This window comes from Lissotriton vulgaris, chromosome 9 (genome assembly GCF_964263255.1).
Source record: "Lissotriton vulgaris chromosome 9, aLisVul1.2, whole genome shotgun sequence".
Classification (NCBI taxonomy): domain Eukaryota; kingdom Metazoa; phylum Chordata; class Amphibia; order Caudata; family Salamandridae; genus Lissotriton; species Lissotriton vulgaris.
Window position 1 is genome coordinate 270,233,678 of NC_141697.1, and position 72,089 is coordinate 270,305,766.

Below are 72,089 nucleotides of genomic sequence, written 5' to 3' on the forward strand. Positions count from 1 at the left end.
AGAAGCGGCCCGGGAAAGGGGAGCCCTGATCAGAGCTCTACCCTAGTGCGTCCTCTGCCATTGCGTGCCAAGCCACACCCCCCATAAAAAAATATATATAATTATAATAAATATTGTAGTAAAATACTAAAATGAATGAATATTTCCATAGATGCAAGTGTAGTACAAAAATGTCTAAAAGGCTTTAACAATTGTCTGTCACATAACATTCTGTAAACACATAGATTATTGAATTGTGCAGTCAGATAGTTACTTCACATTGATCTTTCTACATATAAATATTGCATGAACTCTAGACCACAATCATTCGTTAAAATTGGTGGAATAAACTCTTGCGATTGTTGACATGGTCAGGGGTTATAACAACATGCTTATATTGTCATCTTTCACCCTCAGTTAATCATAAGCAAGTGTGCAAATATTCCGACATATTGAGCCCCTTTGGTTGTTTTGTGTCCAACTCGATAATGTACCTACTTTCCAGTTTTCTCAAGGTACTCTCTCTGTTCCCTCCCCTTCTCCTGGGTGGTACAGCGTCAATCACAAAGTATTTCAGACCCTTGCTCTTAGATTGGTGACTGTCTCTGAAATGTCGGGCTACTAGATAGGTATTGTCTTGATTGCATATGGCCCTTAAGTGTTGCAGCACTCGCGTATGCATTTGTAATTTAGTGCTGCCAATGTATAATAAATTGTATAGACAGGAAAGGACATACACCGCGTGATCTGTTTTACAGGTTAGTAGTTTGGTTATGTAGTGAACTCTGGGACTGAATGGTGTTTGGTAGGTAGTTCTATTTTAACCATGTTGACGTGCCTTGCATGTTTTGCATTTGTGGAACCTTTATGTTTTTGGATCCAACTCAGGGCTTGTTGCAACTAGCTGATCTTTCATGGAAGGACCCCGGCTATATGTGAAATATACTCTTTGGGGTAGATCTGTTCCAATGACCGGATCACTAAGGTCCAACGGACAATTTCGCTTAATGATGGCCTGTAGTTGGTTATGCTGATTGCTGTATTGCAAAATTAGCCTGAAGTCCTTACTGTCGCTCTCATTGTCACCATTGTTCAATCCTGTACATTTAAAGAATATCATCAGACCTGTCTTGTAATAACTCATCTGTGGATCAAGCCATAAATTTAGTAATGGCTGCATCAATGATTTTACGCGAGTAGCCCCTTTCCAGGAACCTACTGCTACACTCTGCTTGTGCTTCCAAGAGATCCTCATTTTTGCTATGTATTCGCCTCAGCCACAGCATCTCGCCATAAGGAATACTGTTGACGAGATGCTGGGGATGGGCGCTACTGGCATGTAGTGTAGAATTCCCTGATGTCGGTTTTCTAAACAGTTTTCTCTCAATTTTGTTATTTGCAATAGGCACTTGTGTGTCTAAGAATGTTACTGTGCTGCTGCTGATGATCGCTGTGAAGTGTAGATAAATCTCATTTATGTTGTTATCTGTCACAAACTGTCTAGCTGATTCCTCTGTACCTTACCACACCACGAAGAAATCATCAATGTAGCGTAACCAGGATTTTATGTTGTTTTCAGCGTAGTGTGAGTGTGTGGTGTTGAGGACCAGCTCCTCCCACCACTCCCTATGCAAGCAGGAATAGCTGGGGGAGAAGCAGGCTCCCATCGCTACTCCCCTTATTTGCTGGTACAGTACATTGTTGAACATAAATACATTGTTTTGTAAGCAGAACATAACCATGTCGAAAAGCATTCTCTTGTGATCACTGGAGTGTTCACCGTCTTTGTTCGAAAATGGTTTCATGGCCTTCACACCGTCCTCATGTCGGATGCTTGTATACAAAGACGTTACGTCTAGTGCCAACATGTGATAGTTGCTGTTCCATTTGATTCCTTTCAGTTTCCTCAGCAAATCACTTGTGTCTTGTACAAATGATGGCAATGACTTCACGTGAGTTTGAAGAAAATGATCCACGTGCTGAGAGGTATGTTCAAGCAGGTCGTTGCGGGCCGATGTAATTGGTGTACCCGGGGGTTTGATTGGGTCTTTCTGAGCCTTTGGAATAAAATAAATCTTGGGCATGACAGGGTTGTAGTTTTTTTTTAATTTGAATTCCTGTGTTGTGATTAAACCCTCTCTTTTCCATGCATGAAGCTTGTGATAAAACTCTAACAATGCTAACTCTCACATAGCAGGATCTAACGTTTAATTGAGCATACGCTTCCTATGTGTAATCCGTTTTACTCCAAATCACGATGTTGTCACCTTTGTCTGAGTTACGTATCACAATGGCATTGTTATCTTTAGTTTTCTCATGAGTTCATAGGGGCAGATTTACAAGACCCTTGCGCCACTTTTTGTGTCATATTTCCCATGTTAAAAATGACGGAAAAGTGAAGCAGGAGGCCTGTAAATCTGCCCCATAGTATTTTCGGTCCTGCCATTGGTGTTTGTTCTTCGTGCCTTGTACTTTGAAATGTAGTTCTTGAATACCTCTATAGAATCCCGTATGGTCACTGGGTTAAAAGTAGACTTAGGTCTAAACGTCGTTTCATATTTGTTTTTGATGCCTAATAATGTTGGAAAATCCGCTGTATTGCTTTCAACTGGACTGGTTGTCCCTTCCACTGAATCTTGTGTTTGCATCCACAGTTCATGTCGAGTACAGAGTAGCGGCAAATCTGATTGTGTTAAGCTTCCCAGAGTGTCCTCAAGTGTGGAGCTGACCTCTGATGTCATTATGTTATCTGGAGTTTTGTTTGCTAACATATGATATTTGTTTAATTTGAGTTGACTTACATTTTTAGGTTTTGCCTCGCCAAAAAGATGCGCTCTGCGCATCTTTTTTGCGCAGCAAAAACCTAATGAGAACTGTAGTGTGGCTTTGGTTCGGCCCTCGTCATTGATTGGCTGGCTCCGTAAACGGAGCCTTGCCATTGGACGAGGGGCCTGTCCGTCAATGCCGGACCAGACACGGGGGCGTTCCCGAGATTCTTTGGCTTTTGCCGACGTCACGCGACGCCGGGAACGCCCCCGTGTCTGGTCCGGCATTGCCGGCACTTCTGCGTCTCTCCTGCCCCGTGACTGGCCGGCCGGCCAATCCTAGCGCGGCCGGCCGGAAGTGCCCGCCCCCCGCAGCCCGGGGGAAGAAGGAGAGGAAGACGGCAAGCAGTATGGCGGCGCCCGCGGGGTTGTGCCCAAGCGATCTCAAATGTATGTAGCAATCCATATTTCTGATGTCCGCTGTCCCACTCAAAATTGTACTGCACCTCGGGTCTTTCTGGGTGGGATCCACCAGAGGAGTGCACCTCCGCTGAACGCTTAGCTGCCTGCCCTGGACGCCCTGGCCGGCCCTACGTCTTGGATCCTGTTCACTCTAGCGCCACGTGCGCCTTGGTTAGTTTCGTATTGCGCCCCTCCCAGCCCCACCCTCCTTTACATTCCAATTAAGACTCGTGTTCGCTTTCAACTGTTATATTTTAAGTTAAATTCAGTAGTCTATTGGAAAACTTCCATAACGACGCGTACGTTTTTGCATTTACCCCGCCCCATTGTTCTGCCAATATTCGAAGTCCTCGGCTTTGTCCCCGAGGCCCTTGAATCACAGCCCTGACTGACATCCGATCCACGAGGAATGACTGCTGACGTGAACCCAGTAGCTACAATGTAACCGCACTGTTACCGTTTGCAAGTACCGTGCTGAGTTGCAGGACCTCTCTCTGTCCTTCCACGCGTCCAAAAGACAGAGAATATCCCGCGGGCTCGTGCAAGCAAAATGCACTAATCCCACGGTGTAACGAGAACACGAGAACCCCCAACGTGTGATAGCGTGGCCCGCTCTGTTTGTAACTGATATTCAGCCAGCCCGTGTAAACAATTCTCAGAGCCAACTACATGCGTTCAAAACTGTGATCGTCAACTTTAAAATGAAGCACACTTAAGCCCCCATATGTAAACATACATAATAATATGCAGCTTCCCTACATTTAAACAAAGTCTACATCTCACTCTACGTATATACCTATCCCTCCACATATGCTTATAGAGTACAAAAAAACCACATGTATCTGCTGTGATCTTCAGTTGCACACACGATGTACACACCCATCATACCACATGTACATACAATATATTATATACAGAAACACTCACATTCCCACATACATGTCTCCCTGCATTCATTCTCAATATATAGATTTCTCCAGGTTTAGGCACAATGCACAGAGATGTCTCCAGACCACAAGTAAACACAATATACAGAACTCAACACATGCAGACACATTTTGCAGATCGTATGCAAATCTAGTATACAAAAACCTCCACGATATGTACACACACAGAAAGCTTAACAAGTGCACACAATATAATATACAGATCCCTTAAATGTGTGTACGTGAGACAGAAACCTACATGCATAGACACCCAGACCACATGTAACCTACATGCAGAGGCACCCAGACCACATGTAAACATAATATACAGTAACTTTCACATGTGCACACAGTGATCGCAGGACATGTAATCATAATGTGCAAATTCCGTTCTCCTCCTTGTTTTCTTAATACTTTAGACGCCCCTCGGTGCCCAGGAGAGTCCCTAGGTGTCGACTGTCTGTTTCCAGAGAGTTCCCCTAGTTGTTTTCAGCATCCGTTTCTTTTTCTCAATATTTTCAGATGTCTCTGGTTGCCTGTTTGTCTTCTGTCTACTTCCAGTTAATGTTCCTGTTTCTTCAGTGTCTGTTTTTTGTTTAATCAATACTTCAGATGTTCCTCTGTGCACAGGTGTGTCACTGTAAGTTTCCAGTGTGTGTCCTTATTGATTTTCACTGTCTATTTCTTGCAGTTTGTGTATTTCAGATGTGCTTCTGTGTCGAGCCGTGGCCCTGTCTGTTTGCTGCCTGTCTCCAGTTTATGCACCTGGTTGTCTTTCAGTGCCTGTTCCCTGTTCTCTCTGAACTTCGGATACTTTGTTTCCAGGGGTTTTCCTGTCGGTCAGTTTCTGTGCATGGTCCGTATTCTCCCATGGTCCTATTGCAGACGCCTCCATGGGGCCAAGTGCGTCCCTGCCTGTCCTGACCGTTTCAAGAGTAGGTTTTGAGCTTTCTCTGTGTATTGCAGGTGTCTCTTTGTGCTCGAGTGTCTCCCTCTCTGTCTCCTGGCTGTTTACATTTTATAATCCAGATTGTCTTTCAGTGCCTGCTCCCTCTGCTCTGTATACTCCAGATGTCTCTCTGTGCCCCTGCCTGTCTCTTGCCTGTTCCTAGGTCACGTCCTCGATTGTCAGGGCCTGTTCCTGTACTCTGTATACTCCAGATGTCTCTCTGGGCCCATGCCTGTGTCTTGTCTGTTCCTAGTGCCTGCTCCTTGCACTCTGTATACTCCAGATGACTCTCTGTGCCCATGCCTGTCTCTTGTCTGGTCCTAGTGCCTGCTCGTTGTACTCTATGTACTCCAGATGTCTCTCTGTGCCCATGCCTGTCTCTTGTCTGTTCCTAGTGCCTGCTCCTTGCACTCTGTATACTCCAGATGACTCTCTGTGCCCATGCCTGTCTCTTGTCTGTTCCTATTGCCTGCTCATTGTACTCTATATACTCCAGATGTCACTCTGTGCTCCTGCCTGTCTCTTGCCTGTTCCTAGGTCACGTCCTCGGTTGTCTTTCAGTGTCTATTCTCTGCACTATGAATACTCCAGATGTCTCTCTGTGCCCCTGCCTGTCTCTTGCCTGCTCCTAGGTCACGTCCTAGGTTATCAGGGTCTGTTCCTTGTACTCTGTATACTCCAGATGTCTCTCTTTGCCCATGCCTGTGTCTTGTCTGTTACTTGTGCCTGCTCCTGGTACTCTGTATACTCCAGATGTCTCTCTGTGCCCATGCCTGTCTCTTGTCTGTTCCTAGTGCCTGCTCCTTGTACTCTGTTTACTCCAGATAACTCTCTTTGCCCATGCCTGTGTCTGTGTCTTGTCTGTTACTAGTGCCTGCTCTTTGTACTCTGTTTACTCCAGATGTCTCTCTGTGCCCATGCCTGTGTCTTGTCTGTTCCTAGTGCCTGCTCCTTGCACTCTGTATACTCCAGATGACTCTCTGTGCCCATGCCTGTCTCTTGTCTGTTCCTATTGCCTGCTCATTGTACTCTATATACTCCAGATGTCACTCTGTGCTCCTGCCTGTCTCTTGCCTGTTCCTAGGTCACGTCCTCGGTTGTCTTTCAGTGTCTATTCTCTGCACTATGAATACTCCAGATGTCTCTCTGTGCCCCTGCCTGTCTCTTGCCTGCTCCTAGGTCACGTCCTCGGTTATCAGGGTCTGTTCCTTGTACTCTGTATACTCCAGATGTCTCTCTTTGCCCATGCCTGTGTCTTGTCTGTTACTTGTGCCTGCTCCTGGTACTCTGTATACTCCAGATGTCTCTCTGTGCCCATGCCTGTCTCTTGTCTGTTCCTAGTGCCTGCTCCTTGTACTCTGTTTACTCCAGATAACTCTCTTTGCCCATGCCTGTGTCTGTGTCTTGTCTGTTACTAGTGCCTGCTCTTTGTACTCTGTTTACTCCACATGTCTTTCTGTGCCCATGCTTGTGTCTTGTCTGTTCCTAGTGCCTGCTCCTTGTACTCTGTATACTCCAGAGAACTCTCTTTGCCCATGCCCGTGTCTTGTCTGTTCCCAGTGCCTGCTCCTTGTACTCTGTATACTCCAGATAACTCTCTTTGCCCATGCCTGTGTCTTGTCTGTTCCTAGTGCCTGCTCCTTGTACTCAGTATACTCCAGATAACTCTCTTTGCCCATGCCTGTGTTTTGTCTGTTCCTAGTGCCTGCTCCCTCTGCTCTGTATACTCCAGATGACTTCTCTGTGCCCCTGCCTGTGTCTTGTCTGTTCCTAGTGCCTGCCCCCTCTGCTCTGTATACTCCAGATGACTTCTCTGTGTATACATGTTGTATGTGGTTGTTTTTAGGGTGTGCAGGCAAAAATGGGGGTAAAATTGGGGTCTGCAGTGCTACACGGTCAGCTCTCCTAGATATCAAGTGTGTATGTTACTGTTTTAAACACATTTTTGGTCTGGCAATAATTGTCAGTATGGAACTAATTAAGTTCTATCAAGCCCTGTGTGTGTTGAGGAGGGCCCCTCAGTGTTAGACATGCTTTTACGGAGGTTTAGGGACCTTGTTGCTTCACTGCTGATTGGGCTCTGAGACGGCCATACTGCCTAGTTGCCTGTTGTGAATGGGTATAAACAATAAACATCCGATTATGGTGCCGGTTGGACCTATCCCCCCTCAAGAACACAAATAACCTACTGACATTTTCTACCTGAAATAGACCATCTAATTTGGAAAGACCACCCTGTGTCCTTCCTGATTTTATTTTCACCTAGTCACTAATCTCAAACTTATACTCCTTTCTCTCCATGCTCACATTTGTCCCCTTGCCTCCTACACCATTTCAACCTTTCAGCCATGCAGGGACCAATTTAGTACCAGGTAAGCATCACACATCTATTGAAATGGGGGTCGCAGTGTGTAGGGCTTGCAGTGTGTGTGGGGGGGGTCGCAGTGTGTGGGGGGGCTCTGTGTGGGTGTGTGTGGAGGGCTCTGTGTGGGTGTGTGTGGGGGGGAGCTCTGTGTGGGTGTGTGTGTGGGGGGGTCTGTGTGTGTGTGTGTGGGGGGGGCTCTCTGTGGGTGTTTGTGTGTGTCATTTGCGAGAGATAAAGCTAGTTGCATTGTAAATGACAATGCCATTTATTTATGTTTTTAAAAAACACATAAATAAAAATAATGTCAAGAGCAATGCCAATAGCTCTAACTTTAACAAAGGCAAAACCATTGCATTGTAAATGCTTGTTATATATGCTGAGTCTAGTATTGGCGTACTCGAAGATAGTCCCAAGCTGAGGATTCGTTTCTCTCCAGTATTCAAGTCGACATTGGCTAGATTCATGATGGTTTTGTCTGTTCTTTCTGTATCTAACGCACTTATCTGTTCTGCCATCGTCCCCCTCTTTGCGTCTTTGGTTTTGTATTGTTTTCTGTTTGCCTTCCGCCTTTGTCGCCTCCTGAAGTTGTTAATTGTTCTGCGTTGTGCCTCGGTATTCTTGGGCGGAGTGTTTGTCTTTGATCGTAATATAAAAAGTTTACTCTTCGTCCAGAGTGTTTATTTTCGCCTGTGCTTCTCTGTCTTGGTTGGCCACGTGTTTCGTGTTCAGAATGATCCACTATCCACAGTAGAGCTAAGGGGTATATTAGCAAGAACCTCAGTAAAATTATCGCCATTTTAGCCGGCAGGAAACTGACGCTAAAACGGCGATAATGGGCTTGCTAATATGCGTTATAGAATTCCAATAGAAGCCCAGGTTAGATGTGCAGGACATCTAACCTGGGCTTCTATTGGAATTCTATAACGCATATTAGCAAGCCCATTATCGCAACCGCGATAATTTTAACGAGGTTCTTGCTAATATGCCCCTAAGTTCGGATAGCGATGAATTGGAACCTATTTCACCTCTTTTTGATGTGGCCGCCTTGGTATATATACACATATATGTGTGTATGTACATATAACAATTCTCATACAGGTTTATTGGAACACCGAACTGAACACAGTCCACCACTTGTGCTTGAAGATTTTTATTCTAGTTGCTAAGTTGCAGTATTTTATATATATATATATATATATATATATATATATATATATATATATTGAGTGAAAAAAATAGATAAAGTGCGCACACGCAATGTACTGTGGTGTAATTAATGATGTCATTTCAGATGTCATCAGTGATGTCATCAATGATATTATAGAACATGTCATGAGTAATGTAATACGAGAGGTCATACGCAGTGCATAGTGAGAGCAAGTTATAATTACTTCATTTAATTATAACTGGGGAAACATAACATTTTAAACTAAAAAAAACACTGACATTTACCAGTCATACTTTACTGAGCTAATAGAATGTGTGCGCTCACCATACCCAGTGCTGAGTGATGCAATCTGTAAACTCATAAGCAGAGCATGGTGGGGGCACAATTTCTAGGTAGCTCAATTAAATACAACTAGGGAATTTCAGGGTTGTTTTTTTTAAAAATGTTACATTGTTGGGGGTCTGGCCGGACCGCTGAACATGGTGGATGCGAGTTAGGGAGGCTCCTTGACCTGCCGTCATCCCCCTAAATCTTTGCAGGGTGGAGGTCCCGTAACATCCATCCTCATTTGTTATGGTGGTTGGCGGCCACTGGGGTGTTTCTCCCCCTAAAACATCGCTTATAGTGATGCTGCCCCCTATTTGGGGGCTGCGGCGTGGAGCTGGGCCTGCGTGGCCATGACCAGTGCCACTGCGGATTTGGCGAACGCTGCAGGTTCGGCTCACCTGTGGGTTTGGCCTTGGCTTTGAGAGGAGGCGGAGACTGGCGGGGCTCCGAGGCGATGGTCTCACGACCCAGCGTGGCACCTGGACCCATTTTGGAGCCAGACACATGAGGACCTGGGAGGCTTCAGAAGCAGCGCTTTTTACTAGCGGTGAGAGTTGAGGCTTTCAGGAGTGTTTCCAGAGGAGAGACTCATCTGATGTAGGGGGCTCCCCCCTCTTTGGGGGGCATGGACAGGGCAAGAAGGTTTGAACACATGACGTGAAGGGGGCCCCTTGCCGAGGGCGGTACAGCGAGCCCTCGGCAAGGGGCTCGCTGTACCGCCATTGCGGATGGGACTTCTCGTGCCCTCACTGCTCTTTGCTCATATTTACCATGAGTGAGATAGATCCAAGGACAATAGCATGTTATACCCCTTCTCAGACCTTTTGACCTGTCCGACATATTCCTTGTTGCCCAGTGTTTTGGCCATGCAAGGGGGTGCAAATGACAATTTCAGGTGCTGCACTACCACTTACCTCAACCCAGAGGGCACCCATGGCCACTACTACGGACTCTCTTAGGAGGTTGGACCCCTGCCCTGCGGAGGCTTATCCCTTTGAGAAACTGGGCAAAGATTGGTGACCATTGCTGATTCCAGGGAGGCCTTTGAGACAACATCTGTCTACTATGGAGGTCCTCACGGAAAACAAATAGAAACTTTCTGATAAGATACACAAGAATACTCAAGCCATAGATGAACTGAGGCCATTTACCGAACACATTGCAGACGAAATACAATCGATTCTGGAAAGGACACATATTGTAGAGGGTAATCAAGACGATGTAGAGGGCCACTCTGGCAATAACAATGTGTGGATTGTAGTCTTGCCATAGGGAGTGGAGGGAGATTATCTAGGTCACATTCCTGAAAAACTGAATTAAACGTGGTGTTGCGCCTGATGTGCTCTCCCCACCTTTTATGCTTGATTGGGTGCATAGGGTCCCAGCTCTGCAGCCCCCCCCAGCCCATAGTTGCAAGACTGTTGAACTGTCATGACAACAATGCGATCCTGCCTGCGGCCAGTAAAAAAGAAACTATCCCTCTTTACAACGCAAGGTGATGTTTTTCCCAGATTACACACACTCGGTTTAGAAGTAGAGGACATCATTTACTTAGGTGGAAGAAGAAACTGCGTGATATGGTGAAGGACCGGGTTTTTAGAACCCAGCGGCATCAGGGAGAACGCCTGAAACCTTCGAGTTCCCCTGTCTTGGCAAACAGAGACACGGGATACTTCTTGTTGACGTCAAAGACCAAAGTTTATTGGTTGCAACCAGGGACAGAGATCTACGAAGTACATCATGCCTCAGGCAGCATTACAATTTACATTTGGTGCATATAAACTGACCAATGACAATGTAGCATTTCAAAAGTAGCAAATGACGACGGTCAAAGACAATCCCATTTTCCGTTGTCCAGCCCACCAGAAGCGATCACGCACATGCTCGGTTTCCTGTTTGATCAGGCCGGACAAACCCATCGTAAACCCTTCAACCCAGATCGATGAACATGTCGTAAAGGAAAGGCAGAAACAGATGGAAAGGAGATAGAGAGGTGGAAACGGTGTACCATAAACTCGGGCACGTCCTGCCCTTTGATCTTTATCAGACCAGCTGCTGAACAAGGAACTGGCTCAGCGGGATCCGCCCCAGGCAAGGAGTCAGTTCGGCCAGGTCAACCAGAAGTCAGCTAAGGCGTACGTGTCCCAAGGATTTCTCGGCCGCAGTCATCGGGCCTATGTTAGGGCAACCACACAAAATGGCTGCCGCATACAAAATGGAACCCGTAGGTTCAGACTAACTCCTTGAATATAGAGTGTTCTCCTATATCGATTCATACGAAAACACTCAGACACGTTACACTCGCCATTTGCGGTCTGCTGACACCAAAATCGTCCATTTCCGACGATCTTTATAAATCGGGTTCGAAACTATCGAACCTAATTCGGGACCACGGAACCACAATGGGGCTTAAGTATGCCTTTATATTTTCAACCATGTTACGCATTTCGCATGGCCAGCCAGACTCCATGATGCCGGCATACAGGGAACCTCCCTTGACTGGATCCGCTGTTTCCTCACTGACCGAATCCAAAGAATCAGACTCCCGCCTTTCCTCTCCAAACCCACAGAGATCAGCTGTGAAGTACTCCAGGGATCATAGCTCAGTCCCACGCTCTTCAACATCTACATGGTCCCCCTCGCCGCCATCGTCAGACAGCATGGACTCAGCATAGTATCCGACGCCGGCGACACCCACCTCATCCTCTCACTCACGAAGGAACCCGACACCACCAGACTCACCTTCCAGGAAGGAATGAAAGACGTCACTTCCTGATGAGGAGCAGCTGTTTGAAGGTCAACTCGGAGAAAACAGAAGTCCTCGTCCTCGGACCCATCCCCTCAGCATGGGACAACACCTGGTGGCCCTGCGCCCTCGGCAACCCAGCACACCCACGGACCACGCCCGAAACCTCAGCATCATACTCGACTCCTCCCTCATAATGACCCGAAAGATCAACGCCGTCTCTTCCACGTACTTCGACACCCTCCACATCCTCTGCAAGACCTTCAAATGGATCCTCCCGAATCCAGAAAAAACGTCACTCACGCACTCATAAACAGCAGACTTGACTACGGAAACGCCCTCTATGCCGGAATCAACAAATCCCTACTCCGTAAACTCCAGACCATCCAGAACACTGCAGATAGACTCATCCTCAGCATTCTTCGACATGACCACATCACCCAACACCTATGAGACCTCCACTGGCACCCCGTCAAACAGAGAGTAACCTTCAAGCTGCTCACTCATGCCGACAAATCCCTCTACAGCACTGAACTCATATATACCTCAACAAAAGAGTCTCTGTCTACGTACCCGAACAGGAAGCTGTCAACGGTCACTCAGTACAAACCCACCGCCAAAAACAACTTACTACGGTTTGAAAGTTTTCACCCGAGACCACTCCGTGAAAACCTGCCCTACGGGCAATATCTACGTATCCGCAGAAATTGTAGCGAACTTGACGACTACAAAAAGCAGGCCCACGATCTCACCCGTAAACTGCGGAACCGGGGATATCCTGAGAAAATTCTATACAAAAGCCAAAAACGAGCACGAAACCAGCCGAGAGCTGCTCTATTGGAGAATCAAACCAAAACAACGGAAGAGACCACCTTGGCCTGTGTCACCACGTATAACACCATCTCCAACGTGGTAACCAGAATAATAGGGAAACATTGGAGCATACTCAACACAGGGAACCTGAGATGGGAAAAACCCCTGTTCTCATACAGAAAGGCGCAAAGTATCAGAGATGCAGTAGTCAACACCAGACCAAAGAAAGTGATGATAGAGAAAGAAACGGTATTCAACACATGGGGTCTACCAAAAGTGACAGGCCACTATAAATGTGGTAGTTGCAGCGTGTGCCCCTTCACCTACAATACCAAGACTCTACAGTTGGAACCTAACAAGACCTGGACGATCAGAGGGCAAACTAACTGTAACAGCGAGAACGTTGTTTATAGATTGACATGTCCCTGTAACCTACATTATGTAGGAATGACCAGCAGAAAGGTCAAAATACGCATTGGAGAGCACAGGAGCACCATTCGGTGCAAGAAAGCCAACACCAAGCTCACTGAACATTACTTGTCGGTTGGGCATTGTAATAACCGACTTTTTCCGGCCCTTTTTAGAGGGAGGATGATGGGAGATGACTCCAGCCTATTACCCTTATAGTATAGGGATTAGGACTATAAGTAGGACCTATCCATGAGGCACAGTAGTGCATTTTCGTACCCTTTTCTTTTGATCAGGGCTTATGAACTTAAGCTAGGGGATAGATATATAAGTATTAGTGATGATCCATCCTTTTGCAAGAGTGTTAGTATATCTTCTATGGAGTTATGCGTATTTTGGGCCTTGTAGGCCTTAAACGGGACAGACTCCATCTTGCCTTCTGCCCGGTAGCTTGAGAGGCTTTCTAGGTCAAGTGTAATGTTTTAGTTTCAAGGTGTTGTTCGCTTGGAGAGAACCGGTTCAGGCTGGCCCTTATCGAAAGACTGTATTTTTCTCCACTCCGAAGACACAACTTCAGGCCGGCCGGCTGGGAACGTGTCCTTGGTACGGGGAGGTACAAGAATTTGGTGGGCGGCAGGTTACTGGCCGTAACTTTCCATGAAGGAACAGGCTTTGATATTAGCGAAAGTGTTAGGCGATGAGTCAGTTAGTTCGTAGGCGGCAGCTAGCCGTTAGCATCTATGCTATTAATTATTTCCGAGGCGGACAGTCGCCATTTTGAAGTCCGATAAAGATTCTGAAACCGAGACTCTCTGAGAAAGACTGAAGGAGAAATAGCGCGGAGCGCACAGAGACAGAGAGAGAGAGAGACGGTAGTCAAGAGCAAGCAAGGTTCCAGTGACTTGGAGGGAAGCAGAGGAGATTGAGCATAGCGGTGCAGACGTGTACCCGTGACTGCTGAGTTGTGATTCCGAGATGAGCCAAGACACAGAGACGAGAAAGGAACCTAGATGACTGCCGAACCCCAACTTCATATTAACCAGGTGACCTCCGCCCTTTCCCATATTAAGCGCGCATTCTAACCTTTTTCCTTTTCTTTGCAGAATATACATTGCATAGTATTGTGTTTATTTTTATTGTAAATAAATACCCCAGTTCTTAGTGAACCGACATGTGCCTTGTATTCTTGTTCAATCAGGGTAACCTTGCCTTCTAGTCAGACATTGTTTGCATGAACGGATGTGACTCCCGATCGGGTAAGAAATGACTGAAAAATGAGGGAGGAAGGGAACGTTTGATGCCAAGAGCAGAAGGTACATATATATCAATTTGGAAAGTCGTATTGATTTCTATTGTCATCGTTTTATCCCGAGTAGACAAATGAGAGATTTCCCTAAGTATTCATAGGAAAGTGATCGTCGTTAGTATACAACGTTAATGAGAGCACCGGAGGGATACGGTGCGTAGGTTCGCCGGATTGTGAACCGTGTGTAAATGAGAGCACCGGGGGGATACGGTGTGTAGGTTCGCCAGATTGTGAACCGTGTGTAAATGAGAGCACTGGGACTGCAGACCCATGTGTGTAGACACGCCGGATTGTGTGTCGAGTGAGCACTGATAGTGGCAGTGTGTAATGGTACATAATCAGATCTGCCCCAGGGTAGATTAGTCTGGGCCTAAGTGGCCGCGAGACTAGTTGGTATGAATAGGATATTGTAGAAAACCTATGCATGTTTATTGCTATTTCCCCATCCTTAGGTACAAGATGTACATACATATATATATATCCATACCCATTGTAAATACGTTCTAAGGTGGGAGGTGATTACGTTCCGACTGGGTTAGAGGGGCTCCTAGGAGCTGATTCCATCTAGGCGGAAAATCCGGTCGTTACATCCATACACCAGATGATCTGCAGTGGACCATTATCGAACAGGTGAAACCAGGAGATAATCTGAACCAACGCCTGTTCGAGAAGGAACAAAGGTGGGTGTACAGGCTTTCAACTCACAAGACTGGTTTGAACGATAATATACCGTGGAACACAGTGATGGGATAATTATTCTCTCACGCAAACCATAGATCCAATGAAAGTGCCACCCTTTTAAATACCTTTTAAACCTGCTGACCCTCTTACGCTACACTGACTAAGTAAATGTCGTATAGCTGCAGTTCACTCCTTGAGTTGTGATAGACGTCCTGTTTGATCACTAAAGATCGACGTCCCTTGTAAATACTTGACATTCCTCACCGCCATCCCCGTTCTGTCAAATGACCCCTACTCCCAACCTACTCACGGGGAGGGGGCCCTTGCATTAATCTGCAATTTTATACCTCTTTGCAAAATGAAACACAATATTGTTTCCTTCCATAGTTCCTAATCGGAAAGCGTGGTCGCCATGGTTACTATACCGCTATGAGTCACGCTCTTGTTACCACGTGATCGGAACTGAAGCGGGTTCCGCCCCTCCAGCGCATTCTGATTGGCCCGCCCAGGGTCACGAATCGCGCCACGCCCAACCAGGAAATACCGACCGGTTTACTTTACCGGCATTGCTAATTCAACAGAACACTCCATGGGGCATCTCGAGCAGTAACCAAGTAGGTTTACCGCGAGACGAGCAGAAGTCGCAAGTAAGTGCAATCTCGCCGACTTCTGTACGATGCGGCTCTCACCGCACTGCACCCGAGTATTATTTCCTTGTGTGTTCCATATAGGCAGAATTCTGATCTTTGTCTGCCTGTGTTCCTAAACATTCCCAGGTGACGGACACTTGCCGTCTTGGAAGCTCCGATGCCCATGAAGCGGTAGTTACCGCCTCGAGTGTAAGCAGTACTCTTTTTTCTTAAACCACTAGGGCAATGTTAGTATCACACGCCGACCAACTTGCGGTCCGAGTGTTTAGCCGCACAATTGTAATCTTATTGATTAATGCTCCATAGCGTTCTGCTTCGCAACACAATAGCGATCACTCTCCCTCACCTTTTCCTCTTGAAAACAAACCCAGTCACCTTGCCAGACCAACACCTCATCACAGCGCTGGGGTTTTATTTACTTAAGCACGTTCCGGTAACTGACACTGGAGCACATTTTTAATCGTATTAGATGGACCACTAGTACACTTTTAGAATATGGTTATTCCATATAGTCACCTTATCTTGGTTAATTCACTCAGCACAATAAATGTTAAGTGTACACCCTTGTTTTGTCCTCCCTAGTACTGTAATCCCAACCCTGTTCTCCCTCTCCCTGACAAAGCTATTAATTTCGCTATTTTCAAAACCAACACAAACATAAAAAAATTGTCATTTACAATACCAATAGCTCAAATGTTCCTAATGCGAGACCTATTGCATTGCAAATGCTTGTTTAATGTCTATTGCTCCAGTACGGTCTATATGTACCTATATAGAGGGCATTCACTCACTATATTAATCCAAATTGTAAGAAACATTGCAATTTTTACATACTACAAAATGTGGGTATTTTGCAAATTTGGCAGCGCAATTAATATATTGTACTGGACTGATTTCTTGTTTCTTTCCACCCATGTAATCAAGCCAGGGCTACCAATATGGTGTTAATACCTTGTCTACTGTTTCCACATTTTGCTATTTGGTGTTTAATTGTGGGATCTTATGATGGGGAAATTATCATATCTTGGCCACCCTTATAAAACGAGTCTGCTGCTGCTGTTGTGTTACAGTCCGTAGCTATACAACCATCATTTATGGATGAGATGCTGAAAAGGTCACATTATTTCTTCTACTTCGGATAAACAAGTGGTGATTGGCTGTTGATGTCTGACTGCTCTGCTGCTATGAAGATTACTTTTAAACGACTCAATTGTCTGAGGTCAGGTCTTCCTCTTTGCCAAGCCTTCATCATCATCTGAGGTTGGCCAGTTGCCTCTCAGGCTCTCAAACACAATAGCAGAGACAGATGATGTAGTGAAGGATATGTCCCAGTGGAGAGGAGAGGGATGAGAAAAAAAGCTGATGTAGTCTAAATCGATAATAAGAGAATTGTGGGCTCGGACACATGATCCAGCTGCTGCAACAAGTCTGGTGATGACACAATCCTGGCACCTCTTGCCCTGCCAAAGCCACAAAGACATGATGCAACAACTCAGGAAAATATGTTAGCAGATGAGGGTTCTGAGCCTTCCAAATTAGCGCCCCCACAAGACGTGCTTTTTCCCATGTAAGCAAATAAAGCATGTGTTGAAGGGATGAAATCACCAATTAGAGCATCTAGGAAAATGACAAGCATTCACTTCATGAGGGGAGCAGCTGATTTAAGTGATGGGCTGCTGGGAGATTCCGACACTGTGCAAACATCTGGTGGAAGGTACTTCCCGAGTGAGAGGGCGGGTGACATCACTGCCGGTTCACAGCTTCCAGCAGCAAGCCGTCCTTGCAACAAGGCTGTGTAGCCTTCTTTGCTGTTCATTCTTCTGACATGCAACTGAACTAGCACTATGTAGCATGTAGCGAGGTTGTTAATTGAAAAATCTCATCATGGACTTTGGTCATCATAATATTTGCAGCAATAGATTTAAGTAGTGAACTGATTGGGATTCCGAGACAGATTGAATAGCACTTACAGAATGAGAGGGCAGATGACATAACTTCCAGGTCACATTTTCTTATACAGAACGATGCCAGCATTCTTGGGGCAGGGCCACACAAGCCTCTTTGTTCTTTATAATCCAGACCTGATGTTCTTATAATTCACCTGTGTTGTCTAGTCATCTTACTATTGTAAATATAATTTTGATAATTTCCCATAGAATGGACCCCTAATTAAGGGCTGTCGGCTGGAGTTTGGGATCAAGTCTGCCTTCCAGACACAGATTGACCCACAATCCACAGGCAGATTGTTGCTTTGTGCAAGGATTTCCACAGGTCCATGACTGATGCTCAGAAAGGGTGGAAGAGGAAGAATGACACCGACTGGTGTAGGGTGTGCCCCACAAATACAATGTTAAAATACATGGAAAACAGACATTGTATTTAAAGGCAACAATTGATAACTGTTTGTTGGCATGCAACATTATGTTTACCAGAAACACTGGACATGGTAACGCAGACTGAACATGAGTCCAAGATGGGGTTGGGTTGGACAACTTTGCAGGTGATGACTGAAGTGGTGGGTGAGTTATAAAAACAAATCAAAACAGTTAAAACATGAAATATATTCGATCTATGGTATATATGTTACCCATTAAAGTACCTCTCTAGTTCAAAGGTTCAGAAACGTTAACATCAAAGTGTTTATGTTTAGTTGTTACAGAGAAAGTGCATTTGCCTTCTGAACTGGATCTCAACTGATTAAAGACCAGAGAACATGGAAGGGGTCCAAAAAGAGTTCTTGGCATTTTGCATAACGAGGGGCAAAATAAACTTTGAGATGGAGTGGAGTCAATGCTCAGAATTCAAGATATGGCCAAATAGATACTAATGACATGTACCAGCATGGAAATTGGGTGTCAAACATGAATTCAGAGAGCTTTCTGTTTGCTGGACAATACTGATGCATCATTGATAGCTGGGAATAGGAAATCAGTGCTCAAGATAGTTGATTGTGGATTGGTGTCACTACAACGCATGCTTTTACATCGCATGCCTTTACAACGCGGTTTTTACCACGCAGTCCATTACAACGCATAATGCTTTTAGGCGCTGGATAGTGAATTATTTAATTTACTATTCCAACTCCAGTCCCCGTGGATAGCAGGGAAGGTGTTGGATAGTAAATTAAATATATTCCCTATCCTAGAGCGCCCCCCAGCGCAATGCGTTGTAATGGTTTGCGTTGTAATGGTTGCGATGTAATGGTAGTGCGTTGTAAAAAATGCGTTGTAAGTGATGTTCCCCGTTGATTGTACACTGCTTGACATCGTGGTAAGGAGATAATGTAAGAAGGACTCAGAGCACAGAACGTTACATTTTCTGATCATTGCTTCCAGCAACTGGGCAAACAGGCTAACCACTTTATGAATTTGGAGAAACTACACTTTTGTATAAGATGGATACTTGGCCAATAGCTTTTTTGAAGGGCCTGAATGCTGGCTTCCAGGCTAGCATGAATTTGGAGTTAAGTATTTTAAAGGCGTTGCATACATCCTGGCTGCCACGGTGTCTTTCTTCAGTGAGAAACTGAGGTTGAGGAAGAAGCAGAATAGTCAGCATTTAGGCATGGTCACTGGAGCTGTGCAGCGGATCCAAATACATCTAGTAACAAGCATTTGCAATGCAATAGGTCTCGCATTAGGAAAGTTTGAGCTAATGGTATTGTAAAAGACACATTTTGTATTCATGTGTTGGTTTTGAAAATAGCGAATTTAATAGCTTTGTCATTTACAATGCCAATAGTTTTAACTTTCGCAAATATGACACCTATAGCATTTGTAATGCAATATGTGTTGTATTTATGTGACTTAGATGTATTGATATTACAAATAAAAATGGCTTTTATTTTTTTTATAATTAATACTTAAATAAAAGTTACTGTAATTTATAATGGCAATAGCTTTTGTGAATAACGTTTGTGAAGATTATGTTCATTGTATTTTATTGTGACGAAAAACCAAGAACAGAAGTGAAATATTTACATCTTTTTGTTACATTTGTAATAAAGCTTGAAACATTGAGAGAACATATTTGAACCAGTTGTTGTTGAATGGTTACACAGATTGATGCTGTGGTAGCGCTGAGTGATGTTGTGGTGGCGACGAGTGATGCTGTGGCGCACAGTGATGCTCCGATAGTGCATAGTGATGTTGTGGTGCCCCTGAGTGATGCTGTGGTGGGGCTGAGTGATGCTATGGTGATGCGATAGAGTGAGTGCGATAGATAGATAGATAGAGTAAGGGCGATAGATAGAGTGAGGGCTATTGATAGATAGAGTCAGGGGCGGCTGGTCCATAGGGGCGTCGGGGCAGCGCCCCCACTAGGCAGATTCAACAAGCAAAACTGCCCACGGACAGCAGGAAATGTAAACAGACGGCAGACGAAATTCGTCTGTTTACATTTCCTGCCTGTGCTGGCAGCTGCTTCACAGATTCAACTGCGCATGAGCACAGTCAGTCGTCATTCCACTACAAACGTGCACCAGGCGAGAGCAGCAGGAGTCGAGCAGACTCCGACTGCGCAACTGCAAGGGGCGCTCTTAATTTCAGCCCCCCCCGCTCCATTGACATTACATTAGGCATGCTGCGCATGCCTAATGTAGTACAGGAGCCTGAAGATAGCATCCTGCACGGGCGGTGACGTATGGCCGCCCCATGCCCTGTCAGCAGGCAGGATACAGTTGAGTAGCTGCCCTTGAGTCACATCCAGTCGCATGATTTGCCACTTGCCATGAGAGGACTCGGAGACGGGATGCGCGGCGGGACCGGCAGAGGAGATTCCTCACCCTGGTAAGTTTATTTGTTTGTAAAAATGTAATTAAATACACCCCCCCCCCCCCCCTCGCGCGAACCACCCGGATTCATGCCGGCCGTGACTCTCTACACATTTGTGGTGACTGAAAGGAACACGTCAGAAACATTTTGAAGTTATCTACTTTGCCACCAGATCCATTATTTTAATCCTGCCATAATGTTTTCAAAAATAACTACTGCAGAAGTAATGTGTGCTGTGTTTACACTTCGTGAAGTTCTTGTATTGGAATCGCCGGAGGGTCTTCCTTATCGTGACAGAATCTCAGTGTGATGGATTCAGCGTCCTAGAGTGTGTTCAGTTGAACAAACGTCTAGATGTTTTTACAATGTTTACAGGAATGTTATTTACGTTGCTGAAAACTAAATCAAGTCCCCCTAAGTCAGTTGTTTTGGGGGACTTGTTGGATGGATGGATATGGATGGATGCCTGAATGATGTATGGATGGATGCTTGCATGATGGGTGGATGCATGATGGATGGATGGATGGATGCATGAATGAATGATGTATGGATGCAGGATGGGTGGGTGGATGGATGGGTGGATGCATGAATGATGTATGGATGGATGCATGCATGATGGGTGGATGCATGATGGATGGATGGATGGATGGGTGGATGGATGGGTGGGTGGGTGCATGAATGAATGATGTATGGATGCAGGATGGTTGGGTGGATGGATGGGTGGATGCATGAATGATGTATGGATGCATGCATACATGGTGGGCGGATGCATGATGGATGGATGGGTGGATGCATGAATGAATGATGTATGCAGGGTGGGTGGGTGGATGGATGGGTGGATGCATGGATGCATGCATGATGGGTGGATGCATGATGCATGATGGATGGATGGGTGGGTGCATGAATGATGTATGGATGCAGGATGGGTGGGTGGATGTATGGGTGGATGTATGAATGATGTATGGATGCATGCATGCATGATGGGTGGATGCATGATGGATGGATGGGTGGATGCATGAATGATGTATGGATGGTGGGTGGGTGGATAGATGGGTGGATGCATGAATGATGTATGGATGGATGCAAGGTGGTTCGGGCTTGCTCGCTGCGCTCAATCGCTGCGGTGCAATATGCAAATTAGTTTACGCCACACCACTTTCAAATGTCACCAGCCGCCCCTGGATAGAGTGATGGCGATAGATAGAGTGAGTGCGATAGATAGACAGATAGAGTGAGGGCCATAGATAGATAGACAGATAGATAAAGTGTATCTATGTTGCATTGAGTAGAGTGTAAGTATGAGGTGTGTAATTATATGGCACTGAGTGGTAATATGGGGAGTGTATGTTGTATTCAGGAGAGGGTAATTTTGGGCATTGTAATTATGTGGTACTGAGTGGTATTTGGAGTGTATGCTGCATTGAGTGCAGTGTAATTATATAGCATATAATGATATGGCACTGAGTGGTATTGTTTGGAGTGTATGTTGCATTGAATGCAGTGTAATTATGTAGCATATCATTATGTGGCACTGAGTGTATGTTCCATTGAGTGCTCTGTAATGTGTCATGTAATTATGTGGCACTGAGTGGGATTTGGAGTGTATGTTGCATTGAGTGCAATGTAATTATGTGGCGTGTAATTATGTGGCACTGAGTGGTACTTGGAGTGTATGTTGCAGTGAGTGCAGTGTAATTATGTAGCATATCATTATGTGGCACTGAGTGTATGTTCCATTGAGTGCTGTGTAATGATGTGGCATGTAATTATGTGGCACTGAGTGGGATTTGGAGTGTATGTTGCATCGAGTGCAATGTAATTATGTGGCGTGTAATTATGTGGCACTGAGTGGTACTTGGAGTGTATGTTGCAGTGATTGCAGTGTAATTATGTGGCGTGTAATTATGTGGCACTCAGTGGTATTTGGAGTGTATGTTGCATTGAGTGCAGTGTAATTATGTGGCGTGAAATTATGTGACACTGAGTGGTATTTGGAGTGTATGTGGCATTGAGTGCAGTGTAATTATGTGGCGTGTAATTATGTGGCACTGAGTGGTATTTGGAGTGTATGTTGCATTGAGTGCTGTGTAATTATGTGGCGTGTAATTATGTGGCCCTGAGTGGTATTTGGAGTGTATGTTGCATTGAGTGCAGTGTAATTATGTGGAGTGTAATAGTGTGGCACTGAGTGGTATTTGGAGTGTATGTTGCATTGAGTGCAGTGTAATTATGTGGCGTGTAATTATGTGGCACTGAGTGGTATTTGGAGTGTATGTTGCATTGATTGCAGTGTAATTATGTGGAGGGCAATTATGTGGCACTGAGTGGTATTTGGAGTGTATGTTGCATTGAGTGCAGTGTAAATATGTGGCACTGAGTGGTATTTGGAGTGTATGTTCCAGTGCAGAGTGTGAGGGTGCAGAGTGTGAGGGTGTGCAGAGTGTGAGGGTGTGCAAAAAAGTGTGAGGGTGCGCAGAGTGTGAGGGTGCGCAGAGTGTGAGGGTGCGCAGCGTGGGAGGGTGGGCAGAGTGTGAGGGTGTAAGGAGTGTGAGGGTGCGCAGTGTGTGAGGGTGCAGTGTGTGCAGTGTGTGTGAGGGTGCAGTATGTGCAGTGTGTGTGAGGGTGCAGTGTGTGCAGTGTGTGTGAGAGTGCAGAGTGTGTGAGGGTGCGGTGTGTGCAGTGTGTGTGAGGGTGCAGTGTGTGTGAGGGTGCAGTGTGTGTGAGGGTGCAGTGTGCAGTGTGTGTGAGGGTGCAGTGTGTGCAGTGTGTGTGAGAGTGTAGTGTGGGCAGTATGTGTGAGAGTGCAGTGTGTGTGAGGGTGCAGTGTGTGTGGGTGCAGTGTGTGCAGTGTGTGTGAGGGTACAGTGTGTGAAGAGTGTGTGAGGGTGCAGTGTGTGCAGTGTATGTGAGGGTGCAGAGTGTGTGAGGGCGCAGTGTGTGTGAGTGCAGTGTGTGTGTGGGTGCAGTGTGTGAGTGTGCAGTGTGTGAGGGTGCAGTGTGTGAGGGTGCAGTGTGTGAGAGGGTGCAGTGTGTGTGAGGGTGCAGTGTGTGCAGTGTGTGTGAGGGTGCAGTGTGTGTGAGGGTGCAGCGTGTGCAGTGTGTGTGAGGGTGCAGTGTGTACAGTGTGTGTGAGGGTGCAGTGTGTGTGTGTGAAGTGCCCACTATGAACTGAATGTATGCAAGCACAGGTGTACAGGATCTGGTAGTCCACAAGGCATGGCTCTTTGTCACAGATAGGTCACTAGCCTAGGTAGGGGTCAGGCCAGTTTGCCAACAATTAATCATGCTTGGGCCCTAGAGAGCACACACGCCTGAACTGGAGAGTCGCGATTCAGCACATGAAGGAGGATTTTCAAGGGGGATGGCTGTTGTTGTGTGGGCTAGACCTCCTGAAGTGCAAAGTGCTTTTAGAAACACAGAAGCCTCCTACCCTCTGAATACCTGCGAGTTCTAGGAAACACAAGACTAGATAGGGGGAAGGAGAGTGGGAGATGGCATGGGCTCTAAAGATGAGAGAAGGGTGCGGGGAGATGAGTGAACATCGATGGAAAAAGTGGAAGATGGAGGGAGGAGAACTAAAAGGTGATAAGATTAGGCAGGATCACGAGGGGAGAGTACAGAAAGAGCAGAAGCTGGGTGTTGGACAGGCCTCGTGAAGGGGCAGCTCCCTCCCCGCATAATAAGGTCCGAGCACCGGCTCTCCCGGTGTCACCAGAAGAACCACCCCGGCAACCCACAGAAGCAACCCGCAACCCGTCCCCAACGGGACGCCTTCCCCCGAACACCACGACATCGGCCGGCCCGGGCCACCATCAGCAGCATTGCCCCGGCCCAGCCGCCATCTTGGACACTGCACCACGAGGCCGCGTGGCCTCAGCTCGACCCCAACCCTGGGCCTGGCCAGGCCCCGACATCGAGGCACCACCATCCACCCAGGAGGTGAACGGACCACTTGGCAGGTCAATGGGAGAGAGGAGTGTCGATGGCTCTCCCCCGCCAGGTGCCGATCGCCCCCAGCCTCCCCGGGCGTTGTCTCCACCCCCCTGCTGGGTGTCTGGACTCCCTCATCCCGGACCTCCCGACCTCCAAGAGCGAGGGTCCGGACATCAAAGGAGGCCAGACCTATAACTGGGGCAGCTCCAGAGCAGGAAGGCAGTTGTATCCTGGAGTCGAGAGACACCTAGAAGAACTCATCCTTGACGGACTGCTGGCGCTGCCACAGCCCTGCCTTGTGAATCATCGTCCTGCCTGCTGGCGCTGCCGCGGCTTTCTGCAACCTACATCTTCGTCGGGACCTGCTGGCGCTGCCGCGGCCCTCTGCAACCTACATCTTCGTCGGGACCTGCTGGCGCTGCCGCGGCCCTCTGCAACCTACATCTTCGTCGGGACCTGCTGGCGCTGCCGCGGCCCTCTGCAACCTACATCTTCGTCGGGACCTGCTGGCGCTGCCGCGGCCCATCCTTGTGTGAACCATCGCCCTTGCCGGCTGGCGCTGCCGCGGCCCTTCTCAAGTGAGACTTATCAACCGAGCCTGCTGGCGCTGCCGCGGCGCGACCTTCCAGAACTCCGAGCTCGAGGATTGTGAGCTATCCATCGTACCACCTCAGTACCAGACCGGTACCAAGACTGTCCCGCTACCCCTTTCCCTTCCAGAGACTAGAATTGAGAGGACCCTCGTGTCCCGATCTCACTGTATCGCTGATATCCTTGCTTCAAGAATCGTATATAAAGAGTGTTGACCTCATCCTTGTGTGGTGTCCATCTGTGGGGGGAAGTTACTTGTCTGTACGATCGCTGGAGACGGCCCTCTCCGGAGGCCTCTCCCCTTGTCCTCGACGACCGCCCAGGTCCCCGTCTAACATTGGTGGCCGGCGGCGCGATCCGAACCAACGCGTAATCGTACAGAGAGTAACTCACCCCACGACTCAACCACAATGACAACAAAAGAGAGCGGATCCACAGAGAAATTCCAGATGGAGAAACTAGAAGAGTACAACCACCGAGAGCTAAAGCAATTTTGCATAGAACTAGGCATTGCTACCACTGGACTGAGCACGAAAGAGGACTTCAAACACGCCCTAGAATCTTGGGCAGAAACGGGTACGGCCGTACCCCAAAACCAAAACCTCGATGCGCCAGAAACAAACACCACTCCGACAGAAGGAAGGAGAGCGGGTCTCTCCCTGGAGGAGATCCGAGAACGAGAGAAAAGCAGACTCCATGAATTAGAGTTGGCACGGCTTCGGTTGGACGGAGAGCTGAAATTGGCGGAACAAAAGATAACATTAGAACACTTGCGGCACCGAGAGGAGCGGGAAGAGAAACAAAGGCAGAGGGAACTCGAAGAGAAAAAACTGGCATACGAACATGAGCGCAAGCTAGCAGAGATAGAGATTCGGAAACAGAAGAAAGATCTCGGGTGCCCCAGCGCCTGAACACCCCGGGCACTGCAGAACCAAAAGTCCACATCCCCAAGGATGTCGTCAGAGAATATTATCGGAACGACGATATCCAGCAGTGGTTCAAGGCCTACGAGATAGCCATGACCTCCCACCGGATTGATCAAAGTGACTGGGGAGCCGGGTTATGGGGGAGGTTCATCAATGAAGGGCGCGACGCCCTGCTGCAGCTCCCGGACCATCAGATGACGTCCTATGACCACATGAAAGCCGCCCTCCTCACTCGATACGGACTCACACCCGAGATGTACCGCCAGCGGTTCCGCGACTGCAAACGGATCCCGGGTACAACTTGGGTGGAGTACGTGAACTATTTCAGCCGAGCCTTCGAGGGGTGGATCAAGGGCAGCCACGTAACCACCTACGAGCAACTCTTTAACCTCATTGTGTGGGAACACCTCTCCAACAATTGCTTCGTCGAGCTCAGGCAGCACCTCCTCGACAGTAAACTGACTGAACCTCGGCAGCTCGCCGCCGAAGCTGACCGATGGGAAAGCACTCGAGTTGCCCGAAGTGGGCCCAGTGAGCCAAACAGAACCAACCAAGGTCCCCATCGCCCCCGAGGAGGAGGAGGCCAGGGTCGGGGCAGAGACGCCGTCCCGGCAGCTCCCGCCAGCAACACCCCGCCCCCGGCCGGTAGGGGAAACCCCCCGATGCGTCCAGGGTTCCGAGCCAACATTACTTGCTACCGGTGCCAGCGGACCGGCCACTATGCCAACGACTCTAACTGCCCGAAGAACCAGAGTCCTATACCCCGCCAGGTCGCTGCCGCCGCCCTGGGAGAGGAGCAAGCACCCGAAGATTATGAAGAGTACGACCAGGAACAGCCCGAGTGGGAACCCGCCGCCATGTCCCTGGTTTGCCTAGGGGAAAGAGACATGATCCCGCGGGCTCCCCTACCCACCAACACAAGAAAATACAGCCAGTGGGTGAACATCAATGGGCGCAAGGCCGAAGCCCTGCGTGACACCGGGGCCAGTGTGACGGCAGTCCGCTGTCATCTGGTAGCCCCCGAGCAGATCTTGCCAAACGTTCTTTGCCCCGTCCGATCAGCTGACAATTCAGAGAGCCTGTGTCGGATGGCCTGCGTCCCCTTCGAATGGGGAGGAGTGTCCGGTATGCTGAAGGTGACTGTCCGCGATGATGCCCCGGTGGACTGCCTCCTGGGAAACGACCTCGAAAGTTCCCCCTGGGCAGCAGTTGAGAGAAGAGAGCACCTGGGGATGTTGGGCCTCCCTGACTGGGCCTGCGTAACGACCCGGTCCATGGCCGCCCACGCCATCTCCAGTCCCGAAGAACCCGAATGGCCAGCACCTCCTCCCCCGATCGTCCCGGAGAGAGACGCCCTCAGTACTGATCCCCCAGAGCAAAACCAAGAGGGGCCCGCTCAGCTCCAGGACCTTCCAGAACTGGCCCAGTGGCATCAAGAGGGTGGACCCACCCAGGAACAATTCCGGCAAGAACAGAAGACCTGTCCCTCCCTCGAGGGACTCCGACAGCAAGCCCTCGCCCAGAGCGCAGGAGACACCGCAGGGGCCCACTGGATCTATTGGGACAATGACCTACTCTACAGCGAGCAAAGAATTGCTGAGTTGGGGGCCAGCCGGGTGCTGGTGGTGCCCCTCCGCTTCAGAGACTTCCTTTTGAACTTAGCGCACGATGTCCCCCTTGCTTGACACTTGGGACAAGACAAAACGTACAACCGCCTGGTAACACACTTTTACTGGCCCAAAATGCGAAATGATGTCTCCAACCACTGCCGGGCCTGCCCCACCTGCCAGGCCAGCGGGAAGAGCGGCCGAAAAATCAAAGCACCCTTGCAACCATTTCCCGTTGTCACCACCCCGTTCGAACGGGTGGGAATAGACATTGTGGGGCCCCTGGACCCCCGAACAGCACAGGGGCATCGGTTCATCCTGGTCCTGGTGGACCACGCCACCCGCTATCCCGAGGCCATTCCTCTTCGGACCGTAACAGCACCAGTGGTAGGCCGAGCCTTAATGGGGATCTTCTCTCGAGTGGGCTTCCCCCGGGAAGTCGTTAGCGACAGGGGCACAAACTTTATCTCCAAATACATGAAATCTCTCTGGCAGCAGTGCGGGGTTACCTACCGGTTCACGACCCCCTATCACCCGCAAGGAAACGGACTGGTTGAGCGGTTTAACCGCACTCTCAAGGGAATGATCATGGGCCTGGAGGAACCCCTACGTCGCCAACGGGACGTGCTGCTCCCGTGCCTCCTCTTCGCCTACCGAGAGGTTCCCCAGAAATCCCTCGGTTTTAGCCCCTTCGAGCTCCTGTACGGACACCCTGTCCGGGGGCCCCTCAGCCTGGTCAAAGAAGAATGGGAGATGGCCCCCCAGAAGACCCCTCCGGACGTGTATAAGTACCTCCTGACCCTCCGCAACCAGACCCGGCAATTCAGGGAACTCGCCAAAGCCAATCTTGAGGCCAGTCAGGAGGACATGAAGAAATGGTACGATCAACATGCCTCCTCCATTGAGTTCGAGCCCGGTCAGCAAGTATGGGTGATGTCTCCAGTCGAACCTTGTGCCTTGCAGGACAAATGGACAGGGCCCTTCAAGGTGATTGAGCGCAAGGGCCCTGTCACCTACCTAATAGACATGGAGTCCCCCCGGAACCCCCTCCGGGTCCTCCACGTCAACAGACTCAAACCACACTTCGTACGCTCGGAGCTCAGCCTACTGATGGCAACAGATAGTGGGACGGAAGAAGACTCCGAGCCCCTCCCTGACCTACTGAGGACCCGTGAAAAAGATGGCTCAGTGGAAGGGGTCCGACTCTCCGATGCCTTGTCCTCGGAACAACGCCAAGACTGTCGGGCTCTCCTGCTGCAATTTGCGAACCTGTTCTCACTCACCCCGGGTTCACCCCCTGGTGCCTCCACGACGTGGACACTGGGGATAGTCCCCCTATTCGACACAGGGCGTACCGAGTGCCGGATCGGGTGCGCACCTGCATCCAGGACGAAGTCTCTAAAATGCTCGCACTAGGAGTGATCGAGCCATCCGACAGCCCCTGGGCCAGCCCAGTCGTACTGGTCCCCAAAGCTGCCGCCCTGGGCGCCACCCCCGAGCTCCGATTCTGTGTAGACTATCGGGGCCTGAACGCTGTCACCCGAACCGACGCTCACCCCATCCCCCGGGCAGATGAACTGGTTGACCGTATGGGGGCTGCCCGCTACCTGAGCATCTTCGATCTGACAGCGGGCTACTGGCAGATCGGCCTCACCCCCAGAGCCCAAGAACGATCCGCCTTCTCTACCCCGGATGGCCACTACCATTTCAAAGTGATGCCATTCGGCATGAAAAACGCTCCAGCTACTTTCCAACGACTCGTGAACCAGGTATTGGCGGGCCTCGAAGAGTTCAGTGCTGCTTACCTGGACGATATCGCTGTGTACAGTCGGCACTGGGCCGACCACCTTCACCACCCCCGAGAAGTCCTGCGCGCCCTCCAGCAGGCCGGCCTTACCATCAAGGCCAGCAAATGCCAGATTGGCCAGGGGTCCGTGACCTACCTCGGACACCAAGTGGGGAGCGGTCTGGTGGCCCCCCTTCAGCTCAAGATCGCTGCCATCCAGTCCTGGCAGCCACCTGTCACCCAAACCGAGGTCCGAGCCTTCCTGGGGCTCACCGGATACTACCGGCGGTTTGTGAAGGACTATGGCAGCATTGTGGGGCCCCTCACAGAACTCACCTCCAAGAAAAACCCCAAAACCGTCAACTGGACTCCGGACTGTCAAGCGGCCTTCGAGAAGTTGAAGGCCGCCATGTGCACCGCCCCCGTGCTCCAGGCCCCCGACTACAGCCGGGAATTCATCGTCCAGACGGACGCCTCAGATCATGGCATTGGGGCAGTACTCTCTCAACTCAACGCCGAGGGAGTCGATCAACCAGTGGCCTTCATCAGCCGACGCCTGCTGGCCCGAGAGCAGCGCTGGAGCACCATCGAGCGGGAGGCCTTCGCAGTAGTATGGGCCCTCAAGAAACTCCGGCCCTACCTCTTCGGTACCCATTTCAGGGTACAAACAGATCACAGACCCCTGCAATGGTTGATGCAGATGCGGGTGGAGAATCCAAAACTGTTGCGATGGTCCATCTCCCTGCAGGGGATGGACTTCACTGTGGAGGATCGCCCTGGCCAAGACCACGCCAACGCGGACGGCCTGTCACGCTTTTTCCGCCTCGACGAGGAGAGTACCCAAGAAGATGGGTGACTCTCCCCGCCTTCAGCTGGGGGGACGCATGTTGGACAGGCCTCGTGAAGGGGCCGCTCCCTCCCCGCATAATAAGGTCCGAGCACCGGCTCTCCCGGTGTCACCAGAAGAACAACCCCGGCAACCCACAGAAGCAACCCGCAACCCGTCCCCAACGGGACGCCTGCCCCCGAACACCACGACATCGGCCGGCCCGGGCCACCATCAGCAGCATTGCCCCGGCCCAGCCGCCATCTTGGACACTGCACCACGAGGCCGCGAGCTGACGACATCGAGGCACCACCATCCACCCAGGAGGTGAACGGACCACTTGGCAGGTCAATGGGAGAGAGGAGTGTTGATGGCTCTCCCCCGCCAGGTGCCGATCGCCCCCAGCCTCCCCGGGCATTGGCTCCACCCCCCTGCTGGGTGTCTGGACTCCCTCATCCCGGACCTCCCGACCTCCAAGAGCGAGGGTCCGGACATCAAAGGAGGCCAGACCTATAACTGGGGCAGCTCCAGAGCAGGAAGGCAGTTGTATCCTGGAGTCGAGAGAGACCGAGAAGAACTCATCCTTGACGGACTGCTGGCGCTGCCGCAGCCCTGCCTTGTGAATCATCGTTCTGCCTGCTGGCGCTGCCGCGGCTTTCTGCAACCTACATCTTCGTCGGGACCTGCTGGCGCTGCCGCGGCCCTCTGCAACCTACATCTTCGTCGGGACCTGCTGGCGCTGCCGCGGCCCTCTGCAACCTACATCTTCGTCGGGACCTGCTGGCGCTGCCGCGGCCCATCCTTGTGTGAACCATCACCCTTGCCGGCTGGCGCTGCCGCGGCCCTTCTCAAGTGAGACTTATCAACCGAGCCTGCTGGCGCTGCCGCGGCCCGACCTTCCAGAACTCCGAGCTCGAGGATTGTGAGCTATCCATCGTACCACCTCAGTACCAGACCGGTACCAAGACTGTCCCGCTACCCCTTTCCCTTCCAGAGACTAGAATTGAGAGGACCCTCGTGTCCCGATCTCACTGTATCGCTGATATCCTTGCTTCAAGAATCGTATATAAAGAGTGTTGACCTCATCCTTGTGTGGTGTCCATCTGTGGGGGGGAAGTTACTTGTCTGTACGATCGCTGGAGACGGCCCTCTCCGGAGGCCTCTCCCCTTGTCCTTGGCCGACCCCCCAGGTCCCCGTCTAACACTGGGGAAGGAGAGAGAAAAGAAAATAGAAGAAATGGAGAAGCATGGGGAGCGGGCAGGAAAGAGATGGGGGTGAGAGGATAAAGAGTTGGATAGAAGGACCACGAGAAAAGGATGGAAGGTGGTGAGAAGAAGGTGGATGAGATAAGGGCGAGGATGTAGGTGGAAGACAGAGACTCAAAAGAGATGGGAGTGGAAAGAGACTATAGAGGAAAAGGAGGCTGGAGAGGAGAAGAGCAAGAAAGAGATCAGGGGGGAGGGGACACGGAGGCCAGATGAGCTGTGAAGCATCCAGACTGTCCTGAAGAAAATAAGGTGCGAGGTCAAGGTGAGGCCAGAAAGAGATGAGAAGGGCGGATGGAGAGGGGAGAAGGAGGTGAACATATGGCGGTGGGGACGGAAACATGCTAGAAATGACGAGCAGGGAGAGAATAAAACAGATGTGGAGAAGAGAAGGGGTTTACGCAGGAAGAGGGGAAGTAGGACGCTGCAAGGCGAGGAAAGAACATCGGAAGATGAGAAAGAGGGGTGGGGAGAACAGAAGGAAATGAGGACGGATAAGCAGAGGGAGAGAAAATAAAGAAAATGAGGCGAGAGTGGAGAAGATAACAAGATACAGAAGAGACGATGGCGGAGGGGACGAAAACTATGAGATAAGGATGAGAGGATGGGACGGAGGCTGGAGAAGTGAAGGGCATGGAGGGCGGGAGAAGGGTGAGGGAGCGAGCATAGGAAGCAGGAGGGAAAAAGCTTCTGAGGGAATAGTGAAGGGGAGAAGAGAAAGGAGAAGCAGAGGGAAGAGAGACAAGAATGAAATGTGGATGCGTAAGAAGGGTAGGAAAGAAAGAGTGACGGGTGAGGACTCTAGGGTGGAATATTGTAAGAAATGGGAGGCAAAGAGAAGTGATGTGAAGAAAGTGGATGAGAGAACATTATAAAAGAGAGTGCTGCTCTAGAGGGTACACGAGGAGAGGGAGGACAGGGCATGAAAAGAGTGAACCTGAAGATGCTTACAGGTGGTGAGAGGGAGCAAAGGGAGGGCTGAGGAAGTAATGATGTGGAAAAAGTGAGGCGTAGCCAGAGATTGGGCGCGGGGGGTAGAGGAGTAGGTGCAATGGAATGGTATAGTGAGGGAGAGTGGCGTAGCGGAAGGAGAGAAGGAGCACGAGAGACTGCGCAGAGAGGTCAAGAGAGTGACGTGTGTGGTGGTGTGCATCAGGAGACACTGGGACAAAGGCAGTCAGAGAACGAGTGAAAAGAGACAGGCCACGTGGGGTAAGAGACAGCGAAGTGGAGAGGGTGGTCACAGGATTAGAAGCGGCCCAGGTAGAAATGTGGGGAAAGAAGTGAGCCACGGAAGGACTGCATGGTGCACGCGGGAAGGAGGGGAGGAACAAGGGAGGGGAAGGACACCTTCGGGTAATATTTGCGCTATATAAAAGCGCATTAACTAAATAAGTAAATGAAGTCCGCTTTAGAAATTGTAAAATTCCTGGAGTCCAGTTTGTTTTGCTCTCTGCCGTCAAGTATTTTCAGTAGAGCAAGGAGAACATTACGAACCTCCTGGAAATTAAAGATACTTGCTAGGGCTGCAATAAATGTGCTGGTTTGTGGAGAGGATTCCTGTAAACAACAAGCTCTTGGCATTGCTGTGATTAGGAGGGGGGGAGAAATGCGGCTCGGGAGCAAATGGTAATGAGCGCGTGAATGGGGAGAGTGGCCGTGGGAGGTGTGAGGGGAAGTCGGAGAGTGCGAAGTGCAGGCGGGGGGCGGGGAGCGGAGCCTTTGAAGTTTGTGTGGCTTTCATGTGGTGATGCGAGGCAGGCGGATAGAAGCGCGTTCACGAGACCACATGCACTTCTGGAAATCCGCTCTTTTCAGAGCTTAGTTTAGCTCTTATTTTAGCCCCTATAGTCTCGTCCTATTCATTCCTTGCGGAATGGAATAGGACAAGACCTAAAAAGGGAATATCTCCACTATACCACATACCTACTATCAGATGGCAATTACATTGCATCCACTACATTGTCATACCGAAGCATTGCAAAGTAACTATAGGTAAGTATAGTAGGCAAATACAATAGTAATTTGGGCTGGGTATATGATATGAAGGTAAAATAATACTAATACTCTACTTTCCATGATGATGTAATGACAGGCAATAGAATTTGGTCAATTTAATTAAACGGCATTATAATTAACCTCAACAGTAATGTGACTTAGTGTAGGCTAGTGAGAGCTAGAGAAGGAAGAACTTCAAGTATTTGGATATATTTTCTCCCACAAGGGAATGCAGCTACACCCGGACAAGGTTGTGATGTTCAATAAAATTGAAGCCACAGCAAACGTAGCAGACATTAGATTATTACTATGACTGGTGAATGTTTTCACTACATCAAGGACTTTGCCACTTTAAGCACCCCTTCTAGAACTCAGCAAACAAGGGCAACCATTCATTTGGTCACAGGAGTGCACAGAGTCAGTAGCATCTGTCGACCACATGGCATATTTTGACTTCACTTGTTGTGCTTAACTGATGGTTGTTTGATACCATTCTGTATGAACTGGGGCAATCCTGACACAACACAAGCCAGGCCGGGATTAGGCCCTGGCAAACTTTAACTTATGCTGCATGATTTATGTGATGACGTGAATTTTACTGTTTTGCATTACACTTCTTACGGGACATTGCAGAAATTATGCCATTGCATGACGTCGCATAATTTCATTGCATTCACACCAAAATGATAGCACAAGAGTGCCAGAACAACGAGAACACAATGGGGTATTGATCGTAGCACTTATGCTTTGGCACTATTTGGTAAGAGTGGAATGCACCTTTGCATCTAAAATAGACGCAAGAGTGCATTTGACGCTAAAAAATAGCGCTAAATGCCAGATTTGCTTTTCACTTAACTACATGTAATTTTACCAACAGTTTGTGTAGTTACACAGCAGCAAATTATGTGACGTTCACACACCCCTAGCAGGGACTTGCCAGAGCAGACTATTACATATGCAAGGAGAAGCCGTGGAAAAGGCCTACTAACACCCAGAAATAGAAAGCCTGGCTATAGTGTGGATATGCAAACATGATTACATGTTTATGTATGGCGCACCATTCACAATTATAATAGGCTATCAGGCACTATTAATGATCTTCAGAAACCAAAGGCCAAAATTCCCCCAAGAACAGAAAAGTGGAGGATATGTCTAATGGACTATAACTTCAAAATCATTCTCAAATCTGGAAAAGAACACAGTCCCACTGATTACGACTCAAGATACCCCCTTACCCAGACCAGTAACACCATCATCAACTTTCTGCTGAGCCAATCTAAACCTAAACTAATCTCCACGAAAGAACTATCGCATGGGTCAGACTGGATTTCACACTTGTTGCAAAAGCAACTATGGAGGCATGTCAATAACAACAACCAATAGTCACCAAGAGTTGATAAAGTTGAAGTGCTGGCAGTCAAGAATGTGCAAGAAAACTTCTAGGAAAATGAACATAGAATACTGCTACGCAGAACTAAAATAGTCACAGTTAAGCTCACTCATTAGAGCCATAGCTGTATACTGGCCACCAAGAAGCTACTGTGAGAAAAAGTGTGGTTTTCATTATTAGATAGTCTAGTAGAAGAGCGCAACTCAAATGTGTTACTTATGTCAGAACGCAATGAGGCCCCTACAACTACAGATGTCTCACCTCCTTGCAGTGATGAATTTGAGCCAGTGTTTGCTGGTGGGTGCCACGGGCACTCATTTTTGGGGAACCAGCACAAATTTTCCCTCATCAGACATTTCCCAAGAGCAAGAGAGGGAAAAACAAACAAAGCAAAAGACGGAAGAAGAGAAAGACAGAAAAACCATCACAAATGAAGAAAGTAGGAACCTATAAGAATGAGATCGAGGGAAAGGGGGTAGTGGACTAAACAGGCAGGAGGTGTATTGAACACTGCACAGTCTTGTTTTTTGGCACTCTGACATTTAAAAGTGCTGACCCAAGCTTCAATGCAGAGTTTTGGGCACCGGAACTCATTATTTTATAAATGAAGTACTGCCTCCGGGACAGAGTGTTGTCAACCCTGGCGGATAATGTCTATGGTCCCCTGGAAACCGGAGGGTATTTGCTAGTAGTCATCAATGAATACTCTTGTTTTGCCTTGGTCCTTTATATCATCAGCTGCTGTACTGCCTTTGTTGATGACGTCTTTGCGGTGTGGGCAATCAATATTTTACTCAAAACGGACAATGGACCACCGTTGTAGGGAGATGACTTTAGTAAATGCATTACCTACTTGGGAATAAATCTCAGAAAAATCCCGCCTCTCTAGCCTTAAGCCAGTGGCATTACGGAACAGTTCATGGCTACAATCAAGAAGCCAGTATAGTGAATAAATCTAAACAAGATACTGATTGGGCAAGCTCTCTTTTAGGTCTTCTGAGATTTCCACAGCACGCCACATAGCTCCACAGGAAGATGCCAATCATAATTAGCATTAGGAATTAAACGTTGAAAGCGACTGTCCCAAAAGAAAGAAGAATGCCAACAAGATCACAACAGCCTCGCAGCTCAAGATCAAGATTCCAGACCCAAAATTAAGTGGTATGCTCTCTTGAGACACTGCCGATTACATAAAAATGGGGTAACCCAGTAGGCAGTAGGAACTGGGTACAGTGAGATACAGAAAAGAGTTGGTCCACATGGTTAATCTGAAGACAAGGGAATGAAATTAGCCTATCCTGACACTATACCAGTAGTAAGAGAACCCCAATCCAAGGGAGAGGGAATGTACAATTTCTGGGTACAAGGAAGAGTATATTGACATTAAAAAACACAAAAACAAAAATCAATTGAAATTAATTCAAAATTGTATTTACGTTAACCAGTGGTGGTTGCCGCCTATCGTAAGCGGTAGGGCGGCCGCCTTGGGAGGGCAGGGTTCTGGGGAAGGGGGGGTGGAATGATATTTAATTAAAAAACGTACCCGCTGCTCCGCTCCCACTGGCAGCCACCTTGCTGCTCCTCTTGTCGCCGTTGGGCCGGAAGGGGATAGGCCCTAAGGGCACAGACTTCACACCCAATCCAGACACTGCTCTAGAGCAGCGCCACGATTGTTCTGAGCGACATTTACTGCAAATAAGTTGTATGAGATACTTTGGTTACATTTTTTTTTCTGGCTTTTGCTGGCATCATTTTCTCATTTTAAACTTTGGTTTACTGTGGAGTTTTTAACGGAAACCACAAGCTTTTTTGCTGATCCAGGCATACATATAAAGCTAGGTTTTTCAATCACGTAACCCACAGTTTGCTGTACAGATACTTATCATAACATATATGAAGTATAAAAATAGTTGTTAATGGGTAAGTACGATTTGCAGCACATTTGAACTTAGTTTCCGCTGCATGCAAAGTATTTGTTCTTTGAACTAGTGGTTCACAGTTAATTTGGTGTTGTATACTGTGTTTTTTCCAACGTTTGCAGTTATATGTTTTACTAGCAGCCCGTCCCGACGTTGTCCTGGTATGAATTGCTGCCGGCCAGTAGTATATTGTTTTGTAGGATTTCGTTTTGATAGCATTTCTTATCTGTGACAGGCTTGTGAAACGCTCTGATTCACAGTGCACTGCAGATGCACTTAAGAGTGCGCGTTCAGTAGTGTGTGACCTCGAGTTTCCCTACTTTATTTTTCCTTGCAATATTATGTAGCGCAAACTCGACAACATGGCATGAGCACAATTTACATTACAGAAGAACACATTAATTTGTGGTAGGCACGGGGAGACAAAGCGATTTGCCTGGAATCACAGGATGTTGAGCTGATGCCGAGATTCGAACGTAGCTCCCCAGCTCTAAAGTTCGCAATTCTAGAACTTGTGGCGGGAGGTGTGTCTAAAAGTGTATGTCGTTGCTGGCCATCAATGAGAGAGACCTGTGCATTTTTCAAATGGGTGGTGAAAAAATATGATTATGTTGCTGGAGATGTGGGCCGCCTTGCCACCAATGTACTTACCGGGGGGAGGGTAAACACCCATTATTCTGCAACTTTCTTTCCGCATACCATCACTCTGCATACTTTCATTACGAAGGTACCATGACTCCGCAATGCCATTATAATGCATGGCATTACATTTTATATGCTTTTACCACGCATACATGTACAACGAAAAATACCACTTCGTGCCAGAAATCATTGTCCACACCTCTTTTAGGAGCAAGAAAGGCCACTTTTATTTTAGGACAGGTGCATCATAAATTTCATGAACACATTTATTATTTATTTATTTACATAATTCAACTCTACAGTGAGCCTACGAAACCTAAATCCCAAAACCCCTAACAAAACTCCTGCCTACTACCCCTAGCCTACCCAACGCTACCCTCCAGGATGGCCAACCCGCTCCAGGCTGCCCACCCCCACTACCAAAAACCCGCCTCTAAAAAGGAACAAAGGCACCCATCCTAACAGTGGCAAACCTATAGAAACGAGCAGCACCTAGAGCGCCGCAAAAGAAAAAACCCACCCAAAACGAAAAGAAATAACAGAGGGAGGGTGGGTGGGGCAAAACAAACCTCCCTTCTAGCCTCCCGCCCACGCAGTTCCCCAACCGCCAGCCTGTCTCCCTTATAACTACTCGCTAATCAGTCACCACCTGATTTCCCGATTCTCGCGCGAACCTACCCAGGAAGAGACCGGCTCGCGCCTGGCTCTCCCTGGGTCCCCCCTCGCGCCAGAAATCATTGTCCACACCTCTTTTAGGAGCAAGAAAGGCCACTTTTATTTTAGGACAGGTGCATCATAAATTTCATGAACACATTTATTATTTATTTATTTACATAATTCAACTCTACAGTGAGCCTACGAAACCTAAATCCCAAAACCCCTAACAAAACTCCTGCCTACTACCCCTAGCCTACCCAACGCTACCCTCCAGGATGGCCAACCCGCTCCAGGCTGCCCACCCCCACTACCAAAAACCCGCCTCTAAAAAGGAACAAAGGCACCCATCCTAACAGTGGCAAACCTATAGAAACGAGCAGCACCTAGAGCGCCGCAAAAGAAAAAACCCACCCAAAACGAAAAGAAATAACAGAGGGAGGGTGGGTGGGGCAAAACAAACCTCCCTTCTAGCCTCCCGCCCACGCAGTTCCCCAACCGCCAGCCTGTCTCCCTTATAACTACTCGCTAATCAGTCACCACCTGATTTCCCGATTCTCGCGCGAACCTACCCAGGAAGAGACCGGCTCGCGCCTGGCTCTCCCTGGGTCCCCCCTCGCGCCAGAAATCATTGTCCACACCTCTTTTAGGAGCAAGAAAGGCCACTTTTATTTTAGGACAGGTGCATCATAAATTTCATGAACACATTTATTATTTATTTATTTACATAATTCAACTCTACAGTGAGCCTACGAAACCTAAATCCCAAAACCCCTAACAAAACTCCTGCCTACTACCCCTAGCCTACCCAACGCTACCCTCCAGGATGGCCAACCCGCTCCAGGCTGCCCACCCCCACTACCAAAAACCCGCCACCCAGGAAAACCTTTAGCGTTTTCCTGCCCCACCTAAAGGAAAGGAAGGAGCACACCACAATTGTACCTGAAGAACTTTACTAATCAAATCCCTGAGTTCCAGAAGGTAAAAAGAGATGCCCAAAGCAGATAGATGCACACCGTCCTTACAAAATAAATGATGTTCAGAGACCTTCAAATGATAATGATCCAAACAGTAGATACCCACATGGTGACAAAAAAGTCGCATTGTCCTGTTCACTTTCCTTCTAGCCTTTTCCAGGGCGGAATGGTTCCTCGCCCCACGCCATTGCAAACGAGGCACAAACTCAGTCCATACCAGCATGGTGCTCACCCATGTGGTTTTGATGATTTCCAGGTCTTGCTTCATTAGTTTTAACAAGGTCAACCCAGAGAGAGAAACCAAGTCATTCTCGCCCAAGTGTAGCACCAGGAGATCCGGAGGGCCCCCCAAACACTTTGAAACCAAGGCAGCCAAGGCGGGAAAAAGCCCGCCCCAGCGCATGCCCCCTGTGCCATGCCAAGAGACTTCGTGCGTCATGCTGTTGAGCCCAAGTGATCTCCCACAGAGCTGCGTGGCAGCGGCTAAAGCTGCTCGTTTAACAAAAGAGTGCCCCAGTATCCACACCCTCCTTTTGCATCCGGCGACTGATGGCCAAGGACCTAGGAGAAAAAGAAATGTTAGACAAGCAAAAGTGCACTATTTTCTCACATATTTTTCACAGCACTTGGAACGCCAACGACCAATGCGACGAATCTGGGACCAGTCCCACCCCAACCGAGCGGCCTCCGTTGCCGCACCAATTCTGAATGAATGGGTACCAAATTGAACAGGATCCATCCCCAAGCGCAACAACACCTTGCGTAATACAGCCAACAATTGGGACTACCATCCGCATGACAAAATATGGACCCCTGGAGAAAATGTGGAGCGGACACAAACAATTCCCATTCCCTAACCGGGCAACATGCAGAGACAGCACTCCTGCCAAGGAACACCCACTTGCCCCTCCCCATCTGGTCGGTTTTGGATGCCCGCAGCCACAGCCGCACTCTGTCACTTTCCAACACCACCTCACTGCTGGTCATACCTACCCTGCCCCTTAACCCCAGCAACTCCGATGCCCGAAATGCCCCAAAGAACAACCAAACAAAACACAAACGAAATTTGGCACACTCAAACGCATCATGACAACACACCTCCAATTCCGGCAACAGCAACTGTAGCAACTCAAAAGTCACTGGCTGCCGGAGCTGCTGACCACCAGCCCGAAGCCTAGCCAAACCTTTCAATACCTTACGAACCAACACCCCCCCAACCGGATCCCTCCCCCACCAAAGCTGCCCATAAAAAGAAACTCCAGCCAACTTGCCAGAAATGGTAGTGGGCGATAGGCCTTTGTCCGCCAAATGTAAAACAAACTGCAAGATGCATTGTTCATCAGACCAACCAGCCCTGAACTGCCCCATCAAATCCTTACCGAACTGCAGAAACTCATTCCAGGCCTTCACATAACCCCGCCTTGTGGAGGCAGCCACAGAATTTTCTACCAAATGGTGAACCCTCAATCCCCCAGGTCCCATACGTACTGTGGGATCGCTGTTGGTTCCAGGTCCGCCCCAGGAGCTAACTTGCGGAATTCGGACCACTGAAAGCGAGACAAAGAGTCAGCGATGCAATTAGAAGTCCCAGGAACATGCCATGCTTTAAAGACAATATTTAATTGCAGACACCGCAGCATGAATGCGCGCAGGAGCCGCAAAACGCGCAAATCGCGAGCCTTTTGGTGATTGACAAGGTGTACTACTGCCAAATTGTCCACATGAAACAAGACTGAGCGATTCTGAAACTCATCCCCCCATAGGTACAAAGCAACCAGCAGCGGGAAGAGCTCCAGAAATGCTATGCTGCGTCCCTGTTCCTTCCAGTGCGCCGGCCAGCCGGCCGCGCACCATCGACCTTCCCAAAACACTCCAAAGCCGTGAGCCCCCGACGCATCAGTGAACAACTGTACTTGCCACACCATGTCCTCATCCGCAAAAAACAAGGACACGCCATTGAACTCCTGCAAAAAACGAAGCCAGACAGTCAAATCGGCACGCACAGCGGTGGTAACGCGCACCCGATGATGGGGAAGGCTTGCGCCGGACATGGATAGACCCAGACGTCTGCAGAACGTCCTGCCCGCCCGAACAACCCGGCAAGCAAAATTGAGGTACCCCAACAGCTTCTGAACAGTTCTCAAAACGACTTTCCGCTCCCCCAACACCAGATGTATGAAAGCAGACATTTCCTTCACTTTAGCCTCAGGCAATCTCGCCACCATAGACAGAGTATCAATTTCAATCCCCAAGAAAGTCAGGGACGTACAGGGACCCTCTGTCTTGTCCGGCGCCAAGGGAACACCCAATTCCTCCGCCAGAGCCTGAAAGATGTTCAAAGCCGACTGACACTGCCCAGATCGACCTTCCCCAATGAAAAGAAAATCATCAAGGTAATGACAGACCAATACGTGGCCACTAACAAAAGTGAATCGCCACTGCAGAAAGGTACTGAAAGTTTCAAAAAGGGAGCATGACACTGAACAGCCCATGGGCAACACCCGATCCACGTAAAAACAACCATCAAAATGCATTCCCAACAGACTGAAATCCCAAGGATGGATGGGCAATAGCCGGAAAGCCGACTGAATGTCGCTCTTTGCCAGCAAAGCCCCAACCCCAGCCGTGCGCACGAGCCGTAAGGCATCGTCCACCGACGCATAAGTGACAGTTGAGTCAGCTGGATCAATAAAGTCATTAATTGATGTACCCTCGGGCCAGGACAGGTGATGGATAAGACGAAACTCCCCTTCCGCCTTCTTGGGCACCACGCCCAGGGGTGATACAATCAAGTCGGGCAGAGGACAATTCACAAAAGGACCAGCAATCCTACCCGCCGCAAGCTCGGCATCCAGCTTTTTCCGCACAACATGGGGACTCTCCTTCGCAGACTTCAAATTGTCCGACCACCTGCCCACTCTGGGTCCCTGGTACCCAATCCGAAAACCAATTTTGAAACCCCAAGACAAAATCTTAGCGGCCTCAAAATGTGGATAATCCACCAGCCAGAGATCGAGAACCTCCTGCCTAATAGGAGTAGGAGCCCTTGTAAACAGACTGTTGCGGCTGTCCCCTACCCCCTGAACCTCTTCCCTGATCACCCAATCGCTGACCGGGAAAACACTGGGTGAGGGCATGTTTCCCTCCACACTGCGAACACTCATGTTTGTACCTGCAAGCTGGTCTGTTACAGGAACCCCTGTTAAAATGCCAGCATGTGCCAGAGGCGGCTGATTGACCTCTGCCCCAAACCCCCGCCCCAGACTGAGCGGGGCGAGCTGAAAAGGGCCGATAATACACTGGCTGCCCGCTAGCCGTATGGGTCGTAGCCGGTGGGTTTGCCGATGCCATCCATTGCAACCATAACTCGGAATCAACCTCACCCCACGAACGCTCAGGGAAAGCACTCATGCGCGCCCTGAATTCGTCATCGTAGGACAACCATGCAAAGCCGCCAAAATAACTGTGAGCCTTGCGGATGACATCTGCATATTTAAACATGTCTATTGCCTTCTCTGGATGACGTTGGCAATAAACGCTGGCATAGATAAGAAATGCCGAAGTCCAATTCTCTATTGACTTCGGGACACGAGGCCTCCGAGCCAATTCTAGTTCCTCCTCTTTTGACCCTTCTTTGGCCTGAACATCCCTATGGAGAAGCCGAAAAACATCCACAAATGCCCCAGACCATATCAAATTCTTCGTTTTTTCAGATAAATGGGACCCCAAAGGCATTCCCACCCCAGAATAAGGCAACTTTTTCGGTAGGATACTATCCTCCGTGACCCGAGTGGCAGCCACCCCGCCCACCCCCGCTGTAGAAACTTCATTTGCAACTTGCACAGTAGAAACAGTCGAAAGTACAGGCCGCTCTAGCCTTGGTGCCAGAGCGACTCGCTCAACCACAACCCCATCACCCGTACCAATAGATCTTGTACTCTTAACAGGGAGACTCTCCCTAGGTTGCCACACAGACCACCACCCATCCTTACCTCTCGGCAACTGCTCCGACTGCTGTGCGACAGCCCCACGATCCCTCTGAGAAGGTCCAGACCTCACTGCCCCTCGTACACCTGCATGGTCCGCTCGAGACTCCTGCAAAACACGAGAAACAGTGGGTTGCCCCAACCCGCTCCCCTGGGCCCGTGCTGCCAAAAGCCCAACATCTTTGTCTCTCAATTCCCCTTCTTCCAACTCATCATCATGAAAACTCCCACAGAAAGCTTCATCAGAAAATGCCACTTGATCACTACCACTGGGCATAGCCCCATCACCAATACCCCCATCATAAAACTGCCAGTCAATGTTGTGAAAGCTGTGTGCACTGAAAGCTGTAGAAGAGCCATCCGCTCCAGACAGCCCCCCTGTAAGCCCACCACTGGAAACAGCCGTGTGGACAGTTCCCGGGCCCGTGGAAGCAGCCAACAGCCGCCCAGCCGAAGGAGCAGATTGAAAACTGCGGCCGCTCGAGCCAGACAAGGAAACGGTCCCAAAAACATTGCCCCCTACAGCGGAGCCGCAATCACCCCCCGACGCCAGACCAGTGACACCCCCCGACCCAACCTCAGGACCACCCATAAGCCCACCCGGACGACCCCTAGGGACCGGGAACAGTGCCTGACCAGGAGCCTGGGGCGCCCCCCTGAGCAGCAAACCCTTACCCCCCGGGGTCAAGGACGTGTGGGGGGGGGGCCGGGAGCCGGGAGCACCAGATGCAGCAGCCTTGGAGGCCGAGGGGGGCAGCATGGTATGCACAGCACCCACCGAAACCACAGCAGGAGCCGGGGACGGGGCCTCGGGGGGAGGGGGCGCCGACGGCGCGGCGTGGGGGTACCTGGCAGCAGCGTCAACCGGAGGGGGAGGGCCAGCATTGTGGGGGGGGGCAGTAACAGGCCCCGGCATTGCAGGGGAGAGCAGAAAACACTGCCCATTGAGCCACAAGTATGGGGGGACCCCATCCGACAAAGGCGGCACCGTGGGGAAAGAGTCGAGGTGCACCGCAGCAGGGGAAGGAGCATGCAAGCGCCCATGCTGATCCAAACTTCGCCCACGCTTGGGTTTGGGGCCCGCCTGCGGCTTCCCCGACTTCCCTGTTGCCAACCCGCCTGGGCGCGGAGCCTGCCGGCCCATGGAACGCCCCCGCCTCCCCCCGGGCGCCCCACGTGCACCAGCATCGAAAAACGGTAACTCACATACCTGCTGGAGGGCGCCCGGGTCACACGGCGGGGGTTCTGCATCCACGGCGGGCAAAACAAGCCCAGGCCCGTCTGCCGGCATGGCCGCCTCGCCGTCCTCCTCGTCCTCTGGGCCCGGCGATAAACACGCCTCCACAGCCCTGGAGACGCCCTCCGAAGCCTTGCGAGGGGGGCGGGCCATGCCGACCCACGCTTCCGCCGGAACACCCGGCATTAGCAAGTCCTCACGCCCTGCCGCACAAAGGATGTGCACAGCCCTCCGGACCTCCGCCGCTTCCTCCATGACCAAGGCAAAGGTAACCACGAGCGCCGCAAAACAAACCTCCCTTCTAGCCTCCCGCCCACGCAGTTCCCCACCCGCCAGCCTGTCTCCCTTATAACTACTCGCTAATCAGTCACCACCTGATTTCCCGATTCTCGCGCGAACCTACCCAGGAAGAGACCGGCTCGCGCCTGGCTCTCCCTGGGTCCCCCCGTACCCCAAAACCTAAACCTACCCCTGAACCCTAAAATACCCCCATAGCCCAAAACCCAAACCTAGCCCTGAACCCTTAAAATACCCCTGTGCCCCAAAACCCAAACCTACCCCTGAACCCTGAAAATTCCCCTGTACCCCAAAACCCAAACCTAGCCCTGAACCCTAAAATACCCCTGTACCCCAAAACCCAAACCTAGCCCTGAACTCTAAAAATACCCTGTACCCCAAAACCCAAACCTAGCCCTGAACCCTTAAAATACCCCTGTACCCCAAAACCCAAACCTAGCCCTGAACCCTAAAAATACCCCTGTACCCCAAAACCCATATCTATCCCGAAACCCTAAAACTACCCCTGTACCCCAAAACCCAAACCTAGCCCTGAACCCTTAAAATACCCCTGTGCCCCAAAACCCAAACCTACCCCTGAACCCTGAAAATTCCCCTGTACCCCAAAACCCAAACCTAGCCCTGAACCCTAAAATACCCCTGTACCCCAAACCTAGCCCTGAACTCTAAAAATACCCTGTACCCCAAAACCCAAACCTAGCCCTGAACCCTAAAATACCCCTGTACCCCAAAACCCAAACCTAGCCCTGAACTCTAAAAATACCCTGTACCCCAAAACCCAAACCTAGCCCTGAACCCTAAAAATACCCCTGTACCCCAAAACCCATACCAATCCCGAAACCCTAAAACTACCCCTGTACCCCATAACCCAAAACTATATCTGAACCCTTAAAATACCCAAACACCCCAAAACTTATACCTCAGTATCCCAAAACATATACCACTATACCCATACTTACCTTATCCAAACATTTAAAAAAAAACATGTTTTTACCATTCATGCATTTACAACGAATTTCGTTGTACATGTATGCGTGGTAAAAGCATATAAAATGTAATGCCATGCGTTATAATGGCATTGCGGAGTCATGGTACCTTCGTAATGAAAGTATGTGGAGTGATGGTATGCGGAAAGAAAGTTGCAGAATAATGGGTGTTTACCCTCCCCCCGGTAAGTACATTGGTGGCACGGCGGCCCACATCTCCAGCAACATAATCATATTTTTTCACCACCCATTTGAAAAATGCACAGGTCTCTCTCATTGATGGCCAGCACCGACATACACTTTTAGACACACCTCCCGCCACAAGTTCTAGAATTGCGAACTTTAGAGCTGGGGAGCTACGTTCGAATCTCGGCATCAGCTCAGCATCCTGTGATTCCAGGCAAATCGCTTTGTCTCCCCGTGCCTACCACAAATGAATGTGTTCTTCTGTAATGTAAATTGTGCTCATGCCATGTTGTCGAGTTTGCGCTACATAATATTGCAATGAAAAATAAAGTAGGGAAACTCGAGGTCATACACTACTGAACGCGCACTCTTAAGTGCATCAGCAGTGCACTGTGAATCAGAGCATTTCACAGGCCTGTCACAGATAAGAAATGCTATCAAAACGAAATCCTACAAAACAATATACTACTGGCCGGCAGCAATTCATACCCGGAAAACGTCGGGATGGGCTGCTAGTCTGTAATAAAGGACTCGTTTGTTCACCCTGATCAAATTCTGTCCAAAGAAAAAGTGATAATTAAACGCATACACACAGAGACACAAAAGGATACCCTTTAGCCAAATTGAACCTTACCAGACTCCGGATCATCCTTCAGTGCAGTCACAGATGGGTGTAAATCCAAATTTCCCAGAAGATATAGACATTGGAACAGATACCCCTCTATTTGATTCTTTTCTGGCTCAACGACTCAATGAAGCAATGCCAGATTGGGATCTCTCTTTTCCTCATGAGGAATTGGGTGTCATTTCCTTAATGTTTCCAAGAGCAGGCGAGAGAGTTGAGCAGAGAAAAAAAAGAATCTCACAATTATTTCTGTCTTGCTTAGCTCAAGAACTTTGAAGGGAAGACAGGGATTTCAAGCTGGCCCAAAGGAAAGGCCCTAATTTACAAAACGCCAGGGAACAAGCTTAAGAGGAAGCGATGGACAATGAGGTAGGAAAACATTTTATCATAAAAAGAGAGGTGGGGGTCAGCTGTATTGATAGTGGAGATATTCCCTTTTTACCTCCTCCTATGACATACGCTGACTGACTAGCATGGGGGCGCCAATGTTTACCGCTCACAAATCACCTGCCCACTCTACTTTATCATACATGCTGTTGGTACCACCCCAGATACATCCTGCACAATCAACCAAATGGGGGCTCCACCCCATCACTGCCATTGCTTTTGCAACCTTACCAGCCATGTCTGCAAACACCCAGACTCTGGCTTCACCTCCAACTATCCCCGAAACTCGAACATACTTAACTACCTACATGTTATCTCATATTGAGTAGTAATTTCCCACTTAGTGACAGCACATTACAATTGATCAGGGCTCCCCTCGGTTATGATTCCCAAGCTCGCTCCCCTCACGAGCGTCATGACCACTGCACACTGTCATGTACCAACAAAGGTTTATTCTCACGCTCGCTCTCTTCACGAGCGTCATGATCATTGCACACAACCAGCCCTCAATAAAGTTTATTTCCCCCCTCCCAAGATGGCGGCATCAGTTAGCGCACTATGCCTCCTCATTGATCCATTCATAAACGTAACTTCCGGGTACGTTCCTCACGGGACACAGAGCGAGGGTATGAGACTAGCAAGTTGCCGTCCACCCAGCCGTGAGTATGCCTCCCTACCAGCAATGACCACTGACTTCTGGCCCGCCACAGGAGCAATTCCAATGGTGGGCCTTGATGTTTAGATCGACTTTCTCTTCTTTTTAAGGATCGGAGCAACATCGTGCTCTGTCACATCCCCGTCGGGCTGTAGACTTTGTACTGGGGGTGAGTCGCCTATCTGCAAATTGAATATTAATTTTTGGGTGTAATCGGGGTGTTTATGTCACCTCTCACAATATCGTTCTATTTCACTGTGCATGCCGCCGATATGTCCGGGGCCCAGGAAGTCAGTACCCACAAGAGTTTCATGTCCGCAAAGCTACCTTTATTTATGTAGTGATCTGTCGATGCATTTACAATACCGGTCTTACTATTGTGCATGCGCCAGCTATGCCCGACACTCAGAAAGGCAATCCCCACCTGCATTCCTAGCGGCGATTGGACCCTGCCTCAGTACGGGGTAGTCTGCACCCCACAACGGGCTATATCATCCCCTTTTAGTCCGGGCAAGGCCTCTATGTCCGCAAGCTTATGACCACATTACCGCTGCACATCGCGTGTTTGGCACCTGCTTTGTTCATATTTACACCGGAATCCCAACAACACTCTAACCACCCCCACGATCGTCTGGTATCAGGCAATTGGTTAGTCACGTAAAATAGCCTACGATAGGATGGCAAGCCCACCACGCTGTAAACCGCACCATAAATATAGGCCATTCCATTTCCCATGGCTTTTGATTAAAGAGGGTTCCACGGCTGTCGAACCTGACCTAACCATCTCACTCGTTGTTTTCTAAATCACAATACTAAGAGGCTGACCACCAATTTCACTACCAACAGCACAGCCCTTTCCCATAGGCATACTTTACATAAATAACCACTGGCACATGACATGACACCCTTTATGTAAGCCTCAATTGGACGTCGTTGCCCCCCTTTTTAAACAATACCCTGCTTTATTGTCCTTTTTAAAAATACCCCATTTTCTTGTCTTCCTTATCTCCACATGTCTTCAACCGCCCAGTACAGATCTACTAGGGCCCCACGTCAGGCTACCGCCCCAAACAGGAGCCTGTCATTAGTTGTGCACCACACCATCACGTAGGTCCTGAAGAAGTGCCACACGACTCTTTAAGAGCAACAAGGCACGAAACATGTTGACCCTACACACTGTGACTGCCCGTTAGGAACATTATATCCCCATAGGGCATCCACTCATTTCTAATTAGGCTGGTTCTACCTAAACCATTAAAATTGCTTATGAATAGGACTGATCCAGACTTATTTTAAGTTTCACTTCACGTGCACTACACTCCCTTTGCCCTCTTACCCGCATGCACCCTACGGCTTCTTCAAAAAAATCTCCGGCAAAGAGCCCCATTTACGGTGAGCCCGTCGGTCATTGCAGCGCCGGCCCGACAAGGAGCAAAGCCCAATGATGAAGCATGACACCTCTCTGGTGTGTGAGGGCATCATGAAGAAAGACCTGTCTTTCCCCCTCCCACATTAAGATCTGCATACCCTTTCGTAACAACTGTAATGAAGTAACATGGAGTAGCACTGTAGCTGTAATGTGGTGACATGTGGTTTGATGGTAATGCTAATAGGTTTCACTGTAACTACAGTGCCATGAGAAGGAGTTCCAAAGCAATTGTTATTCGGCTCCAGGCTGCTCCATGGTGACTGTAATGCAGTGGCAGTGGACAGGGTTGGATTAGGATAAAAATTCGGCCCAGGCACACCAAGAGAAAGTGGCCCACATTTGCGTATGGCATTTCCGCAACATACTGCTTCAACAAAGTTTTATGAAAAGAAAGGGGGTGGGGCGTATGTTTTATTAACTTCACTTAGATTTTTTTTTAATCAACATATTTGTTCACATTGCTGAGCAACACATGAATGCAAGTGAGACCACTTCTGCTCAGGCCCCCTGCCCCTGCTCAATCAGCATACATTAATGGGCCGGCCCAGCGAGAGAAAGGTAACCCTGGGCGTAGTGGGGCTATGCGGAGGTCCACGTAGTTGCAAACAAACTCCGTGGAGCTCCGCTATGCCACCCGTCTCCACCCCCATAATAAGAAGTAAGTTAACAGTAATTAACAAGCATTGGCATAGCCAATAGTTCTCGCCTTTGGGACCTTATAAGAATTTAGCCATGCAGCTCATTATCCTGGGTGCTTTAAAATCTACTGTTAATTCATGTACCACTGGTAACGGCAATATAATACTGCACACCTTCCATTGTCTAGATTAGTGCAGAACAGTGGTCAGGTGCAGTAGCATTGAGTTCCAGTACAATAAGGGGCTCATTGAGCCACAATTTTGGGTGGTTTTACTAGCCAACACGTTTATTCAAGTGGTCAATTTTTCATGCCTCCACTAGAGCCTATGGAATCCTTGATATGCCACTGACAGTGTCAACACTAACTCTGAACGGTTATACTAACCAAGCACTGTGATGGCCGCAACTACCCTAAACTGCATGAGGCAGTAATGGTGGATGCAACTCAAACACAACGAACATAGAAAAGCGCCACATCAACCCTCATTATATTTATCAAAATATGCGTGTCTGGGTAAGAACGGAAGTGAGTTGCAGACACAGAAACCAAGACGTTCTCTCATGCTGCGTTCTTCACTCTGAGCTGATGGTTCCCACAAAGGACTTGTGATTAAACACAATAGACGAAGACCTGAAATTGTGCCAAACGGTTCAGAAGTTGAAAAACGACGGATGGAAAAGACTGAGATTTACGTGTGTTGGCAAAACAGCAATTTGTTTGCTACATTTATATATTCAGAGACTGTCGGGGAAAACAGTTGGGAGGTACTCTTCTACGACAGACAAAAGTCAAGGGAAAATCATGCCTTTTGTATACTCTTTCAAAGACCCCTTTTATGCATGCATTTTACTTATTAGTCAGACCTACTAAATCAAAACGTAGGCTTCCTGCAGCAGGGTTGATGCAAGAGAATACTTGCATGTGTGTGTGTCGGTGTGGGTGGGGAAGTGTACTCAAAGCAAAAGTGTTGCTTCACAGACTCATTATCATGCGATCGTCTGATATAATCTAGGGCTACACAGCTGCAATAACCCAACCTATAGGTGAATGAAAGAATGTTGCAAGCAAACTGTCTTTCTGGGGGCCAAGCAAAGGTAAATCCTCCTCTCGGTCTTTCTTACCACAATGAACTTGCGCTGAATATGCATCCATGTGGCTTCGCAGGCACATGTGTATTTTCTTACATAGGGGCAAATCAGACAAAAGGCTACGAATAAATGAGGTGCCCACAGAAGAATAAACGGAGGTTGACAACCGGAGAGAGGGAGAGAAAAGACTACGACACGAGATAGAAATAGAGAAAAGATAGCAATCAGCGGAAGAGGAATGAGAACATGGGGTTAAGCAAAGGGAAGAAGCTATAAAAGGGAGATGCAGTCAGAAAGAAAGGGGGAATTCAGAGACAGCCACAATGACAGGAAACAAGCATTTGCAAAAAAGCACAGTGCGTTGAGTTTAATTAGTAACCTGATACACGACACGGAATGCAGCTGCCACCCTGCGTGCCGCTGCTCGCTCCAGAGAACAAAACGCCGTGGGAGTGAACATTAAAAAAGAGGTGGGATATGCACCCGCCTTTAGCCATTTGGGTATTTTCATTATTGAAAGACAGATGCAAAAGCCAATCCTACATGTGGGAGGAGTCAGACCCACATGGAGTAAACACAAGAAGCCTCGCAGAGCAGCGCATGTGCGCTGCTAGGTTCGACCTAAAAATAAGCTTAAAACCACTTGCCTCTTTACTGGGGCGTCCCTGGGCTGCCCTCCTCCTCTTCCTCGCCGTACAGGTAATGCTTAAGAAAACAGCGCATGCGCCCGCACATGCGCATTTCTTGAAAATGCGCATGTGCGGGCAGGCGCGCGTGCATGTGCAGTTTTTTTAAGCATTACCGTAACGGCGAGGAAGAGGGCAGCCCAGGGAAGCAAGAGTAAAGAGGTAAGTGGTTTTAAGTTTATTTTTAATTACTGTTAACTTACTTCTTAATAGGGAGGTGGAGGCAAGGGCTGGCCAACTCCGCTCCACTGCTGAGTGTGCAGAGATTTGCCTTCTCTGTGTTCTCCACGGAATGTGGAGAAGGCAAATCTCTGCACACTCCGCAGGCAGAGCGGAGGTCTCCGCCCGGGGTCAGGGCCGGACTGGGAACCAAATCCGGCCCTGGCAAAGTGCTTGGCCAACCTCCCCTTGGAGGGGGGGGGGGGGGGGGGGGGTGCCACTGAGCTCTTTGCCAGGGCCAATTTTCTGCGGATTTTATTCCAGGGACAATTTTACAGCTATGCTGCAAAAGCCGGCCCTGTAACAAAAACGGCCCTCAGGGGCCCCAAACCGGCCCCCCACCCGTGGGACGCACTGGGGGATTGCCCGGTGCCCGCTACGGCCAGTCCGGCACTGCCCGGGGTTAGAGAAACGGAGTGATACCTCTACCCATCAACCTTTAGAAAGGTCACTCAGGCACCCACTGGGCCTCTGGTGGCATCCTCACAGCACAGACAGCCTCCAGCCTGCCCAACAAAACATCCCACAGCTAGAACTCGGCTACCTGCTCTTCGGCTATTAACTGAGTGCCTGCATTAACAATCCGACCCTGGCAGTGGATGTTGTGGTAACACTTTACGTTTTGTTTTAGACAGCGTGCGAATGCCCAGAGGTGTCTTGGCGGTAATGAACAGTCAGACGCAAGAATACTTAAAGTGATTAATTAGCAAAAGGCCTGGTTTTAAGCCCTTTCCAAAAGAGTAGCAGGTAAGACTGTGTCTTCAAATGAATAGGCAGCTTGTGCCATGCTTTTCCAGGAGTCAATAAGAAGCTGCCCCCACCAGAGTGGTTTTTTGAACACCGGGACTCTTGGAGAATGCAGAGCGTTGAGTTCTGTTAGGAACATACCAACAGAACCTCGACTTAAAGTTTATCAGTCCAGCATCATGCAGCGCTTTATGGGCCGCACTGAGAGCCTTAGAAGTAACACACTTCTTCACCGGCAGTCAATGTGAGTCAGCAATTGCCTATGAGGCTGACTGAAATGTAGAAATACCTGATAGCAGCCCGACAGCGGCATTTCGTAGAATCCGTAGTTTGTACAGCAGTTGCAGCCCAATATATAGGGTATTACAGTGATCGATTATGGATAATAAGAGGGCAACAATTACCATTTTTTTTAGTTCAAAAGGGAAATGCGGTGGTATAAGTAGCTCTCCAGTAATTATAACATACTGCAAACTGGCTCTGTAGTAACCATAACATAGTAGGACGTGGGTCTGTGGTAACAGTAGTGCACCCTGACTCGGGCCTTGTGCTTGTGGTATGCAATAACAAGGGCTTCTAAGGCTAAGTGGAATGAAGTGCTGTGCAGCCACATCGTAACTTTAAAACAGTGGTGTAAGAACTTCGCTGACAACCAGTGCTTAATTTGAACCATGGGTTTCCGGTGCTCGGCACCTTTAACAGTGTGCTACTTGTTGGCGTTGTTTGTCAAATGCAGAGATGATCACACACCAGTTGTATATTAATCCCATATGCATTAACAACAATGAATAACTGCTGCCTAAGCCATTCTTAGAGCTTTGGGGGCCTGTGATGGTCTGAATTGTCAGACTTGTAGAAGCGTGTTGGCAAGTAGTTGTGCTGGTACTGTCACTGTCAGGGGCAATGGGTGGTTTAAGTTGCAATTCCTCCTGAAGAGGGTCCCAGCACTTATGTGTTTTACAAACTAAGCACTGCTGCTAACTATAATGCAATGGCAGCTAGTTGTATAGTCGCAGTAATGTGGTGACACGTGGTTCAGTGTTAACATTAATGCAGCGAGAAGGGACCGGTGCTTGTCTTAGTGCACTGAGTAAAACCATAAACATGATGGCCTGAATTACTTAATCAATCTCAGGCACTGGTAATTAGTCAGATGATGCAGTCGGATCCGCGGTACATGTAAAGCGTGCTCCAGACTCAACTGGTGACTGCAATGCAGCGACAGCCGCTCTCTGGTGAGTGTTACACCGTGGTGCTCACATCAAGACAGTCTTGTGTGTCCTCAAGCAGCAGTGGGGTCCCCCAGTGCGCTGACTGATGTGCCCTCAGTGCTGGAGAGCGCGCGGGGGGAGGGGCGGTATTGGGGAATTCCCCTGAAGAGAATGACAAGCAGTGACAGCCTCTGACCAGCACTGGAATGCGGGCAGTGCCCTTGGGGCCCATTGTTCTTTCACAAAACATGCCAGGCTGCGTCTCTCGTGTCCAAGAAGACAGGCGGGCCCGAGGCGGGACGCGTCCCCGGCCGGGCGGGCAGCGCTGCACGTGGCGCAGACATGTCCGGGCGGGCACAGCTGGGTATTCCTGCCTCGGAGCGCGCCGGCACTCTTACATGCTCATTTATTTCTGGACCTGCAAGAGCTTATTATAGTCGTGCCAGCTTTCACGCGCGGGGCGCCTGCTGCCAACGGAATCTACCCAGCATGCCCTAAACAGAGGCTAAAGGTAACCGGAAGTCCTTTGGTGTTTCTAAATGCCGAGTACAACTGTTGCTTTCTCCAGGCCCTCGAGACGAACAGCTGGGATTTTGAATTAGCAGTAACTCGGGCATAAAAGAAAACGGATTACGAGGCAGGTGGCGTGCAAAGATTCCGCTGGTGTCTGTCTAGTCCATTTCTGCACCGTGCGTACGTCATGTCACAGTCTACAGCCATCGGTGTGCGTGCCCTCCGTTCCACGTCATGTCGCAGTCTACAGACGTCGGTGTGCGTGCTTTCCGTTCACGTCATGTCGCAGTCTACAGCCGTCGGTGTACTCGTCCTCCGTCCACGGGGGCAGGGCCGGTCCTAGGCATGGGCGGTATGGGCAGCTGCCCAGGGCCTCGCGCTCAGGGGGCCCCGCCGCCAGCCCCGCAGAGTAGACCACAGAGCAGGGGGCCCAATCTGAAATGGGGAAAAAGCGCTGCGCGCTTTAGCGCAGGCAGTAAGGCACTTAGAGGGGCCTCACATCTTCCCTTTCGCCCGGGGCCTCAGAAGGCCTAGGACCGGCTCTGCACGGGGGCAGGGGGGTCATGTTGCCTAAAGTACAGGGCTGAGTGAACATAAAATGATGTAGTCAATGTAAAGCTGCGGTGTGGGGCCCACCTCCATGCTGCTAGCCAGCCTGTTGCTGGAGTTGTAAACACCAGGGCCTTCTGGTGAGCTGGGACCCCTTTCCGGTGAAGGAGATATAATGCAATGACGTCAGTCTGTTCAATAGTGTTCCTTTTTTAGGTCTCGCTGTAGCCAATGCGCTTGAAAAAATTGCTTCTGCAAGAAATTATGTAGGGGCTCCAGGAAAGCCTAAGAAGAGGGCTTTGGAATGCGGATTATCGCTAGTGCATGTGAGACATTCAAGCGCGAAGCTGGCATCTGGACTGCTTTCACCAGCCCGTGCTCGGCCTCACTTCCTGCTCCCCCTCTTACTTTCGTTATCGCTCACACCCCATATTCTCATTCCCTCCCCTTCCTTTGATGCCAGAGGGCTTTGGAATGCGGATTATGGCCAGTGCATGTGCCTCCCCATTTGCTCCCCCGCCCCCCCATCAGACTTCAAAGGCTGCCGCTCCCCCCCCCCATCAGACTTGAAAGGAATGCACTCACCTCTATCTTGTTCTTTTAGCCCTACACTCGCCATGCATTAGCTAAAACTCACCAGTGGGCCTTTTGCCCCTCACTAAAAGCTCCTCTCCTCACGGCTCTTTCTCGCTCTCGCACCCACGCTCTTTCTGTTACTCCTTGCTCTCTTTAACTCCATTCCTCCCCTGTACTTCACTCTCATTGTCGCGCTCTCCCTCACTGTCCCCGTAACATCCCTCTCGCTAACCTACTTTCCCTTTCAATGCTGAATATTGAAAAATATAAGCAGTCGCCAGGTGTTTTTAACTCAATTTTTTCCCTTTCTACGTGCGCACCACTCGTGTGTTCTGTTTTTTTTCTCCTCCTACTCCTCTCTCTACGTCTCTTTCTCACTCTCGCACCCATGCTCTTTCTGTTACTCCTTGCTCTCCCTCCAACTCCACACTCTAACTCCAACTCCACCCTCCAACTCCACCCTCCAACTCCAACTCCACCTCCAACCCCAACTCCACCCTCCAACTCCACCCTCCAACTTCACCCTTCAACTCCACCCTTCATCTCCACCCTCCAACTCCACCCTCCAACTCTACCCTCCAACTCCACCCTCCAACTCTACCCTCCAACTCCACCCTCCAACTTCACCCTCCAACTCCAACCCCACCCTCCACCCTCCAACTCCACCCTCCAACTCCACCAACTCCACCCTCCAACTCCACCCTCCAACTCCACCACCACATCACTCAGGGACACCACCACATCACTTAGGGGCACCACCACATCACTCAGGGGCACCACCACATTACTCAGGGGCACCATCACATTACTCAGGGGCACCACCACATCACTCTGGGACACCACCACATCACTCGGGGACACCACCACATCACTCAGGAACACCACCACATCACTCGGGGACACCACCACATCACTCGGGGACACCACCACATCACTCTGGGAACACCACCACATCACTCGGGATCACCACCACATCACTCGGGAACACCACCACATCACTCTGGGAACACCACCACATCACTCGGGGACACCACCACATCACTCGGGGACACCACCACATCACTCGGGGATACCACAACATCACTCTAGGACACCACCACATCACTCGGGGACACCACCACATCACTCGGGGACACCACCACATCACTCGGGAACACCACCACATCACTCGGGGACACCACCACATCACTTGGGGACACCACCACATCACTCGTGGACACCACCACATCACTTTGGGACACCACCCCATCACTCGGGGACACCACCACATAACTCAGGGGCACCACCACATCACTCAGGGACACCACCACATCACTCAGGGGCACCACCACATCACTCAGGGGCACCACTCAGGGGCACCACCACATAACTCGGGGACACCACCACATCACTCGGGGACACCACCACATCACTCAGGGACACCACCACATCACTCAGGAACACCACCACATTACTCGGGGACACTGCTACATCACTCGGAGACACCACCACATCACTCTGGGAACACCACCACATCACTCAGAGACACCACCACATCACTCTAATACACCACCACATCACTCGGGGACACCACCACATCACTCTAATACACCACCACATCACTCTAATACACCACCACATCACTCTAAGACACCACCACATCACTCCGGGAACACCACCACATCACTCAGGAACACCACCACATCACTCGGGGACACCACCACATCACTCGAGGACACCACCACATCACTCTAGGACACCACCACATCACTCTAACACACCACTACATCACTCTAATACACCGCCACATCACTCTAATACACCACCACATCACTCAGCCCAACCACATCAACAAGCATTGCCATAGCCAATAGGACTCGCATTAGGAAAGTGTAAGCTATTGGCTTTGTGAATAACAATGCTATTAATTTATATATTTTCAAAGCCAACACATATCAAAAAAATATGTCATTTACAATACCAATAGCTCACACTTTCCTAATGCGAGACCTATTGCTTTGCAAATGCTTGTTATTTCTTCCGGTGTACTATTTGCAGACCTATGATTTATCAGGGTTAAACCCATAGGCGTGTTAATGTACACATGCATCACCCTGGGCGTTAGGGTGCACAGAAGATCCAATGTAGCCAGTGCCTTTATGAGCCTGGTGTAAACAATATTGCATTGAAGGTTGTCATCACCAGGGCTTTCACCTGTTCTACCTGGAGGTCACTGACTGTGAAAGAGAGGATGGACTTTCCAATGTATGAAACTTGCACTTTGCTATCACTGAGCACAGCTTTGGAGAGGAGAAGAAGGCAAAGCTGAGAGTCTAATAGGACACTCATGTTCTTTATTTTTAGCTCACTAATGGAGGCAATCCTTGTATAGGAGGTCAACTGAAGGGCAAGAGCGTAAGGTTCTGCTCATCTCCCAACCAAGCTCTCAGTCTTGGCTCCATGTAATGAGGTTTGTTTATAATATTCATTTTATTGTAGTCTGTTTTTCATGTTCATCACTATGTCACTTGGAACCTAGTCTCGACCTCAGGTTCCTCGTGTCACATAGTTGCAGGGAGTGTATCTTCAAACATGATTATCTTTGAAGATGCATCTCTCGTTGTGTGCTTCTCCAGTTGATCCAGCAGCTGTTGTAAACTCACTCAGCGGTTGGATCTTCAGGAGAACAGCAGCACTCCCGTGATTTGCTGGATATAAAGAATAATTCTACTTTATTTGAATATTCAATTACCTCAGCTTCATTTTTCATTTCAACATTTATTTATTAAGCAATACTTTACATTTGGCGACGAGGATTGGATACTCCATCCACACACAGGAAGCTGCCTTCCATCCAGTAGATTGCATGGTTAAGGCACGTGGTGATACAGCCCGTGGATTTTGACTTTGAAGTGTACATTTCAAGGCTCCATGGGTTGTAAAAACCTCCTCACGCCTTCCTTCAGGCCCCATTGGGTTACAACTTTTCTTTAACCCCCTTCCTCAGCCCCATTACCTTTCCTTCCCAGGCTTGGAACCCCTTTTTTTTCAAAGTGACGTACAGAGCTAGCTGATAAAACTAAAAACACAAACACACATTGTTCCACTATATTTTGTGAGAGGTAAATAAACATATTTGATTGTGTTAGACAGGCTCAGCAATTTAACCTTATAACTTGGTGGCCATATTTCTGTAATATCCCCATTTTTTTGCTCATATTTTGTTATCAAATTCAACACATATACAGAGGAAGGCCCTTCTGCACATGCAAGATGGCCGAACAGCTTGCACCCCTCCCAGCAAAATCCTCTAAAACTTGTCCCTTTCCAAAAACAATTTACTTATGTGTGTGCACATGTGTATGTGTTCTTGTGTGGCAGTTAAAGCATGTCTGTATTCTCCTAGCATTTTTTGGCTCATGTTATTTAATAGTCTACTACTTCTCCTTTTGCTGTTCTCATGAGAAATAGAAGATGAGTCCGGAAAACAAATCTGCATGAGAAATATTGTGTGATTAGTGAACACTTTTCTTTTTCTAAAACAGCCAGCACTAAGGTTGTGTGATTTCTTTCACTGTAGAGAAATATGCGTTTTCATAAAATGGCTGTCTCCCTATACACTTGCAAACATTTTCTTATCCAAAATCGCTGCAACCTAGATAACTTCCCCTTCAGTTGCCAAGAAAGGACCTGACATCTTACCTGTGTAACCTATACTTGTAGCCCAGTGTGCTAAGGTAGAATGGGGCCCGCTGCAGGTCCAAACCTCTGGGCTATGTGAATTTAGGTGGCATGTTCCTCATCTCACTGTCAATCCCTAAGACTTCCAGCCCTAGGGATGAACTCTTCTCTATGACTATGCAGATGCCCCCAACAATTCTAATCCGTGTGATGACAGACTCCCCGTCCCTTCGCCAGCACCCAAGGATTCCAGTCCTAGGAATGACAGACAGGCGGTCCAACCGAACTCCATTCACTCGAGGCTTTTGGTACTAGTGATGAAAGGCTCTGTCAGAGACACTATGCCAACTCCTCCTAAGGATTTGAGTCCTAGAGATGACACTCTGTCCATCGCTACGCCAATCCCTCAATACTTAACTCCTACCGATGACAGGCTTTGTATGCCATTGACAGTCCACAAAGTTACCCAGCCCAACAGGTGAAATATTCGGTAGTCATACTATAAACCAGGTGTCACCAGACCCCAAAGTGATGGTCTCTGTCTCCCTACCCCAAACCTTTAAAGTGCTCTACGAACATGACGAAAAGGATGAGTCGTAAAGGTGTAGCAGTGCAACCTTACAGTAAGCTGCTGATTCATTCTGTTCTATAGGTGAAATGCTGCCTATCGCTGTCGCAAATTATTGAGCCATTCCACTACTTTGGATGAAAGGCTCTAAACCGACACGAAATCAATGAGTTATATGGCCTCAGAAGTGGAATGCTACATCAAGCTGCTTAGCCACCCTTCAGTAGAAGGGAGATCCTGTTTATCACTCCTACAAAATGCTGGGTCATCTAAGAGAAGAAGTGAACGGCTCTGTGAACCGGTAGGAAAACGATGGGGAACAAAGTTTTAGAAGTAGAACACTACAGTTTACTGCTGAGTCATCATTCCCTAGAGGCGAGATGCTGTGGTAAAACTGCTGAGCCAGCTGTAAAAGGCTGGTGAACAGCCAGGAAAACGATGAGTCACATAGTTCTAAGAGTGGAACCCCACAGAAAGCTGCTGAGTCATCCTGCTGAGATGCAGCGTATCCCTGTGTCAAATTGCTGAGCTATGCTGCCTAAAGGTGAAAGGCTTCACTTAAGCTTTCCATTGTCCTGAGATTTATTAGAGATGAAAAGATCTACACTCCTGTGTCGGTTACTGGCCCTCAACAGTCCTAGAGGTTACAGGCTCTGTCTTCCTTCGCCAGCCATCCTCTTCCCCAGAGATCTGTGTGTGGGAAGCAGATCCAGGGTAGTAAGGAGTTAAAAATGCAGAGGCAGTTATATATAGATGGATTCTGTCTCACTTATCTCTACACCTCCACAGCACTTGAGGGGCTCTCCCACCCCTCCCCCGCTGCTGCATTCCGCCACCTAATCAGCTCGCAGCCCCATGGCGAGTTACAGTCCCGTGGAACTCATAAAAAAAGACTACTCGTTAAATCAGAGCTGACAAGTCAAGCAATGTAGGAATACAGCACATCTAAAAATACCCCACCGCCTGCAAAGGATCTCAGCTGCAGCCCTGCTCCCCTCTCCTCCACAATTCTCTAGGCACCGCCCCTCCTTCTCTCCTTTACCTCCCCGTCTTTTTCTCAACAGTTCCCATCACGTGCAGCATCTCGTCATCCTAGATTACCACTTATTTCCCCAGTTTCTGTTCAAATGCACCCCTTGTCTTGTATCTCTGATGATTCGATCTGACGTCCCTTTTACTCTAGCCAGGGGCGGCTCCTCCGCTATGTTGGAGGAGGGTCGCCTCACTGCTTCCTCGCACTGCGAGAAGCCAAAACATAAAATGGTAATAACTTTATGTTGTTATCATTTTATTTTTGATTTGCAGGCGTGCAGGTGGGTGGGGCTACTCTGCTCTTCAAGCAGGGCAGGGGAGGATTGGTTTGCCCACTCCTGAGTGCACAAAGACTGTCTGGTCGGTCCTGTCGGGCCGCCCAAACCAGTCATGTGAACTTTGCCCTTCTCCATGCAGGCTGCATAGAGAACAAGCACACCCATCTAGCCCCTGGCTGAGCGCCTTGTCACAGCGCTTCAGACCAATCACAACGCTGCATGCAGCATTGTGATTGGCTTAGAGGAGGGAACCTGGCCGCCTGCTTCCTGTTCCTGTCGGAGGCAGGAGAGCAGGAGCAATGAAGACGCGGGGCCTGGCAGAAAGGTAGGTCTTTAAATGTAAAAAATAATTGCCCTCCATCCGTGACCCCCCGCACCCGCCCCCTTACCCACGAGCCATTCCAGCCGCTACTGCTGTAGCCACATCTTTGTCACACATCTCTTTTTTATTTCCCTTCCTAGGTCTGTCTTCATCCCTACCAGTGTGGATGTCTCACCTGTTTCATAGATTAACCCCACCATCGCTCTCTAACCCCCTGTCTACTAGCTGACTACTTCACTCTCACTCACTTGATTTTCCCAGTCCTGGTCTGTCTTCTCATGCCTCTCTGTCATTCTACTTGGGTTATAGGACTTTGTAGCTGTGCAGCACAGTTGTGAAATGTATATAGCCTTGCACAGTACTTGAGGGCATATTATCAAGGCCCAGCAATGAAAATATCGACGCTTTAGTGTACGTTTTCGGGTGAAAAGTGGCGATATTTTTATCGCACTATCAGCAATGACACGCTAGCGCGTGCTCTTATGCCTCTGTGCCCCGTTCCCTCAATGCCCAGCTTTGCAACGTTAATGACATGCAAAGTGGGCGTAACTGACTAAAATAACGTGGGAAATGTGGCTAACAGACATTTCTCCAATTATCAAGCTGCACGCTAACCTGCATAGCGACGATAAAAGTAGCGCTAACTGTGCTTATCGCAGGTTTCATTACGCCTGCTTTTAAACTGACTAAAACATTATAGCCTATGGGTGGTGGATTATAAGGATGAGAACACCCTGCCCTATCTACAAGGATTTGCCTATCGCTGTGCGATTATCGCTGGACTTCTAGCGATAATCGCACATTTTGCAGCTATCGCTGGATGTTTATCGCATTGGAGATAAGCGATGCTGATAGCGCACTATGTCTGTGATAAAATCCAGTGATAGCCGGTGATAATTATCCTCGCGCTAATCGCGCTTAAGGATAATTATCGCCGGCTGTTGCTGATATGCCCCTTAATTTGTAAAAATGTAAGTGCCACTGCCCTTCCTGGATGGCCACTGCAGCCTGCATACGCTGATTACCCCTGCCTGCGCTATCACTGACAGTACCAACACAACTACTAACCATCACACCCCTACAAGCGTGACAATTAAGACTATTCCAGGCCACCCAAGCCTAGAAGAATGGCGTAGGTGTCAGGTATTATTCATTTTAATGTATTTTGATTCATTAAACACTGTGGTTGTGCTCATCTCAAACTTAGACAGACAGCGCCACCATGTGGTGGACTGTCATGAGTGCCGTTACCTAGAGTAAAGTGGGGGCGCCGAGCACCAGAAACCACTGGATCAAAATGAGTACTGGTCTTAAAGCACAAAAGTCTGTCCCTAGAGTCCTTGTGCCGTCTTCTTAAAGTAACTTTTTCTGCCAGTCTCCGTGTTTCCCAGAATCAGTGATTTCCAGTCTGTGTCTTTTCCCGATATCAGTGCTTGTGTTTCCCAGTATCAGAGTGTCTGTGTTTACCAGAGGTGTTCTTTCCAGTGTTCCCTATCTCCCAGCATTGATGTCTCCTGGTGTCATTATCTCAGTGTCTGTGTCACCCCCTGTCTTTATCTTGCTGTCCATATCTCCTAGTATCCTTGCTTCTCAATATCTGTGTCCAGTGGTTAATTTATAAAACAATATAAGTACTGGGGCTCTTGACAAGAGGTAGTTTGCACCAGCTTTTAGCGTAGCCTGAAACATAACCAACTTCTAACCAGGAAAGTGGGTGGAGGATGTGGCGTAAAGGCTAGAGCTGCCTACTTCAGAGCTGGGGAACCAGGATGACGTCTTGTGCTCGGCTCAACATTCTGTGATTCTGGACAAATACTTAAACTCCCCGTGCCTATCATAAATAAATGTATCCTTAAGTGGTACTCATGAAAAGGGCAGGTGTTGTTGATTAAGTGCCAGTGTTCAACACCAGAAACCGCGGGCTCATATTAAAAACTGCCTGTGTCTATCAGTTTGCATCCCAATGTCTGTGTGTCATGATTACACCATATTGTGGTGTTAATAATTATTGAGTTATTCGAAATAACAAGTCGAAAGGGGGATTGTTAAAACTTACTGCAATTGAAGAACTAGATAACAGAATGTTTGGGATCAGAGGAAAGTTGGCACATGCGGCAGTGAATGCCGTGACAAAAACAAGACTTACCTGAATCTCGCGGGAAAGCAGGATTTCGGATATGAGGGCCATGTAGCAGGTTTCGGATATGAGGGCCATGTTGGATTGCAATTATATATAAGGAGAATGAATTCAGAGTCTTGTCGTTTCCCAAAGCAGTTCGGTTTCGGCAGTCATCGGAGGATCATTGTGGAGCCAGTGTATTGCAGTAGGAGTGATGGATTGGAACTTTGACTTCCTACTTTTGCACTATCTTGTCTACTCAGTTTATTCTCACAATCATTACCATTTTCAAGGCCTTAAATATGTGTACTGGTTCTATGTATGTACCATATTCTATCACATTTTTTTGTTTGTTTGGCACATCCTTGCTTTTTGCATGTTGAGTCTTTCCTGTACTCAACATCAGCATTGTATATATCGTCATTCTCCCTGGATTTACAAAACTTGAACTTGCTTTGAACTTATGTGCATTGAGCCCTCTAGAAAGCTCATAAGATTTCCAAGAGGACAAATAAGCATTGTTTTCCCATATATTTCCAATGAGAGACTGCATTAAGTTTTAGAGAAGAAAGGGCAGAGTCAGAGGACTTTTTACTTACGCTAATTAGGTAAAAGGATTGTACATGATTTGACTATTCTAATCTGGCATTGTTTCATTTCAGACTTTCAAAGCTGATCCGAAGGAAACATGACAAGCCTCGCACAGTGTTTTCTCTCTCTTCCCCTTCCCCATCTCCCTTCTTTTTGGGCTGCAGAGATTTCTCTAACGATTAGAAGTCATGATCTCTGTGAAAGTGAATAGGATTAGCTTCCTGACACTTCTGCAAACTGGTAATGAAAATCTGTGAACTACAAGCTGTTTTTCCCGGTGTCCTTGCCTTCCAGTGTTTGTATCTGGCACTACGTAAAATTCCGTAAATCCTTAATAACCTGTTTTTTTAACCGATAACTTTCCCTTGTCTGACTCCTTTGGCCCCTTTTGGCTCTTTCTGGCTGGTGCCGGGAAACCCTTCGGGGTAGCTGTTGCGCCCTACATTTTAAAATTGATATTGACATTGATATTGGCTCCAGAGGGGCAAAAGGTAGTATTCCACCTCCAGTCTGTGCAACAGTAAAGAGAGAGTAGTTCACCTCAAACAATAAAATATTTTACCGACTCTATAAATAAAACAAAAATATACAATTCTAAAAATAAAAATTAAATATTTAAATCTGAACAAAAACTAAACAAATGACATAATTATTGCACATTTTTATAATTATCAATTAAAACAAATATTATTCTTTTAATAAAATGCTACACTATATTATCACAAGCATCACAAACAACAATTAAAATGTAATTGAAGTAAAAAAAGTACAACATGACATATAAGGAAGTAAAGAAAACAATTTGTAATAAATGATTAAATGTTTGTCAATGTATTTGTACTTAAAAAGCTCCCCACCCTATTCTCCTACAAATACAACAAACCACAGCTAATATATAACACAAAAAGTAATTTATTTTTATTTTTACAAAAGTATAAATAAATTACAGTTTTCAATAAAAATAGTAATTAATTTGTAATTCATTATTACTTAATGAACTTCCCACCCTTTCCTCTTCAAACTGATGAACACAGACCTAAAATATAATTGAACAAATATTATAATTTCACAATTTACTCAGTTATCAATTGTGAATACATTATTTCTTAGTTAAGTTCCCACCGTATACCCCTAAAAACACAACAACCCACACCTAACATGTATCTTAAAAATGATAATAATTACACAATTTACATAATTATCAATTAAACAATTACTTTTAATTAATTATTTATTAATTACAATGAATTTACTTCTCACCCTTTGCACCTAAAAATACCACAGTCTGCACCAAAAAATAAGCCTTGCAAAATGTATTATTTACACAATTTACATAATTATCAATTATATAATTAATTCTAATTACAATTAATTATTATCTATCATTAATTTACTTCCCACCCTTTACCCTTACAAATTCCACAATCCACATCTAAAGTACAGCTTAAACAATGAATTATTAACTCAATAAACATTATCAATTAAATAATGTGTTCTAATTAAAATTAATATTAAAGTAATTATGATAAATTTACTTCCCACCCTTTACCCATGCAAATCCTACAACCCGCACTCGAAATAAAACTTTGAAGAAAAATTATTACACAATTTACATTATTAGTTATCAATTAAATATTTAATTTTAATTATTTATTAATTAATTTTAATTAATTTACTTTCCACCCTGTAGCGCTACAAAGCCCACAACCCGCTACAGCACTAACATTTGCAACTAACAATTAGGTTACATTGAAAAACAGCAACAAATTTACAAACTATATTTAAAAACGTTAACAATAATGATACAAACAATTTATAATGTATAAAATTAAAACATATACTGAAATACATAAAGATAATTAAAAAACAATTTTCTTGACAACTATATTTTTGTAAATATTAACAACATAGATATTTTTTACATCGATATTACTTACCTTAGACATTCAATATTCTTGTCAACGATATTCCTGCATCACTATATTTGTGGATCTATTAAAAACCAATATTTCTGCATCTCAATATTTTTCACTCCATATTTTATCCGAATACCATGTAGACAGTTACCTGTGACCCTAATGAGTAAGATAAATGGGACAGTAGATGAAACAGAAGATGGACAGAGACATAAAGAGATTAGCATAGCCAGAGAAGCGAAGAAAAGGTAAAAGTGGGTAAAAATTGTAAATTGATACTTGTATAGCACACTACTCAGCCGCAAGGGTCTCAAGGCGCTTGTACGAATACCGCTGTGGAACCCATCCTGGCTTTCCCTGTGAGGCGTCCACTCCTGAGCACTCCCAAGGTGGAGGCCAAGCATCCCTAGCGTTGTGGGGGCCATTGTGGAGATTAAGCAAGCTATTGCCCAGAGTTGCACTCCATGATTGGAATAGGCACCAAGGCGAGAATTATCAGGTCCGTGGAATTTTGAGCCCAAGACCCGCCGAGGCGGGAAATTGAACCCTGGTCCCGGGCTAGACTTCTGCATCAGGGTCTGCCGCTCTAATCATTGAGCCACACTTCTCCACAGATAGAGATAGATATGATGAAAAAAGATATATGAGGTAGAGAGAGAAGTGAAGAAAATAGAGAAAGGTGAGGAAGCCAGAAGGAAATATAAAGACAAAGAGGAAGATGTAAGTAGAGAGGAAGAAAGAGATAGGATAGGGAGGAGAATAACTTTGCAAAAAGGTACCACAAGGAATAAGGTAGAAAGAGGGAAACTGTAGAAAAAGAGGTGAATTGAAAAATGGAATGAGAGGTAAAGGATACTTATAGAAGAACAAAGAGAAACTAGTCAGTTAAAAGGAGTAGTGGAGAAGAGGTAAAAGTTCAGCGAGGGGTGATAGGTAGAAAGGGAAATTTGGTGTAGAGAGAAAAGAGGAAGTTGAGAGACATGCTTGAAATTGGGAAAGAGGGGTGAGGTTTATGCAGAGGTGGAAACTTGTGAGAGGAAGAGATTGTGAGGTAGATAGATCTATATAGAAAGACGTGAGTTGAAATGGAGAAAAAGGTCTGGATATAGATATGTATATGTTTTATTTGCGTCTGTGTATGTGTGTGTGTGTGTGTGAGAGAGAGAGAGAGAGCGAGAGAGAGAGAGAGAGAGAGAGAGAGAGAGAGAGAGAGAGAGAGAGAGAGAGAGAGAGGGAAAAGAGAGAGAGGGAAAAATAGAGAGGGGGGTTCATGTAGGGAAATAGAGGCAGTCAGAAATGAGTAAGCTATTTAGAGACATGAAGGAAAGGGAACAGCAGTAGAACAAGAGAAAGGAGAGGAGGATAGGGGGGATAATGAACTAATGGTGAGGTGAATTGGGAGGTTAAGTAGCAAGAGAGAGAACAGTGAGATACAGAGAGGTGGGGTAATGAGAGAAGTGTGAGTTAGAGAGAAAAGTGTGATAGTAGGTAAGGGGAAGTAGTGAGGTAAAGAAAGAACTGAGAGAGAGGTACAGAGGTAAGGTAGTAGAGACATGAAGGTGGGGGCGTCCAGACATAGACCTGTTCGCCACAAGGGAGAACGCAAAATGCCAAAGCTTCGCCGCCAGGTTCCCACACCCCCAATCGCAGGGCAATGCGATATGGATGAACTGGTCAGGCAAATTTGCTTACGCTTTTCCCCCGACACCCCTGATACCACTGGTGGCGAGGAAACTACGGCAACACTCCATGACACTCATCCTAGTTGCTCCAACGTGGGCGCGCCAAGCATGGTACACCACGTTCCTCGAACTCTCAGTGGTCCCGCATCAAAGACTGCGCCTCACGCCCAGGCTTCTGACGCAGAACCATGGAGAAATTCAGCATCCAGATCCGCAACAGCTCAACCTAGCGATCTGGCTCCTGAAGTCTTAGAGTTTGGGTACCTAAACCTACCTCCTGAATGCATGAACATCATCAAGGAGGCGAGGAAGCCGTCAACCAGAGCATGCTATGCCGCAAAATGGAAGCGTTTTGTCATTTACTGTGCAGACAATGACATAAACCCGCTAGATGCATCTATCCCTAACATCATTTGCTATCTGTTACACCTTTATAAGTGCAAACTAGCGTTCACTTCTATTCGGATACATCTATCCGCCATCGCAGCTTACCTTCAAAATAGGCAGCATCTCTCAGTCTTCAGGGTGCCGGCCATTAAAGCGTTTCTGGAAGGCCTGAAGCGAGTCATTCCCCCAAGAACACCGCCAGCTCCCGTGTGGAACCTCAATGTGGTCCTCACAAGACTGATGGGACCACCGTTTGAGCCAATGCACTCGTGCGAACTGCAATTCCTAACGTGGAAAGTTGCTTTCCTAATTGCCATTACGTCACTAAGACGAGTAAGTGAGTTGCAAGCACTCACGATACAAGAGCCATTCATCCAGATTCATCCAAATAGGGTAGTGCTACGCACTAACCCCAAATTCCTTCCAAAGGTGGTGTCACATTTTCATCTCAACCAAACTATCGATTTGCCTGCATTCTTCCAGAACCCACAAACAGTGGCGGAAAGGATGCTCCATACGTTAGACGTACGGAGGGCATTGATGTACTACATAGACAGGACACAACACTTTAGGAAGACAAAACAACTCTTTGTTGCCTTCTCACCACAACACAAAGGCAACCCAATTTCCAAAGCAGGTATAGCCAGATGGATTGTTAAGTGCATTCAAATCTGTTATCATAAAGCCAAGCGCACTTTAACAATACCCCCAAAGGCACACTCCACACGCAAGTTGGGGGCATCCATGGCTTTCCTTGGAAACATTCCTCTAGAGGACATTTGCAGAGCAGCCACGTGGATTACACCACATACCTTTACAAAACACTACTGTGTTGATGTACATTCCAAACAGCAAGCGGCTGTAGGACAGGCTGTTCTCAAGACACTTTTTCAGGTTTCTGCAGCTGGCACGGGCAACCGCCGCTGATGGAGGGACTGCTATGTATTCTATGCTAAGATATGAATTTAGCAGCCCACATGCCTCGAACTGAATATGCTACTTACCAGTATGCATCTGTTCTTGGCATGTAGGGCTGCTAACATTCATATCGCCCACCCTCCTCCCCGGTGCCTGTCGCAGCTGCAGATATACTATTGTATTCAATCATTAGCATGGACATCCTTTACACTTTTCACTCCATCCTCTGCCACAATGGCGAAAAACAATCTGGGGATGGAGCCGATGCCCATGCGCACTGTAGTCCAGGGGAGGAGCCACCCATCTCAGGATACTTCGAAGACTCTTCCAGGACAACAATGTGCGATCATCCGGACCCAACACTAGGTGGCGATCTAATGCTAAGATATGAATGTTAGCAGCCCTACATGCCAAGAACAGATGCATACTGGTAAGTAGCATATTCATTTTTTCGCACACTGTTCCCATACTCTCAGTTTTTATGTGATTTATTTATTTTTATTTTATTTTAGGCAATTTGTAGAGGGGGCAAATACCCGTGGGTGTCTCTGCGCTGACGACCGCTGAATGCAGGACTGACTGGGAACAAGTGATTTATTGGTTGAAGAGCCAAGTTTTTAGTTGCTTTCGGAAGGAAAGCAAGGTGGGGATGGTCTTAATGTGGCGGGGGAGTGTATTCCATAGTTTGGCAGTGGCGACCGTGAATCTTCTGTCGCCCCAAGAGGCTTTCTTCGTTTTGGGGATAGAGAGCAAGTAGGCTGCAGATGAGCGGAGGGTCTACTAGGGATGTAGGAGCAGAGAGTTTCCTTCAGGAACTCGGGTCCTGTGTTGTGAATAGCCTTTTAGGCAATGCATAGAGCCTTGAACTTTGCTCTGCTCCTGATAGGTAACCAGTGATACTGATTTATCACCTTGGAAAGTGGTTTAAATTTGGGGGTGCCTGAGAGAATTCATGCTGCTGCGTTTTGCACCATTTGTAATTCGTTAAGGACTCTTTCTTGGGCATTGATGAGTAGACCATTGCAATAGTCTACCTTGGACATGACCAACATGCTAATAAGACACCTGGCAGCACGGGATGGTAAGAAAGGTAGAATTTTTTTTATCATCCTGATGGTATAGAATGATGATGAAACAACTGCGTTTGCATGGTGCATGAATGATAATGTGTCGTCAAACAGGACACCTAGGTTTCTGACCTTAGTGACTGGGGATGGAGGGGGGCCTAACTCAGATGGCCACCAAGTAGGGGACCAGCTGAGAAGGAGGTTGCCAAAAATCATCACCTCTGTCTTGTCTGAGTTTAATTTAAGGCAGTTGCTTGCATCCAGGTGCTGATGGCAAGCATTCCCTCTTGGAAGTTTGCCGCGACTGTCCCTCCACCGTTGTGAACCCCTAACACTAGTTGCGTGTCATCGGCGTATGAGGTTAGTCGCATGTCGTAGGACTTGATGATCTTTGCCAGTTCCGACACGTATATATTAAACAAGGTCGGGCTTAGCGATGATCCCTGCGGAACACCACATGGGAGTACAAACTAAGGAGAATTAAAGTCGCCCAGGGATACTGATTGGGTGTGGTTGGCTAAAAAAGCGGCCTGGAGGCCCTTGGCTCTGTCTCTAATGCCTAAGGCTGCAACACTGTTGATCAGGGTTGCGTGATCGACCGTGTCGAATGCTGCTGAAAGATCCAGCAGCACTAGGACCACGGCACCACCCTGGTCGAGAATCATCCTGATTTCATCGGATGCCTGTTTCGGTCAAAACCAAGGCAAGGAACAGACTGGCCCTTCAGATAAATACACACGGCTCTATAAAGAGTCCTATAATAGAATCAGCTGGAATGAGCTCCTTGCGACCCAGAACAACATGGATTGACTCAGATACAGTTCATTATCCAAAAATAGATTTATATTTTATTACATATTTAAAAAAATAGAAAATCAATTGACATTGTTACACAATATAATACAATTCAAACAAGTCCTCACAAACATGATCTCATCAATAATGGAAAGTCCCGACACTAGTTCTACTAATCATCCACCAAACTCACACATTCAAACCACATCATCTATAAAGGAAAAATTCACACATACTAACACATTCAAAATCCAATCAATCAACATCAACCTATGGTTGCCAGATGTTATGCATAAATATAGGGTCCTGCAAAGTCTCGAGATGGAAATTAGAGACTAGATGGCCAAGACACAGGACAATTTCATAGCGCCAACGTGCGATTTGATGCTCGGCCTGATCAACAAGGCCGCACCTTCGTCAGGGCACAGGATAGAGAAGAGAAATGGGGAGGAATGGGACAGCGAGATCAGCAAGCAATCACACAAGGGGACTTTAGAGTACTCTCAGGAGCTATAAGTTGGACTGCAGCAAGCTGCACAAGGTGTGTCTTGGGGGCAACGATGGGAGACGAGGATAGCCCACTGGTATTTTAAAAGAATACAGAAGCAGCAAAATATTTAAGGCAGCTGTGCATGTCAGTTTCGAGGATACGGGGATACACTCCAAAGCCCTTAGGTTACAAAGCAATCGAAGTAGCAGGGAATAGTTGGCCAGGAAAGGGGTCTGGGCGCCCTCTGCGGATTAGAGGCCTGGCTGGTCGAGATACAGCGGAATGCACCTTCGCCACCTTGCGCTCTCTCACGCCCACCGAGCCGGATGGCTGCAGGCTCTCCAGGATGGCGACGTGCCTGCGGCTGGCCTCCGGCGTCATCCCTCACCTGGGCTCCCACCTTCTCTGCTGGACTTCTTGAATTTTGCTCTGTTCTGACCGACACTTTGCTGCTGTTCTCGGACAGTTTCTCTGGGCTCTTGCCCCCTACCATGCCCCTGGCCTCAGCCCTTCTCACTGTGGATGACCCTCAAATGTTTCCTCCCTGTTGTGCTTCCCCTTCTCTCCATGCCCTTGCATCCCTCCCACCCTCCCTTTGTGCTGTGGCTGCATCCACACTTTGTCTTGTGTAGTGACTCTAGTTAATGGTATCTGCTTTAGACCTAGCACCATATACCATGCCTATGTGACTCTTGGAGTTTATCCAGTCATATCCCCTCCCTATGTGTGTAGAGATGACTCTAATCATTAGTGTATGCAGTAGACCTTTGACCGATTGCAATAATGTTAAGCTTTGGTATTCGCTGAAGTCCTTACACCATATTCCACCCCTATGCGTCTTCTAGAGTTTGGCCAGTCATATCCCTTCCTATGTGTACGTAATTGACCCTTATCACTAGTGTTTGCATGACCTCAAACAAATTAGTTGTAAAGGGGCAGCTGAAATTCCAGGAGCCTAGTCCCGACAGCTCGACGACTTCGGAGGGCTGGAAGAGGTCCCCCGCTACACGGCGGAGGAGGGCACTGGACATCGAAGGCTGTCCTATGTAAAGCGCTTTGATAACCTAATCGGTTCAAGATCCTGAAATGTGCAACGTAACTGATTCTATGTAAACTGCTGTGATAACTTGTAACGGAACTGGTGCTATGTAAAGCGCTCTGATAACCTAATCGGTTCAAGTTCGCGCTATAGAAAACTCTAAAAATAAAATAAATAAATAAATGAAGTCAAGTGAGGTACATTGATTATATTGAGAGCTGTGAGGTAGATAAAGGTGAGATAAAAAAAGCAGAAATAAAGAGGATGAAGGCACGTTCAGAAATAGAGAAAGAGGTTAAGATAGAGGAGGTGAGGTAAGCTAAGGCGAGAGATGGAACAGAATGGTTATTTTTCAGTTTAATTGTCACTAACTGCT

The 72,089-nt window shown here is 48.1% G+C and overlaps 1 protein-coding gene across 1 annotated transcript; it reads right to left on the reverse strand.

Moving 5' to 3' along the window:
* Positions 1–38,743: 38,743 nt before the first annotated feature.
* LOC147689989 (uncharacterized) lies at positions 38,744–44,208 on the reverse strand. The gene is made up of 2 exons (XM_086939456.1): positions 42,825–44,208; positions 38,744–39,393 (listed from the first exon to the last, which is right to left on the reverse strand). The coding sequence occupies exons 1-2, from the start codon at positions 44,206–44,208 to the stop codon at positions 38,744–38,746; spliced, it is 2,034 nt and encodes a 677-aa protein (XP_086795582.1).
* Between the last annotated feature and the right edge of the window lie 27,881 nt (positions 44,209–72,089).

Excerpts from the sequence above, each read along its gene's own strand:
- LOC147689989 (XM_086939456.1), bottom strand. The coding sequence starts at position 44,208 with ATGGCCCGCCCCCCTCGCAAGGCTTCGGAGGGCGTCTCCAGGGCTGTG. Across the intron at positions 39,394-42,824 it reads GTCGGAGCAGTTGCCGAGAG|GTCCTTGGCCATCAGTCGCC; the intron begins GTAAGGATGGGT and ends TTTTTCTCCTAG.